The sequence below is a fragment of the Elgaria multicarinata genome, chromosome 3 (genome assembly GCF_023053635.1).
Source record: "Elgaria multicarinata webbii isolate HBS135686 ecotype San Diego chromosome 3, rElgMul1.1.pri, whole genome shotgun sequence".
NCBI lineage: Eukaryota > Metazoa > Chordata > Lepidosauria > Squamata > Anguidae > Elgaria > Elgaria multicarinata.
The window spans coordinates 171,077,401-171,138,348 of record NC_086173.1 but is presented as its reverse complement, the minus strand read 5'-3'; the positions used below and the strand labels follow the sequence as shown (position 1 = coordinate 171,138,348).

Sequence of the window (60,948 nt, the reverse complement as noted above, 5' to 3'; positions counted from 1 at the left end):
TTGCCTTAGCTGCCCGGATTGGGAAAGATATGGATATGGAAAGGGCCAGAGGCTTCTGGACTGTTAGAGCAGTACGACAATGGAACCAGTGACCTAGGGAAGTTGTGGGTTCTTCCACACTAGAGGGCTTCAAGAGGCAGCTGGACAACCACCTGTCAGGTCTCCTTTAGGGTGGGTTTCTCCATTGAGCAGGGGGCTGGTCTCAATGATTGCAAAGAGGAAGGACATTTCAAGAGATAGTGCCTGAAACTTGCCGTGAAGAAGCAAAGTGAAGCGGCGTCCACAGTGCCAGTGGGGAATTTGGGTGCTTACCTGGCAGGAGAGGACTGGGAGGACGACGGGTTCAAGTGCTGGGGGAACAGAGAAGGCTTAGAAGGGAGCCATGGAAAGTATTGGGAGTGAAACTGGTTCATAAGCAGACCTATTTTTTCCCAGAGGGGAGAATCTTTTGCTGCCCAGAGCCTGAGAAGGACTCCGTCCTGCTCTCAAAGGAAGGGTCAAAGTGTGCAACAGGAGGCCACTTGGAGCAGAAGTTGCCATGTGTGTTGTACTCCTCATGGCTAGAGACTCTGTGGTAAAAACAAGACCTGGAGCTGACTGTAGTTCAGATCACGAACTACTTATTGCACAATTTAGAATCAAACTAAAGAGAATAGGGGAGACCCACAGATCAGTTAGATATGAGCTCACTAATATTCCTAATGAATATGCAGTGGAAGTGAAGAATAGATTTAAGGGACTAGATTTAGTAGATAGCGTCTCGGAAGAACTATGGACAGAAGTTTGCAAAATTGTCCAAGAGGTGGCAACAAAAAATGTCCCAAAGAAAAAGAAAACCAAGAAGGCAAGATGGCTGTCGGCTGAGACACTGGAAGTAGCCCAAGAAAGAAGGAAAGCAAAAGGCAACAGTGATAGGGGGAGATATGCCCAATTAAATGCAAAATTCCAGAGGTTAGCCAGAAGAGATAAGGAATTATTTTTAAACAAGCAATGCGCGGAAGTGGAAGAAGACAATAGAATAGGAAGGACAAGAGACCTCTTCCAGAAAATTAGAAACATCGGTGGTAAATTCCAAGCAAAAATGGGTATGATCAAAAACAAAGATGGCAAGGACCTAACAGAAAAAGAAGAGATCAATAAAATGTGGCAAGAATATACGGAAGATCTGTATAGGAAGGATAATAATATCGGGGATAGCTCAGACGGTGTGGTCAGTGAGTTAGAGCCAGACATCCTGAAGAGTGAGGTTGAATGGGCCTTAAGAAGCATTGCTAATAACAAGGCAGCAGGAGATGACGGTATCCCAGCTGAACTGTTTAAAATACTGCAAGATGATGCTGTCAAGGTGATGCATGCCATATGCCAGCAAATTTGGAAAACACATGAATGGCCATCAGACTGGAAAAAATCAACTTATATCCCCATTCCAAAAAAGGGAAACACTAAAGAATGTTCAAACTATCGGACAGTGGCACTTATTTCACATGCCAGCAAGGTAATGCTCAAGACCCTGCAAGGTAGACTCCAGCAATTCATGGAGCGAGAATTGCCAGATGTACAAGCTGGGTTTAGAAAAGGCAGAGGAACTAGAGACCAAATTGCCAATATCCGCTGGATAATGGAGAAAGCCAGGGAGTTCCAGAAAAACATCTATTTCTGTTTTATTGACTATTCTAAAGCCTTTGACTGTGTGGATCATAACAAACTGTGGCAAGTTCTTGGTGGTATGGGGATACCAAGTCATCTTGTCCGCCTCCTGAGGAATCTGTATAACGAACAAGTAGCAACGGTAAGAACAGACCACGGAACAACGGACTGGTTTAAGATTGGGAAAGGAGTTCGCCAGGGTTGTATACTCTCACCTTGCCTATTCAACTTGTATGCAGAACACATCATGCAACGTGCTGGGCTTGACGAATCCAAGGCTGGAGTTAAAATCGCAGGAAGAAACATTAACAATCTCAGATATGCAGATGACACCACTTTGATGGCGGAAAGCGAGGAGGAGCTGAGGAGCCTTATGACAAAGGTGAAAGAAGAAAGTGCAAAAGCCGGGTTGCACTTAAACCTCAAAAAAACCAAGATTATGGCAACCAGCTTGATTGATAACTGGCAAATAGAGGGAGAAAACGTGGAGGCAGTGACAGACTTTGTATTTCTGGGCGCAAAGATTACTGCAGACGCTGACTGCAGCCAGGAAATCAGAAGACGTTTACTTCTTGGGAGGAGAGCAATGACAAATCTTGATAAAATAGTTAAGAGCAGAGACACCACACTGACAACAAAGGTCCGCATAGTTAAAGCAATGGTATTCCCCGTAGTAACCTATGGCTGCGAGAGCTGGACCATAAGGAAAGCTGAGCGAAGGAAGATAGACGCTTTTGAACTGTGGTGTTGGAGGAAAATTCTGAGAGTGCCTTGGACTGCAAGAAGATCAAACCAGTCCATACTCCAGGAAATAAAGCCAGACTGCTCACTTGAGGGAACGGTATTAAAGGCAAAACTGAAGTACTTTGGCCACATAATGAGAAGACAGGATACCCTGGAGAAGAGGCTGATGCTAGGGAGAATGGAAGGCAAAAGGAAGAGGGGCCGACCAAGGGCAAGATGGATGGATGATATTCTGGAGGTGACGGACTTGACCTTGGGGGAGCTAGGGGTGGCAGCGGCCGACAGAAAGCTCTGGCGTGGGCTGGTCCATGAAGTCACGAAGAGTCGGAAGCGACTGAACGAATAAACAACAACAACATTAGGGTGACCCTATGGAAAGGGGGACAGGGCTCCTGTATCATTAACAGTTGCACAGAAAGGAGAATTCCTGCAGGTGTCATTTGTTTATATGGAGAACCTGGTGAAATTTCCTCTTCATCACAACAGTTAAAGCTGCAGGAGCTATACTAGAGTGACCAGATTTAAATGAGGGCAGCTTTAACTGTTGTGATGAAGAAGGAATTTCATCAGGTTCTCCATATATACAAATAACACCTGCAGACATTCGCTTTTCTATGCAACTGCTAAAGATACAGGAGCTCAGTCCTCCTTTTCATAGGGTCACCCTACTTGCCCTCTGTCTTTTTAGAACTTCTATTCGTGTTGCCCACAGGTGGGACATTCCTCCTCCCCACCCGTCACCTTTCCTTTTGTGTCCCTCCCAGACATCCCCCCTTTCTCCAGCATTCCCTTCTGCGATCCCCTGGTTATTGGGAGGGAAGGAGGTGCAAGGTGGGGGTCTCTTGTTGGGGCTTCAAGTTGGTCAGCCAACCGTGGGGGGGGCAGGGGGGTTCTGTTCCTCCCTCCACCCCTGGGACCCCCTTGCAATCTGCACTCACCTGCTCCTCTGCATGATGCAAACCTTCCAGGCTGCTTTCCCATGGTGGGGGGGAGGAAGTGAGCGCATTCACACAGCCTTCGCTCTTGACAGGCCTCACTAGGACCGAACACACTCAGTCTCTTTAACTCTTAGATGGAGGCAAACTTCGGAGGTTGTCTCTCTCCTCCCTCCTGTCCCCAAGGCAAGTTGTGAGATGGGCAGTCTGAAGAGTAGGAGTGTGTGTGTCCAAGTAACGCCATTGTCAAAAGAAAGCTTAGTTTGCTATTTCCGTTGTGTCCTTGAGTAGCCTTCCAGCGGAGCTCTCCTCGTGGTCCATCGGTGTTCAGATCCTCCCCAGCCAACGCAGCCCTGGACCAGACAGGGACCCACTGCGACACGTCTGAAGTTGCCTCATAGAATACAAACTAGGGAGAAGCCCTTTAAGGGCTCAGAGCACAGAAAGAACTGTGTTTAGGTGACATCAAAGAATTCACATGAAGGAGAAGCCCTATAAGTGCCTAGACAGTGGAAAGAGCTTGAGCCAGAGCTGCAAACTTCATTTTCATCAAAGCACTCACACCAGGGAGAAGCCCTACAGATGCTTAGAATGTAGAAAATATACTCAGCGTATGGAAACCGATGCTGAGGTTCACATATTCATCAGCATGCAAGGGGCGCTACTCAAAAAAACTAATAACTGTAAGAAGCAACAGTTAGGCCTTAAAGATTATTTGACAGCCAATCAAATGATGTTGGTGCCAAAAGCATTTATTTCTATTTCAAACATTGCCAGTTTGGATCACTGGAAGCCCACCACAACATTAGCAGAAACAATTAAATGTAGCAATATGAGAAGGGTGGGTGGGGAATCCCTGGACTTGGCAGGTTATTCTGAGACCACCCCACCCCACCCCAGAAATCCCTCAATGGAAGACGTTTCTAAACAGTGGGTTCACGTGGAAGGGACAAAGTGTGAGGGAGTTTCAGTGTGCGTGTTTGGACGACATTCCAGGGACTGTGGTTAGTTAGACTGCGGTTCTCTGGGGATAGCCCTAAACACAAGCTGTGCTGTCGCACACGACACTTTAAGCCAAGGTTAGAGCCTCTAAATGTGCTGCAGACAGTCTGGAGAGTTAGAAAGTGAGCAGGGCTGAGTAAACTGCATCGCACACAACACTTAAACCATGCTGCTTAACCAAAGAGCCTTAACCAGCAGGGTTTAAGTTGTTTTGTGAACAGGCCCAATAAGTGTCTTGCCATTTTGGAAGTATAATTGTGGTCCTCATTGAATTGAAGCATCTGAAACAGGCATAAGTGACCCACTCTGGATGGTGTGGGAAACAGGCCTTGGAATCCACGTAGAGAAAGATATTTGGAATGTTTTGCTTAAAACAATATTGGTTTAAAATAGGGAATTCATGGTAAAACTGACCCACAAACGGTATCACACACCAAGGAAATTATCAATGATGAGTGCCGGGGCATCCCTGGAGTATTGAGAAGGGACATATAAGCATATGTGGTGGGCCTGCCCTAAGGTAAAATCAGTGTTTTAAGAGAATAGTTTGGTCATTGGCAATGGGATCAGCCATCTCCAGATTTAGCCTTGTAAGATTTATATATGGGATTCGATGGTGAGCTGCAAAGAAAAGAACTAGTGAGCCTCTTATTGTTAGCGGCAAGAGGGTTGACAGTAAAACACTGGAAGGATTGGAACGGCCTTCCTATTGAAAGGTGGTAACCAGGAGGGTAGCAGAAATGCTCACCTTCAGTACTGGAACATGGAAAGAGGTTCACTCACAGTTTGTACCTTCAAACCCATAGAGGAATCCACACTGGGGAGAGGCCATATAAATGCTTAAGAGTGTGGAAAGATTTTCAGTCATTGTGCAAGCCTTCCATCCCATCAACGTAAGCATACAGGGGAGAAGCCCCTTCAATGCTCAGAGTGCGGAACAAACTTCAGTCAATGCAATACATCTTAAATCTCATCAAACAATTCAAGCAGGCAGAAGTGCCATCAGTGCTCAAACTGTGCAGAGAGCGTCCATCATAGCAAAGGCTTGAAATCGCTTTGAAGGTCACACATAAAGAAGAGTCCAGTAAATTCTAACAGTAACACCTTTCAGTAGAGCAGGGCCCTTGGTTTTAAAAGACTCCGTTCCAGAAGAACGAATACAATTGGAGTAGGATATTTCATCAATCAACCTTGATGACCCATAGAAAATTCACACAAGCATGGAGTGCTGAAATTGTGGAAGAAAAGTCCCCACAGCATGTCCGACTGTGGGGAAGGAACTTTCCCTGGAGCCAGCACCTTCCAAACCTTTATGAGTAGTCCTGGCTTAAGCACTTGCCTGCTAATCTAGGAGGAATAAACTTTGCCTGACGCTGTGAGTCCCCAAGGCCATGAGGATTGTTCCAGGAGTGCAGCTCTGGTAACCACCTGGCAGGTTTCCCCCAGAATCTCCGGGTTTTCACACCCTCTGGGGGGCTCCAGGGGGGATTTTCAATTTATTTTAAAATCTCTGGGAAAAGCGTGGGAGGGGTGGGGGAGCAGGCTGCACATTTTCTGGACACCAGGAAAGTGCACAGATGGCATTCGCCATTAGCCTGGCTGGGGAATATTTGCGCCCGGATGAACAATCCATGTGGGAGAGGCTGTTGTGGCAGCAGTAGTGGCAGCAGCAGCATGGGGCGAGGTGGCAGTAGTGGCGGTGACCAGTGAAGCGAGGCAAGGCGGGCGCTATTTAATAAATTCTTCCCCGTGGCAGCCATACAGTACTGTCCCCAAAGGCACAGACTAATGTATATAAGCTGCCGGAAAGCACACAACTACCCAAACCATAAATGGATTTCTTGTTAATCAGAGTGCAGGACATGGAATAATGGCCTCAAGTTACAGGAAGCCAGATACCGTCTGGACATCAGGAAAAACGTCCTGACATACAACGGTCTCGCTGCCGTTGTCATATATAGAAATAAAGTTCCCCTCTTCTCTTTCAGCTGTTTGTCCATTAGTCCCAGTAGGAAGGCTCCGGTTTCATTTGTATGTTAGTCTTTAGTATTTTATTTGAATTCAAGAGTGTATTTGTATCCAGAATGCTTTGGCTTTTTTACAAGTCCACCAAAGATGATAAAAGGTTCCTCCTCTTCCTATTTTCCAACAATTTCCCGAGGCCCTCTTATACATTTTAGCCAACTTCAAAGGAGACATATACCATCTGCACATCATCTTATAGTAATTCTCTTTAAGTCTTGAACATAATGTACATTTCAAACCTTCCCCTCCATATTCTCCCACTGTTCCATTGAAACGTCGTATCCAAAGTTTTGAGCCCATTTCATCATACAGTCTTTCACCTGCTCATCCTCCGTCTCGTACTTTAATAAAACTTTATATATCTTTGAGATAACATGTTCATCGTTTGGACATAACGTCATTTCAAATTCAGAGTTTGATTGCTCAAACCCACCATTCTTTTGTCTGTTTTAAACCTTTCCATGACTTGTGCACAAGGAAACCTAATTTGTAAATACCAAAATACGTATGACTTTCTTTCCGCAGTTCCTCCCTTGATTTTAACTTATATTCATCTTGTGACATTTCTAATACATCATTATATGTCAACCATTCAGGCATACTTGTCAATTCCCTTCTATAAATAGCCCCCTGGGCCGATACCCAAAGTGGTATTTTCTAGGGGTGTGCACGGACCCTCCGATCCACTTCTATTCCAGATCCGCAGTTTGCGGATCAGGCCGCTTCGCTCCGCCCTGCTCCGCCTATAGTTTTCTCCGCTGCGGAGCTCCGGATCTGGATCGGAGTTCTGCTTTTCCCCCCATAGGCTTGCATTGAAATCCATAAAAGTATACAACTTTTTTTCTGTTCAAGTTAGAAACCTCAAGTTTGGCAGCATGACACCTCATGGACGTATACACACGCATGCCAAGACTCAATCCAATCCAATCCTCCCCTGATTTTTGAGGAATTTATGAAAATCAGACCCATTTTCAGACATGGGCTTTTCTCTGACATTTTGACAGATAATTTTTTTTGAAGTGGGCACCCTCACAAATGCCATCTAGATCCACATTTATGGCAAGACTCAAGCCAATCCCATCATCCCCTGATTTTTGGCGGGGCTCTAACCTCTAATGCACCACCCATAACCCCAATTCGCACCCTTTTCGATATCTCCGTCAATTTGCACGTTAGAAACCTCAAACTTGGCACCATGATAGATTATCCAGGGATACACATGCATGCCAAGACTCAAGCCAATCCCATCATCCCCTGATTTTGGGGGAATTTTTGAAAATCAGACACCCCAGTATCTCAGGGATTTAAAGCTGCAGTCAGCTCAATGGGGCCATTTCAAAGGAAATCCCAAACATGCCATGAATTGGGGAGTAGAGATAAACCTAAATATGAATCTTCTTCCACAATTGAAAAATTGATTTGGATTAGTCTAAGTGAGCGCAGGAAGGACTTCTCCTCTGAGTCAAAGCAAGACACACACAAACTATCCCTGCGAGGTGGGCAGGGGAGAAGGGAGGGAAGGCAGGCAGGCAGCAGACATTTCTGGGGGCACAAGGAAGTGAGCCAAGGATAGTTTCAAAGCCAGTAATGCAAACTATCCCTGTGAGGTGGGAGCAGCACAGAGAGATGCCTTTTCTTTTGCATCCCATAACTACTAGGAGGCTAGGAGGATAAGAGTAAAGCTTTGTGGTCCTTGCTTCAGAGTTGATTGACTGCACTGTGATCACAGCCATTACTAAACAACAAAATAATAATGTTAATAGCAGTACTACTAATTAATAGTAATAGCAACAACAACAACAACAACAATAAGGAGTTGAACCAGCCTGCCTGACTTCACTGAAGAGAAAAAGCCAGGAGAGCTTGGGCTATGGGGTGTAAATAATATTAAATGGAATAAATAAATAAACAAAGGAGGGGTGGAATTAAAAGCAGCAGTGTTGCTGAATAAACAACAAGATTTTTTTTTAAAGGCTATATCTGTCTTTTACCAGTAAGAGGGGAGTGGACGTGCCCAGGGGGAGGGGGAATCATTATGCCAATTTGACAGGTCCTGTCTAAGGACCAGTCTTTGAGAAGCGACCTGCCATTTCAACTCATAACAGGCATTAGCTTCACTCTCTCTCCACTGGGTTACACTTTGGAGGCCTCTGATGACCCTCCAAGATTAGGAGAGTGCACTGGGCACGTCCACATGCCCTAGGGGAGCTCATCCCCTTGCACCACATCTATTCAGTTGTTCCCCAAGGTTACGGTGGGTAGCAGTGCTGTGTTTCCTATCTGTTATTTATTTGTTTAGTATATGATTTCAGATTGCGTTTGTGCATTTGGTGGGGCTACTGTTTTAAAAAACACTGGGAAAAGTCCGTTCAGAGTAGAAACAGAAGTTTCCCAGGATCCCAAGTTACCCGCATTGCCTATCCCCTCCTCCAACTTTGGTATTATGTGATCATGACCAGGAGTTGACTCTGCCCCTCACTACTTCGAAAAGGTATCTTTTCCCGCTGTTTTTACCCAATTTTTCAAAAAATTATAGCATGCAAACTGCAGCACGCAGAGAGAAGGCTCAAAATGACCCCCATCTACGACTCTCTAAGCACAAGAAGTTTCAGAAAGATAGCTTCAAAAACAACACAGTTATCCCCTATTCTTTTACGCAATGCAATCCTATGGGCGAAATTTTTCAAAATGGCGATCGGATAGCGCAGCGAAAAGAGAATCGCTCTGCCTATGGGTGCTTCTCTTCGCCATGCTTCTACGGGTCCGCGGTCCGCTCCTACTCCGCCTCCGGGCAAGGCAGAGCAGGCCAATTCGCTTCTGATTCTCCGATTCTAATTGGAGTGGAGCACATGCCTAGTATTTTCTGACAGAACCTTGGTTAATATTTGTTCCATATTCTTAAAACAGCACGTCTTAGGTTATGATTATTAAATTCTACATTAATCTTGGCTTTATCATACCACAAATAGCCATGCCATCCAAATCTGAATTCATGTCCTTCCAGTTCCAACAGTCTCCTATTTTTCAGCAACACCCAATCTTTCATCCTCATTAAACAACAGTCTGAGAAATACACTTTGAGGTCTGGTAAGCCCAGCCCTCCTCTTTCCTTTTGTATCCTGCAATATTTTAATTTTAACTCTTAGTTTTTTTGATTGCCGTATAAATGTAGATCTCTCTCTATCTGTCACTGCTCAAATGGTAAACCCAATGTTACAATAGATATTGTTTGAAACAAAAATAACATTCTAGGCAAAACATTCATTTTAATTGTTGCAATTCTCCCCAAAAGTGACAGTTGAACCTTTTCCCATCTTGTAAAACTTTTTTAACTTTATTCCAAACCTTCACATAATTATTATGAAATAACATACAATTCATGTTTGTCAAAACAATTCCCAAATATTTTACCTTTTCAATTTGAAACCCTGTCTTTTCTATCAAAATTTCGATGCCCTTTAAAGGATCTTCCAGAGTCAAGACCAAATTATCCGCAAATGCCCTCAACTTATAGGTCTTTTTTTTATCTTTACTCCTCCAATTCTCTCAGCTTGTCTAATATCTGAATCCAGCAATTCCAACACTTAAATAAACAGTAGCGGTGACAGTGGGCAGCCCTGTCTTGTCCCTCTTTGTATTTCACATGGTTTGGACATATCTACGTTAATCATTATTTGTGTTTTTTGAGAGTTATGGATGGATTTCACCCACTTTATGAAATTTATTCCAAAGTCCAGTTCTTCTAAGGTTCTAAGTAAAAAAATCCAACTAAGGTTGTAAAATGCTTTCTCTGCAACCACGATATTTTGCAAGATATTCCACAACATTAAAAACCATTCTTACATTGTCTCCCATCTGTCTTTTGGGTAGGAAGCCACCTTGATCCCCATGAATGAATTTTTGTAGGACTTTCTTCAGTCTTTCTGCCAAGGTTGCTGTGAATAACTTATAATCGTTATTTAATAGGGATATTTGGTGATTCGAAATTTCTTTGGTTCACTAAAATTCACACACACCCCATATCCCATACTGTTGATAGTTGTCATTGAAGCACTTTAATTTGTTGAAAAACACTTGCCTTTCCAGGTGTTTTCCTCAGGTCTTCTGGTTGTGCACTTTCAGAGAAGATAGGACAAAGCACAGGCAATTCTCCTATAATCGGTAGACAATACGGGCTGAAAGGAGTCTCTAGCACTGGTGACCTGCAAAGTGTGTGCAATGTTCGTGTTCCTGCCTGAACTCGACATGAAGAGGAAACTCCCAGGAAAAGGGTGACAGTTAGGAGCAGAAGAACTAGAAGGCATTCTACATCAGTGTAACAATTAGAGTTAAACAACCACTTTCAGCTACTGGAGGATGCCACTGGAGGACAGTCTGCAGAGGAAGAATTACTGGAGACACCATGCAGCAGTGAACAAGACTCAGAAGATCAGTCGACCAAGAAGAAGAGTAGTTGTTGTGGGAGACTTCCTGCTGTGTTGATTGAAACCCAGGTATGTCGTGAAGACCCCTGGACTCGCCAGGAAGACTAAACCTGAGAATAAGCTGAGATTAGCGAGGGATGCTAAAAGCAATAAAAAGGCTTTCTTCAGATACATGAATAGTAAAATACACAGGAAAGAAATGGTGGTTCAACTGCTTAACGACGATGGGTAATTGATAACTGATGACAAAGAAAAGCCTGAAGTGCTCAATTCCTACTTTGGCTCAGTCTTCTCCCAAAAGCGGGTCTATGACCCTCCTGGAAAAAGTGAAGCAGATGTTGAGGGGGCAGGATTGCAGTCTGAGATTGATAAACAAATGGTCAAAACACCTAATTTCCTTGAATGAATTCAAATCTCTCGGGCCCGATGAACTGCATCCTAGAGTAATGAAGGAGCTAGCGGAAGAACTCTCAGAACCACTGTCTATTATCTTTGCGAAATCATGGAAGACAGGTGAGGTGCCATATGTCTGGAGGAGGGCTAACGTTGTCCCTTCTTCAAACAGGACAAAAAGGAGGAACCTGGGAAAAGACAGATCAGTCAGTCTGACATCCATCCCTAGGAAAATTCTGGAGCAGATTCTACAGAAGTCTATCTGGAAGTACCTTGAAAAGAATGCAATGATTACTAGAAGTCAACAGGGATTTGTCAAGTACAAATCTGTCAGACTAATTTGATCTCATTTTTTGATAAGGTAACCTCCCTTGTGGACTGTGGGAATGCTGTGGATGTCATATATCTTGACTTCAGCAAAGCTTTTGACAAAGTGCCCCATGATATTCTGATTTAACAAAAGAGCTAAAAGTGGACTACTTGGAACAACTATTAGGTGGATACATAGTTGGCTACGGAATCAGACTCAAAGAACCTTCTCAATCTGGGGGGAGGTTAGGAGTGGGGTACCGCAGGGCTCAGTCCTAGGCCCAGTGCTCTTCAACTTTTTTATTAAATGTTGAAGGAGGTGCAGGGAACGCTTATTAAGTTTCCAGATGACACCAAATCGGGTGGGATAGCTAATACCATTTAAGACAGAAACAAACTCAAAGTGATTTTGATAGGCTGGAGTGCTGGGCTGAAAACAACAGAATGAAATTTAATAGGGATAAATGCCAAGTTCTACACCTAGGAAAAGGAAACCAAATGCACATTTACAAGAGGGGGGACACTTGGATCAGCAATACTACAAACGAGAATTATCTTGGAATTGTTGTAGATCACAAGCTGAATATGAGCCAACAGGGTGATGAGCTAGCAGAAAAAACAAATGGTGTTTTGGACTGCTTTAAAAGAAGTATAGCTTCCAAATCGCATGAGGTACTGGTTCCCCTCTATGCAGCCCTGGCTATGCCACATCTTGAGTATTTCACCCAATTCTGCACAACACACTTCAAGAAAGATGCAGACAAGCTGTCACACAGAGAAGGGCCAGGATCTCTTCACAATCATTCCAGGATGCAGGGCACAGAATAATGGGCTCAAGTTACAGGAAGGCAGATTCCAGCTAGACATCAGGAAAAACTACCTGTTAGAGCAGTACGACAATGAAACCAGTTACGTTGGAAGGTTGCGGGCTGTCCCACACTAGAGGCTTTCAAGAGGCAGCTGGACAACTATGTGTCAGGTATGTTTTAGGGTGGATTCCTGTACTGAGCACGTGGTTGGACTCGATGGCCCTGTAGGCCACTTCCAACTCTACTATTCTATGACACTATAAATACTACACTAAGCACTTATAGGACTTCTCCCCAGTGTGAATTCCTTTATGCTGCTTAAGCTGTGTGCTCTGAGCAAAGGTCTTCCCGCATTCTAAGCATTTATAGGGCTCCTCCCCAGAGTGAATTCTTTGATGCTTCTTAAGGCTGCTGCTGTGAGCAAAGGTCTTCCCGCATTCAAAGCATTTATAGGGCTTCTCCCCAGTGTGAATTCGTTGATGCCGCCTAAGGTGTGTGCTCTGAGCAAAGGTTTTCCCGCATTCAAAGCATTTATAGGGCTTCTCACCATTGTGAAATCCTTGATGCCGCTTAAGGTATGTGCTCCGAGCAAAGCTCTTCCCGCATTCTAAGCATTTATAGGGCTTCTCCCCAGTGTGAATTCCTTTATGCTGCTTAAGCTGTGTGCTCTGAGCAAAGGTCTTCCCGCATTCTAAGCATTTATAGGGCTCCTCCCCAGAGTGAATTCTTTGATGCTTCTTAAGGCTGCTGCTGTGAGCAAAGGTCTTCCCGCATTCAAAGCATTTATAGGGCTTCTCCCCAGTGTGAATTCGTTGATGCCGCCTAAGGTGTGTGCTCTGAGCAAAGGTTTTCCCGCATTCAAAGCATTTATAGGGCTTCTCACCATTGTGAAATCCTTGATGCCGCTTAAGGTATGTGCTCCGAGCAAAGCTCTTCCCGCATTCTAAGCATTTATAGGGCTTCTCCCCAGTGTGAATTCCTTGATGTTGCTTAAGGTGTGTGCTGTGAGCAAATGTCTTCCCGCATTCAAAGCATTTATAGGGCTTCTCACCAATGTGAAATCCTTGATGCCGCTTAAGGTATGTGCTCCGAGCAAAGGTCTTCCCGCATTCTAAGCATTTATAGGGCTTCTCCCCAGTGTGAATTCCTTGATGTTGCTTAAGGTGTGTGCTCTGAGCAAAGGTCTTCCCGCATTCAAAGCATTTATAGGGCTTCTCACCAGTGTGAATTCGTTGATGCCGCTTAAGGTGTGTGCTCTGAGCAAAGGTTTTCCCGCATTCAAAGCATTTATAGGGCTTCTCACCAATGTGAAATCCTTGATGCTGCTTAAGGTCTGTGCTCTGAGGAAAGGTCTTCCCGCAGTCAAAGCATTTATAGGGCTTCTCACCAGTGTGAATTCTTTCATGCAGCTTAAGGCTCCTGCTCTGAGCAAAGGTCTTCTCACACTCTAAGCATTTATAGGGCTTCTCACCAGTGTGAATCCTTTGATGCCGCTTAAGGCATGAGCTCAGAACAAAGGTCTTCCCGCACTCTAAGCATATATAGGGCTTCTCCCCAGTGTGAATTCCTTGATGCCGCTTAAGGGTTGTGCTCCGAGCAAAGGTCTTCCCGCACTCTAAGCATTTATAGGGCTTCTCCCCAGTGTGAATTCCTTGATGCTGCTTAAGTTGTGAGCTCAGAACAAAGCTCTTCCCGCACTCTAAGCATATATAGGGCTTCTCCCCAGTGTGAATTCCTTGATGCCGCTTAAGGGTTGTGCTCCGAGCAAAAGTCTTCCCGCATTCTAAGCACTTATAGGGCTTCTCCCCAGTGTGAATTCTTTGATGATACTGAAGGCTTGTGCTCCGAGCAAAGCTCTCTCCGCAATCTAAACATTTATAGGGCTTCTCCCCAGTGTGTATTCTTTGATGCAAGTTAAGTTGTGAGTGGAAAGTGAATTGTTTGACACACACTAAGCATTGAAACCTTTGATATTTGTTAGAATGAATCTTCTGAGTTTTACTCTGTTTCTTCCTTTTACGAATGTTCTTTTTACTTGGTGCTTCTACTATTGGAGTTTCACAGACATCTGATCTTTCAAACGAAATGGATTCGTTTTCCCTTTTCTCTTCAGTTTCAGTTTTCCTTCTCTGGTGTAGGCCATTTTTCTTGCTCTCCCTGTGATCACCTGCAAGTATAAACACAGAAATCGTCTTGAAATCTTGCAACAAAACAAATGGTTGCTGATTTGATTCACAGGATAAAAAGAAAAAATCCTTGGTGAAGCAGTTCCTTCTAAACATATTAAATATCCTGATGATCAATAGAACTGAGAACTAGACTGCCATACAATGCTTTCATTTTTATGGAATAACTCATATAAAGTAATTGACAGAATAAATGAACAACATAAAATACTGTAAAAATGAAATGCACTTAAAATCTTCCATTTTCTCCTTGCTGATCATTTAACTGGGAACTGGAAAGTGGGAATTCAACCCTAATGGTTATTTTCAATGTCTACTTATATCTTAAAATGAAAAGCAAGCTGTCCAGAGCTGTCTTCTGAAAAGGCTTAACTCTCCTCTCCTCCATGGAAACCATTAAGATAATATCTGTAACATCTTCAATATTATGCAGATGCAACTAGAGCAGCAAAGTAAGATGGGTTGGCAGCCATCTCTGCCACCGAGCAAGTCCATCAATGGGCTTTTCTCAATGTTTTGTCAGGTCTTTGGAGTCAATGACATTTGTATTCTGCACTGACACAAAGGAAGAAGAGCTGAAATGCCACCTTCCAGGATCTGGCAAGAAGGCAGAGAGGGAGCCTTACCCAGAGGAATCCCAATCCTTACCCAGAGAGGCCAGGATCCCACGATTCTCCTCCATGACTTCTTTGTGCAGAGTCCTCTGGCCTGGATCCAGCAGAGCCCACTCCTCCTCTGAGAAATGCACAGCCACCTCCTCAAAGGTCACCAGACCCTGAAAGAAGAAGAAGAAATGATGTTCTCTTTTAGCATTATGTAGCAATCCATGAAGACAAGGATGGTTAGGTCCTCTTTCTGAATGCCAAAGCATTGTGAGTGACCTTCAAGGCCTTCCCAGCAGCCATCTTGGAGAAGAGTAAAGGCTAAAGGGGCAGGTTCTTCCGGGACTAAAGAGATGTGCAGGAGACGGAGGCCCCCAGGACTCCCCTACCTGCCCCGGCTGTGCAGAAACCGCTTCCACTCCACCACCAAGCCAACGAGGTCCTGAAAGACCCCCCAGGACTAGTTCACTCCCCCTGCAGGTTGTTTTGCTCCCTGTGAGGAAGGTAAAGAAGGTGGGAAGGTGAGAAGGTAAGTTAACATTTTTTTTAATAAATTTATATTTTTCCAATACTTAAACATACAACCATTACAATTAAAAACAACAACATTATTACATAAATGTTGAGTACATTAATATCGTATATTCTCACTTTAACTATTTAACATAATCATACCTAACAAAAAAGTGCTCCCCCCACCTAGGGATCTTACTCCTGTTTCCAAAATCTCATACTTTCTTCTGCTGGTGGTTTCCCACTTCCCTTAGAAAATACAAATATTAGGAACTGTTTCCAGATTCCTTCAAAATCATTCGTTTTTGCTATACCCCTTCTCACATTAATATTACATGTCAATTTATCATTAATAGCTATATCCCATACTTCTTTATACCATTCTTCAATACAATAATCACCTTGAATCTTCCAGTTCCTAGCTACAATCAACCTTGCTGCAGTCAGCAAATTTGTTATCAGTTCCTTAATTTCTTTTTTACATTTTAAATCTTCAAATAGTGACAGTAATGCAACTCTTGGTGTTTGTTCTATCCTCATTCCCACAATTCCTTCAATCTCCAAAAACACCATCTTCCACAATTTTTGTACATATTTGCATTCCCACCACATATGTAAATACGTTCCTTTCCCCCCACATCCTCTCCAGCAATTTGCTGAGTGCTGGTTATTTATCTTATTTAATCTAACCGGGGTTAGGTACCACCTCCATATAATTTTGTAATAATTCTCTTTTATTCTCACTGACATATTTCTCAACGCTCTTTGTCTCCATATTCCATCCCAACTGTTGTCCTATTTGTACATTCAAATCTGTCTCCCAAACCATTTTTCCTGAGCTATCTACCGTCCCTTTCTCCAACAATATTTTATAAATTTCACTCATTAACCCTTTTGTCGCTATTCTTTTTCCCTTATCATTTTCTTTTTTTACTATTAATTCCTCAAACTTCGACAATTCTCTACAGTCTCCATTTTCTCTTACCCAACTTTTAGTCCACTGTTCTAATTGCCAATAATTTAACCAACTTAATTTTTTATCTTTTAGAGCCTCTTCCAACTTCTCTCTTGTATTCATCCCTCTTAACCAATCCCTTAATTTCATTTTATTTTTCTCTATTAAAACTTTGCTTAAGCTACTCTTTAAATCCTCCGGGAAATTCTTTAACATTATTACCGGTGATAAAGGGGAGCTGCTAAAAAGCAACTCCTTTTTATATTTACTCCAAATTTCCCAATGGAATTTCAAAAGCGGATTACCTATATTTTCAGCCCATTTTTTACCTCCTTCCCTAAAAAATACATTTTCCAAATTCATCTCTATGTTACTTGTAAATATATCTTCCATCCAATCTAAATCTCCTACTCCTATAATTGCTTCTACAATATGTCTTAACCTATTAGCTACATAATATAAGTTAATATTTGGGAGACCCAATCCTCCCTTTTTTTGGCTCAAATACCATTTATTCTTATTTATCCTCGCTTTCTTATCCCCATTACAATAATTATTTATAATATTCTGCCAACTTTTTAGCTCTAATTCTGAGATTTTTATTGGTAGCATCCTAAAAACAAAATTAATCTTTGCTAAAACCACGATAATTTCAATCTTTTATATTTTTCCATTTTTACTAAAATCTCTTTTTTCAAACTATTTAGGTTCTCCTTCTCTAAATTCTCTAATTTTTTTGTAATTCTAATTCCTAAATATTTAATCTGTTCTTTAACTCTCATTTCTGTTCCTTTTCCTTCCCAATCCTTCTCTTCCTTTTTAGTATAATTAAACAACATCATCTCTGATTTTGACCAATTTATTCTTAACCCAGTAATTTCCTCAAACTCTCTCAATTGTTGTTTAACTCTTTCCATCTTTCTTATTGGATTTTTAATAGTTAACAGAGTATCATCTGCAAACATATTCAGTTTTATTTTTTTAATACCACCTATCCCTTCTATCTCCCCGTCATCTCTTATAGTATTTGCCAATAATTCCATAACCATTACAAACAGGACAGGCGAGAGTGGGCATCCTTGTCTTGTACCTCTGATCAGTCGTATCTTATCCATAACTCCATCATTCACTACCACTACGGCTGTATTTTGAGAGTATAGCTGTTCTATTATATCTTTAAATTGATTTCCAAATCCCATTTTATTTAAAACCATCTTTAAAGCTTGCCAGCTCACACAATCGAAAGCCTTAAAAATATCCAGCGCTAAAATTCCCGCTTTAGACTGACCATTTCATACGTATTTCGGTTTGGCCCTCCTTTACTTGATGTGTTTCTTGCAGGAAAATCATATCAGAACCTTCTCTATTTAACATTTGTTCAATCCTCCTCATTTTCACGACTGCCCCCAGACCTTTAACATTAAGCGTTGAGATCCTTAAGTTTTTATCCATATTCATTTTTTTTATTTTCTTTCCTATCCCTTGTGCTCTGAAACTCAAATTCACAAACATAAAAACCTAAAATCTCTTTCCCACCCTTCCCACCCACCCAACCATATCCTACCCCTCTTATTATTATTTTTCTATATACCCCTTCCCATCCCCCTCTTTTTCCCCTCCCCATCCTCCCCCCCCAACTCTTTTCCCCCCACTAAATCCCCGTGAGTCTAACACTCCGGCCATTAATTACCAAAAGTTAACATTCTTAACTATTCCCATTTTCATTGTTTATTTTCATTGTTTATTTATTTATTGCATTTGTTTACCATACCATAGCCGAAGCACTTAAAAGCAATAGCCAAATATTTAAAACTGCAAAAACATATAATATACATATAAAACTGCTATAACAAGTTTTAAAACTATGGCCCTAAAAAAACAGACCCAGGCTAATTAATTGCATATTGCTAATTACATATTGCTAATTACATATTGCTTGACCTGGTACTGAAAAGATAACAATGTCGGTGCCACGTGAACCACATTGGGGAGATTGTTCCACAGTTGGGGGGCCACCACAGAGAAGGCCTCTCCCTTGTTGTCGTCCTCTGATCTTCCCTCTGAGTAGGCGCCTGGAGGAGGACCTTAGTTGTTGAGTGTGTAAGATCTACTCTGGGAAGCGGGCCAGAGTGGGTCTTATATGCTGAAACCACAATACTAAACAACATTTTAGTAAATAATAAATAATATTAAATAATAATTTCCTTTTTGGATATCTAGTGAAAAAGGGTCTCTCTCTCCCAGCAAAATCAGGCCCAAGGAGAACGTTAAGGCAACTCATGCACTTCAGGCGTAATTGTGGGAGGGAGACCATAGGGAAATACATCCCACTAATCCTTACCCAGTGAGGAGGGTCCTCCGTCCCCCTCCTGCAAGATCCACCCATCCAGCGGCCTCTGTGTGATACCCGGTGGATCCTTCTCTACCTCAGGGAAATCTGTGGGTGCTCTGGCCAACACCTCCTGGACCTGGAACAGGAGGAAGGATAGAAATGTGAAAAAGTTCGATCTTAAACTAAAACCAAACCTGAAAACAAAGTAAGTTTAAGAAAACTGATACAAACAATATATCAAATTTAGGTATAACTATACTTATTACAATAAAATCATATTAGTAGAATGTGTTTTAATCTTAAAGCAAATACATACATTTAAAATTTATACGGAATAGTCTACATCAAACAAAAATCCCCAAACGTGTTTCAACCATACAGGTCTTCATCAGTGGCAAAAAGAATATGTGGATTTTTTTAAAAAATTATACAAATATTAAAAGTAACTTTTTATGCCTCAGATATAGGGAGTTTCTATCAGACCTGAAAAGCAGAACAAACAAAAAATGATTGCCAAATGCCCATCGGTGCCCTACTCCCTTCCTTTTGAGCCCAAGGTTTTACTCTACTAATGATTATTTCCCCAAAGTTGGCTCTTGTGAATCTTCAAACTTGTAACAAGGAAGACGGGGGACTAGACACTCCCTCCTGTCTTCAAGAGCTGGTGGATAAAGACACCTAATTAGTTTGCAAAGTTGGCAAAATTAAAACAACACTCCCACAACTTCCTCACTCCCAAGTTATATCTAGTTGCATGAGTGATGTCTCAAATAAACAGGCATATGCAAAATATGCAAGATAAACTTGGGAGCCGTGTTCTCAATAATGCAGTTTTTATTTGCTGTCTCCTGATTGTGGCCCGAGTCTGCTCCAGCTGTATTGTCAACTAACTGAGGACTAAGTAATCTCCAAAATTTGCTCCTGATTAGGCTGCTTTTCAAATCCTAAAATGTGAAACAACCGTACTCACAGCCTGTATGCTCCCTTAAAGCATACAGTGGACTAATATGATGCTTAAAACATAGTTAATACAAACCTAATAATACTTACTACATATAAGAATGAAAATATATATCAAAACAATGACAAGAAATGACATAAAAGGAATACAACAGAGCTGTACTTTAAAATAGAAGAACAGGATTACAACCATGGCATCCAATTCCACTCTTCGTTGAGTCCTTGTGGTTGTAATGTCCTTAAGGTGAAAATCCAGAATATTTCCCTCCTTCGTAGTTGATGGTCTACTCTTGTCCCACATCCTTGAAACCTTTCAATAATCCAGAATCTCAGGTCTTTGTCATCATGTCCCATATCAAGTAAATGCTTGACCAGAGGTGCCTGAAGTCTTTTGCAGCGAATGCAGCTTTTGCGATTTATGCCATCAAGCGTCCATGGAATTTATTGTACATTGGTATGAGCACAAGAACCATTAGAACCCGCATCTGTGAGCACAAAAGCTGCATTCGCTCCAAAAGTTTAAGTTTTCTTAAACTTACTTTGTTTACAGGAGGGAGGATCCCAGTGAGAGAAGGGGGAGGTGGGAAGGAAAGAAATGGGTCAGGTGAAGGCCGAGGGCAGCATTTCCCAATCGGTTTGGCTTTCAGGTCTCATTCTAAAGTTGATCTACTATCCAAAACACAAAGCCATGTGTCTTTGTCAGGGGGCTAAGATATCAACCCTGGCATAAGCAAAGTGCTTGAACACCCTCCAAAAACCAGCCAGGAGGAAAGACAGAACCTCCCAGACATTCCCTGACATGCAGCATCTTCCACTGTAAACACAGCAGTTTGGTGTCTACAAATGCTCTTCCTGTCCTGTTGGGAGGAGACTCTGCCACTGGCTGAAGAAGGATCCCCTCCTTCCCCAGAACCTCATAAACCCATTCAGTTCTTCTGTGATCATAAGAACAGCCATTCTGGATCAGAACGAGGGTCCATCTACTCCAGGATTCTCTCCTGACAGCGGTCCATCAGCTGTTGACTACGAACTCACAAGCAGGACAGGAGTGTCACAGCACCCTCCAGCCCATGTTCCCCAGCAACTGGTGTACATAGACATACTGCTTAGGATACTGGAGGTAGGATATAGCCATTCATAACCTTCTCCTCCAAGAATTTGTCTAACCCCCTGTTTAAACAGACCAAATTCATGGCCATCCCTGCATCCTCTGGAATGGAATTGCATATTTTAACAGGAAATTGTGTCTTTGTCAGGGGGCAAAGAGTTCAACCCTGATATCCAGCATTTTCCACTGTAAACACGGGAGGTTGGTGTCTGCAAATGCTATTCCAGTTCTGTTGGGAGGACTCTGACACCAGCTGAAGAAGGATCCCCTCCTTCCCCAGAACTTCATAAACCCATTCACTTCTCCTCTCATCATGAGAAACTAAGAAGAGCCATTCTGGATCAGAACAAGGGTCCATCTAGTCCAGCATTCTCTCCCCACAGTGGTCCATCACCTGGAGGTAGGATATAGCCATCAGGACTAGTAGCCATTCACAGCCTTCTCCTTCAGGATTTCGTCTAACCCCCATTTTAAACCATCTAAATTGGTGGCCATCACTACATCCTCTGGTAGGGAACTGCATATTTTAACCATCCAGTGTTAGCTTAACTATCTTCCAATGAGGGCCTGTATTACACATGAAGAGCAACTATACTTGGGGGTTGTACCATTGGAAATTGGGGCATCCCTTCCTTAAAGGACATGTAAAATATAGTTGAGGGAAGTATTAAGAACACAGTCCCTGTTAGTTATCAAGGTGAAATGCTCTCACCTGCTCTTGGTCCTCTGCCTGACTCAGGAGGAAGCCTTCTGCCAGGGCCACCGCCTGGGAACTGGTCTCCGCTCCACATTCTCTGACCCAGCTCTCCAGCTCTGGGGGCAGGACAGCCAGGAACTTCTCCAGGACCACCAGGTCCAGCATCTGAGCTTTCGTGTGCTTTTCTGGCTTCAGCCACTGGCAGCAAAGGTGGTGGAGACGGCTGCAAACTTCTCGGGGCCCCATGGCCTCCTGATAGCAGAAGTCTCTGAAAAGCTGAAGCTCCACGTCTGAGCAGGTGTTGCTCCCAGGCTGGTCCTGCTGCACTCTTCCTTCCCAGGGCTCTGCACTCCTCCCTTCCTGGATGTTGCCGGAGATGTTTCCTGGTTCAGGTCCTGCAAAGCTTTGCTCTTCCATCTTCAGTCTCTTCTCCATCTCTGCTCCCACCAGGACTCGAAACAGTCTCCTGCCTTGGCTGCCAATTTCTCCTTTGAGACAGGGACTGCGCTGTAGGAATTAAAACGGAGATTATGAAGGAGGCACACAAGGTAGACCTGGGTTAAAGTTCCCAACCCAGCCACCCCCCTCCCACCGGTTCCCAGTGAAACACTGGAACTGGAGCCAGTTCACCTGAAAATAACCACACTTCACCATGGCTTCAGGCAATTTATTAAATCAGTGTAAGGCCCTGAGCGTATGAACAATTAACAAGAGACAGGGGAGGGTGTGTGGGGGAAAACAGTCTAAAAGTTACAATGAAACTAAAAGGCCACAGCAGAAATTAAACAACTTTAAAAGAGCAATAAAAGCCACATCACGGCAAGCCGTTGAGTCAGAGCGACCCAAAGAGAGACAAGAAATCCTGGCTACCTAATACCTGATGGCACGGGGGTCCCTTTGCCACCCTTCTGGACCCCGAACAACATGACCCTTCCCCAAATAAACAGAGACCATAAACTGGAAACTGACTAACTTATCCCCCCAACTAAGTGGGTGGGGTGGTCTGGCTCCACCAATCCACAAACAGCAAGCTCTCCAGGGCTCCCAGTGAGGAGAGAAGGTTTATAAGGGAAGTAAATGCAGAAGGACATCACATCCGGAAGCAAAATGTGAAACACACAGTGATTTACAAAGAAATACATGTGTACACTCTGCCAAACACACTGCAGTTTAGCTCCTCCTAAGGCGTGTCAGAAAACAACGTGTAAAGAGTTCCAGACCCAGCTAGCAGCAGTTGAATTGCTATTGAACTCTGGTTCAGCATAGAAGGAACATTCTGCATCTGGCAGAGATGGCAAAACTTATAGAGATAAATGAGAGAAAGGTCAACAGCTATGTTTATGTTGGAATGGAAACCTTTGATGGAATATCTGAAAGAGGCAGAGAAAAATGATGTATTTGTTCGTGGATTTTATTATTCAGATGGGCAAAGAGAGGAAAGAACCATAAATCTGTGAGTCCAATGTAGGAGACAGGTAAAGTATAAGAAAAACTGGATGAGATTGATATATAAATGGTCATTAATAGATGAATGGGCATTTTTGACATGAAGAGGGCAAAAAAATGTAGTTTAACCTCAGCCTTAAATGTTTTAGTGTAATTGTAGTTGTTATATGTACACCTTTGTTTGTATGTATTATCTGTAATGTTTGTCTATGTGCTGTTGGGAAATAAAAAATTAAATATAAAAAAAAAAACCATTCTGGACTCAGGGAGCCTCTAGCCGTGAGGAGTAAAACACACATTGAAACTTCTTCTCATGGAGGCCTCTTGTTCATGATCCTGTTTTGAGAGCAGGTCTGAGTCCATCTCAGGCTCCAGAAAGGAAAACCTTCGGCCCTCCAGGAAATAAGAGGTCTGCTGATGAACCAGAGTTTCTCTCCCAATGCATCCCATGGCTCCCTTTCTATGCCTTCCCTGCAACCAGCACTTGAACCCCAAACAGGGAGGAGAGTAACAGCGATTTCCCCCCACTCTCAGGATGTGAATATTGGGCTCACTTAATACATCAAAGAGGGACGTACTAAAACCAGCAGCAGGCTCCCTTCTTAATCAACAAAAGCACCCCAGGTTTTATTTCGAAGGCCACGTGACCAAAGCGACTTGTTAATTTTGCTTATTCACTAGGTTTGAATCAGGGAGAGGAAACAAAACAGAAATTGCAATGCAAACAGGACACCAGGGCAGCCTTTTGCCCGCAGGTGGGACATTCCTCCTCCCCGCCAGGGACCTTTCCTCTTGTGTCCCTCCCAGACACCCCCTCTTTTCTCCAGCCTTCCCTTCCGAGATCCCCTAGTTATGGGGAGAAAAGGAGGTGCAAGGCGGGGGGCTCTCCTGGAGGGGCCCCAAGTGGGTCAGTCTCCCTCTCTCTTCCAAAGCACCCCCTGCCCCAAACCTGCCCTGGGGGGCTCCTTCCTCCGCCCTCCCCCCTGGGATCCCCTTGCAATCTGCTCTCACCGGCTCCTTTGCAGGGAAAAAGAGGCTGCAGGCGGCGGAAACACGAGGCTCGCAGGAGCAGGGGGAGAGTCCCAGGCTCCTTTGCAATGGGGGGAGGAAGTGTGGGGCAGAAAGGGAGGGGCCTCATCCATCCTTGGCTCTAGGACCCAGCCCCCTCTCCGCCTCTTTAACCCTTGGATGGAGGCAGCGCTAGAGAGCCGCAGAGGCTCCTGGCAGAGACGCGAACCTTGGAAGGGGGCTTTTCCACGATGGGGGGGGGGGGCATTTATCCCGTCTGCAGCATCGCCGCCCCATCTGCTCCTGGGGGCTTCGCGGGATCCACAGCCGTTTCCTCTTTGAGTGCGTAAAGCAGCCTCCGGCATGAGAAAGAGGTTCACTCACACTTTGTACCTTCAAACCCATGGAGGAATCCACACTGGGGAGAGGCCATATAAATGCTTAAGAGTGTGGAAAAAATTTCAGTCATTGTGCAAGTCTTCCATCCCATCAAAGTAGGCATTCAGGGAAGAAGCCCCTTCAATGCTCAGAGTGCGGAAAGAGCTTCAGTCAATGCAATACATCTTAAATCGCATCAAAGAATTCATGTGGGCAGAAGCTCCGTCAGTGCTCAAACTGTGCAGTGAGCGTCCATCATAGCAAAGGCTTGAAATCGCATTGAAAGTCACACATAAGGAAGAGTCCAGTAAGTTCTAATAGTAACTGGAATATGGAGAAACCTTTCAGTAGAGCAGAGCCCTTGGTTTTAAAAGACTCCGTTCCAGAAGAAGGAATACAATTGGAAGAAATTCCTGACATGTGTGGGTGATAACTTTCTCCTACAGAAAGTGGAGGAAGGAACTAGAGGATGGCAATCCTTGACTTGATATTGACCAATCGGGATGACTTAGTGGATAAAGTGGCAGTTACGGGAACTCTGGGGGAAAGGGACCAGGTCATACTTGAATTCTTGATTATGAAGGAGACAAAAGTTGAGTGTAGCCATACACGTACTCTGGATTTTCAGAAAGCTGATTTTAATAAACTCACAACTATAATAAGTAAGGTCCCGTGGCACATGAGCCTAATGAGAAAAAGAGTGCAGGATGGGTGGGAGTATTTAAAAAAGTAAATTTTAAAGGCACAGTTACAAACAATTCCAACAAGGAGAAAAGATAGAAGAAAACAGAGGAAACCAATGTGGCTCCACAAAAAGCTTAGAGATGACCTGAAAACAAAAAAGGATACATATAGGAAGTGGAAGGAAGGCCAGGCTACAAAAGAAGAGTACAGACAAGTGGCACAGAAGTACCGAAATGGCATCAGGAAGGCTAAAGCTGTGAATTAGCTGAGATTACTGAGGGATGCTAAAAGCAATAAAAAGGCTTTCTTCATATGCGTGAGTAATAAAAGACAGAGGAAAGAAATGGTGGTTCAACTGCTTAATGAGGATGGCAAATTGATAACAGATGACAAAGAAAAGGCTGAAGTGCTCAATTCCTACTTTGCCTCAGTCTTCTCCAAAAAGCGGGTCTATGATCCCCCTGGAAAAAGTGAAGCAGAAGTTGAGGGGGCAGGATTGCAATTTGAGATTGATAAACAAATGGGTTCAAATCTCTAGGGCCCGATGAACTGCATCCTAGAGTAATGAAGGAGCTAGCAGAAGAACTCTCAGAACCTTTGTCTATAATTTTTGCAAAATCATGGAAGATGGGTGAGGTGCCGGACGACTGGAGGAGGGCTAACGTTGTCCCTAACTTCAGAAAGGGCAAAAAGGAAGAACCTGGGAACTACAGACCAGCCAGTCTGACATCCATCCCTGGGAAAATTCTGGAGCATATTATAAAGAAGTCAATCTGTAAACATTTTGAAATCAATGCAGTGATTACTAGAAGCCAACATGGATTTGTTAGGAACAAATCCTGTCAGACTAATTTGATCTCATTTTTTGATTGGGTAACCTCCCTTGTGGACTGTGGGAATGCTGTGGACATAATATATCTTGACTTCAGCAAAGCTTTTGACAAAGTGCCCCATGATATTCTGATTAACAAACTAGCTAAAAGTGGGCTAGATGGAACAACTATTAGGTGGATTCACAGTTGGCTACAGAATCGGAATCAAAGCATACTTATCAATGGAACCTTCTCAAACTGGGGATAGGCAACGAGTGGGGTACCACGGGGCTCAATCCTAGGCCAAGTGCTCTTCAACATTTTTATTAATGATTTGGACGAGGAGGTGCAGGGAACGCTGATCAAATTTGCAGATGACACAAAATTGGGTGGGATAGCTAATACCTTGGAACACAGAAACAAACTTCAAAGTGATCTTGATAGGCTGGAGTACTGGGCTAAAAACAACAGAACGAAATTTAATAGGAATAAATGCCAAGTTCTACATTTAGGAAATAGAAACCAAAGGCAGTTACAAGATGGGGGATACTTGGCTCAACAATACTACAAACGAGAAGGATCTTGGAATTGTTGTAGATCGCAAGGTGAATATGAGCCAACAGTGTGATATGGCTGCAAGAAAGGCAAATGCTATTTTGGGCTGCATTAATAGAAGTATAGCTTCCAAATCACGTGAGGTACTGGTTCCTCTCTATTCGGCCCTGGTTAGGTCTCATCTAGAGTATTGCATCCAGTTCTGGGCTCCACAATTCAGGAAGGATGCAGACAAGCTGGAGCGTGTTCAGAGGAGGGCAACCAGGATGATCAGGGGTCTGGAAACAAAGCCCCATGAAGAGAGACTGAAAGACCTGGGCATGTTTAGCCTGGAGAAGAGAAGATTGAGGGGAGACATGATAGCACTCTTCAAATATTTAAAGGGTTGTCACACAGACGAGGGCCAGGATCTCTTCTCGATCCTCCCAGAGTGCAGGGCGCAGAATAATGGGCTCAAGTTAAAGGAAGCCAGATTCCAGATTGACATCAGGAAAAACTTCCTGACTGTTAGAGCAGTACGACAATGGAATCAGTTACCTAGGGAGGTTGTGGGCTCTCCCACACTAGAGGCCTTCAAGAGTCAGCTGGACAACCATCTGCCAGGGATGCTTTAGGGTGGATTCCTGCATTGAGCAGGGGGTTGGACGCGATGGCCTTGTAGGCCCCTTCCAACTCTGCTATTCTACGATTCTATGGAGTAGAATATTTCATCAATCAACCTTGATGATCCATAGAAAATAGACACAAGCATGGAGTACTGAAAATGTGGAAGAAAAGTCCCCACAGCGTGTCCGACTGTGGGGAAGGAACTTTCCCTGGAGCCAGCACCTTCCAAACCTTTAGGAGTAGTTCTGGTTTAAGCACTGGCCTGCTGATCGAGGAATAAAATTTGACTAACTTTCAATTTATTTTAAAACCTCTGGGGGAAGCATGGGGGGCGTGGGGGAGCAGGCCGCACATTTTCTATGCTTCAGGAAAGTGCACAGATCGCATTCGCCATTAGCCTGGCTGGGGAATATTTGCGCCCGGATGGACAATCCATGTGGGAGAGGCTACTGCGGCAGCAGTAGTGGCAGCAGCAGCATGGGGCGAGGTGGCATTAGTGGCGGTGACCAGTGAGGCAAGGCAAGGCAAGGCGGGCGCTATTTAATAAATTCTTCCCCGTGGCAGCCATACAGTACTGTCCCCAAAGGCACAGACTAAAATATATAAGGTGCCGGAAAGCACACAACTACCCAAACCATAAGTGGGTTTCTTGTTAATCATCTCTCTTCACTAATGTTTTGTGTAGTTGTGTGCTTTCAGGCACCTTATATATATTAGTCACTTTAAAACTACTGCCTTCTATTTATTTTTGCCCAAAGGCACAGACAACGTATCTTCCTAGCATAATTTTTAAATTATTTCAAACATCACAGACATCCATACCACAAGAACATTAAAAAGAGTACACACAAAAATACAATAAAAAAAAATCATCTAAAGTTAACGTGTACTTTCAGCTTACTTCATATCAGAAATGCGAACTATCCTTTCTCGTTCCTCGATTACATGTAACACAATAAACAAATTCATTTCTTTCTTCTATCTTAACTATATCTCCACAGACAAACACATCATTTCTCTCCGTTTCTTGCAAAAATGCTATCAGAGGTTTCCATTCAGATATAAACGTGGATGTGGACTTTTCTCTCATTAACGATATGAGTTTTGCCAACTCCAACATCTTCAACATCCATTCCTTCATTGCTGGTGTTTCATTCTCCCATTTTTGTGCATACAATGGTCTTGCTGCCATTGTCATATATAGAAATAAAGTTCCCCCCTTCTCTTTCAGCTGTTTATCCATTAGTCCCAGTAGGAAGGCTCCCGTTTCATTTGTATGTTAGTCTTGAGAATTTTTTTGAATTCAAGAGTGTATTTGTATCCAGAATGCTTTGGCTTTTTTGGAAGTCCACCAAAGATGATAAAAGGTTCCTCCTCTTCCGAATTTCCAACAGTTTCCCGAGGCACTCTTATACATTTTAGCCAACTTTACAGGACACATATACCATCTGCACATAATCTTATAAAAATTCTCTTTAAGTCTTGAACATAATGTAAATTTTAAACCTTTCCCCCCATATTCTCCCACTGCTCCATTGAAATGTTGTATCCAAAGTTTTGAGCCAATTTTATCATACAATCTTTCATCTGCTTATCCTCCGTCTCGTACTTTAATAAAAGTTTATATATCTTTGAGATAACATGTTCATCATTTGTACATAACATCATTTCAAATTCAGATTTTGATTGCTCAAACCCACCATTCTTTTGTCTATTTTAAAACTTTCTATGACTTGTGCACAAGGAAACCTAATTTGTACATACCAAAACACGTATGACCTTCTCTAAGCAGTTCCTCCCTTGATTTTAACTTATATTCATCTTGTGACATTTGTAATACATCATTATATGTCAACCATTTAGGCATACTTGTCAATTCCCTTCTATAAATAGCCCCTTGGCCGATATCCAAAGTGGTATTTTCTGACAGAACCTTGGTTAATATTTGTTCATATTCTTAAAACAGCACGTCTTAGGTTATGATGATTAAATTCTACGTTAACGTTGGCTTTATCGTACCACAAATAGCCATGCCATCCAAATCTCAATTCGTGTCCTTCCAGTTCCGACAGTCTCCTATTTTTCAGCAACACCCAATCTTTCATCCACATTAAACAGCAGTCCGAGAAATACACTTTGAGGTCTGGTAGGCCCAGCCCTCCTCTTTCTTTTGCATCCTGCAATATTTTAATTTTAACTCTTGGGTTTTTTGATTGCCGTATAAACGTAGCTCTCTCTTTCTGTGCCACTGCTCAAATGGTAAATCCAATGTTACAATAGGTATTGTTTGAACAAAAATAACATTCTAGGCAAAACATTCATTTTAATTGTTGCAATTCTCCCCCAAAGTGACAGTTGAACCTTTTCCCATCTTGCAAAACTTTTTTTAACTTCATTCCAAACCTTAACATAATTATTATGAAATAACATACAATTCATGTTTGTCAAAAGAATTCCCAAATATTTTACCTTCTTTTCAATTTGAAAACCTGTCTTTTCTATCAAAATTTCGATACCCTTTAAAGGATCTTCCAGAGTCAAGCCCAAATCATCCACAAATGCCCTCGACAATGTCTCTCTCTTTTTTAATCTTTACTCCTCCAATTCTCTCGTCTTGTCTTATATCTGAATCCAGGAATTCCAACACTAAAATAAACAGTAGCGGTGACAGTGGGCAGCCCTGTCTTGTCCCTCTCTGTATTTCACATGGTTTGGACACATCTCCATTAATCATTATTTGTGTTTTTTGAGCGTTATGGATGGATTTCACCCACTTTATGAAATTTACTCCAAAGTCCAGTTCTTCTAAGGTCCGAAGTAAAAAAATCCAACTAAGGTTGTAAAATGCTTTCTCTTCGCCAGATATTCCACAACATTTAAAACCATTCTTACATTGTCTCCCATCTGTCTTTTGGGTAAGAAGCCACCTTGATCCTCATGAATGAATTTTTGTAGGACTTTCTTCAGTCTTTCCGCCAAGGTTGCTGTGAATAACTTATAATCATTATTTAATAGTGATATTAGGTGATTCCAAATTTCTTTGGTTCACTAAAATTCACCCCCCCCCCCATATCCCATATTGTTGATAGTTGTCATTGAAGCACTTTAATTTGTTGAGGAACACTTGCCTTTCCAGGTGTTTTCCTCAGGTCTTCTTGTTGTGCACCTTCAGAGAAGATAGGACAAAGCACAGGCAATTCTCCTATAATCGGTAGACAATACGGACAGAAAGGAGTCTCTAGCACTGGTGACCTGCAAAGTGTGCGCAATGTTCATGTTCCTGCCTGAACTCGACATGAAGAGGAAACTCCCTGGAAAAGCGTGACAGTTAGGAGCAGAAGAACTAGAAGGCATTCTACACCGGTGTAACAATTAGAGTTAAACAACCACTTTCAGCTACTGGAGGATGCCACTGGAGGACAGTCTGCAGAGGAAGAATTACAGGAGACACCATGCAGCAGTGAACAAGACTCAGAAGGTCAGTAGACCAAGAAGAAGAGAAGAGTAGCTGTTGTGGGAGACTTCTTGCTGTGTGGATTGAAACCCAGGTATGTCGTGAAGACCCATGGACTCGCCAGGAAGGCTAAACCTGAGAATGAGCTGAGATTAGTGAGGGATGCTAAAAGCAATAAAAAGGCTTTCTTCAGATACGTGAATAGTAAAACACACAGAAAAGAAATGGTGGTTCAATTACTTAACGAGGATGGGTAATTGATAACAAATGACAAAGAAAAGGCTGAAGTGCTCAATTCCTACTTTGGCTCAGTCTTCTCCCAAAAGCGGGTCTATGACCCTCCTGGAAAAAGTGAAGAAGTGGACGGGGCAGGATTGCAGTCTGAGATTGATAAACAAATGGTCAAAGAACACCTAATTTCCTTGAATGAGTTCAAATCTCCAGGGCCTGATGAACTGCATCCTAGAGTAATGAAGGAGCTAGCGGAAGAACTCTCAGAACCACTGTCTATTATCTTTGCGAAATCATGGAAGACAGGTGAGGTGCCATATGTCTGGAGGAGGGCTAAAGTTTTCCCTTCTTCAAACAGGACAAAAAGGAGGAACCTGGGAAAAGACAGACCAGTCAGTCTGACATCCATCCCTGGGAAAATTCTGGAGCAGATTCTACAGAAGCCAATCTGGAAGAACCTTGAGAAGAATGCAATGATTACCAGAAGCCAACAGGGATTTGTCAAGAACAAATCCTGTCAGACTAATCTGATCTCATTGTTTGATTGGGTAACCTCCCTTGTGGACTGTGGGAATGCTGTGGACGTAATATATCTTGACTTCAGCAAAGCTTTTGACAAAGTGCCCCATGATATTCTGATTTAACAAAAGAGCTAAAAGTGGGCTAGATGGAGCAACTATTTGGTGGATACCTAATTGGCCACAGAATCAGACTCAAAGAATGCTTATCAATGGTACCTTCTCAATCTGGGGGGAGGTTAGGAGTGGGGTACCGCAGGGCTCAGTCCTGGGCCCAGTGCTCTTCAACATTTTTATTTAATGTTGAAGGAGGTGCAGGAAACACTTATCAAGTTTGCAGATGACACCAGATTGGGTGGGATTACTAATACCCTGGAAGACAGAAACAAACTTCAAAGTGATTTTGATAGGCTGGAGTGCTGGGCTGAAAACAACAGAGTGAAATTTAATAGGGATAAATGCCTACTCTACTTCCTACTCTACTATTCTATGATGCTATAAATACTACACTAAGCACTTATAGGACTTCTCCCCAGTGTGAATTCCTTTATGCTGCTTAAGGTGTGTGCTCTGAGCAAAGGTCTTCCCGCATTCTAAGCATTTATAGGGCTCCTCCCCAGAGTGAATTCTTTGATGCTGCTTAAGGCTGCTGCTGTGAGCAAAGGTCTTCCCGCATTCTAAGCATTTATAGGGCTTCTCCCCAGTGTGAATTCTTTGATGCAGCTTAAGGCTTGTGCTCTGAGCAAAGGTTTTCTCACACTCTAAGCATTTATAGGGCTTCTCCCCAGTGTGAATTCCTTGATGTTGCTTAAGGTGTGTGCTCTGAGCAAAGGTCTTCCCGCATTCTAAGCATTTATAGGGCTTCTCACCAGTGTGAATTCGTTGATGCCGCTTAAGGTCTGTGCTCTGAAGAAAGGTCCTTCCGCAGTCAAAGCATTTATAGGGCTTCTCACCAGTGTGAATTCGTTGATGCCGCTTAAGGTCTGTGCTCTGAGCAAAGGTCTTCCCACATTCAAAGCATTTATAGGGCTTCTCACCAGTGTGAAACCCTTGATGCCGCTTAAGGTGTGTGCTCCGAGCAAATGTCTTCCCGCATTCTAAGCATTTATAGGGCTTCTCCCTAGTGTGAATTCCTTGATGCTGCTTAAGGTGTGTGCTCTGAGCAAAGGTCTTCCTGCACTCTAAGCATTTATAGGGCTTCTCCCCAGTGTGAATTCTTTGATGCAGCTTAAGCTGTGTGCTCTCAGCAATAGTCTTCCCACACTCAAAGCATTTATAGGGCTTCTCCCCAGTGTGAATTCCTTGATGCTGCTTAAGGTGTGTGCTCTGAGCAAAGGTCTTCCCACACTCTAAACATTTATAGGTCTTCTCCCCAGTGTGAATTCCTTGATGCTGCTTAAGCTGTGAGCTCATAAGAAAGCTCTTCCCACATTCAAAGCATTTATAGGGCTTCTCCCCAGTGTGAATTCTTTGATGCATTTTAAGTTGTGTGCGCTGAGCAAAGGTCTTCCCACACTCTAAACATTTATAGGGCTTCTCCTCAGTGTGAATTCCTTGATGCTGCTTAAGCTGTGTGTTCTGAGCAAAGGTCTTCCCGCACTCTAAGCATTTATAGGAATTCTCCCCAGTGTGAATTCTTTGATGCCGCTTAAGGTTTGTGTTCTGAGTAAAGGTCTTCCCACACTCAAAGCATTTATAGGGCTTCTCCCCAGTGTGAATTACTTGATGCTGCTTAAGGTGTGTGCTCTGAGCAAAGGTATTCTCACACTCTAAACATTTATAGGGCTTCTCCCCAGTGTGAATTCTTTGATGCAAGTTAAGTTTTGAGTTGAAAGTGAATTGTTTTTCACACACTAAGCATTGAAACCTTTGATATTTGTTAGGATGAATCTTCTGAGTTTTACTCTGTTTCTTCCTTTTACTAATGTTCTTTTTACTTGGTGCTTCTAGTATTGGAGTTTCACAGACTTCTGATCCTTCAAAAGAAATGGATTCCTTTTCCCTCTTCTCTTCAGTTTCAGTTTTCCTTCTCTGGGGTAGGCCATTTTTCTTGCTCTCCCTGTGATCACCTGCAAGTATAAACACAGAAATCATCTTGAAATCTTGGAACAAAACAAATGGTTGCTGATTTGATTCACAGGATTAAAAAAAAATCATTGGTGAGGCAGATCCTTCTAAACATATTAAATATCCCGATGATCAATAGAACTGAGAACTAGACTGCCATACAATGCTTTCATTTATATGGAATAACTCATATAAAGCAGTTGACAGAATAAATGAACAACATAAAATACATGTAAAATCTGCCATTTTCTCATAGCTGATCATTTAACTCGGAACTGGAAAGTGGGAATTTAACCCTAATAGTTAATTTCAATGTCTAGTTATATCTTAAAATGAAAAGCAAGCTGTCCAGAGCTGTCTTCTGAAAAGGCTTAACTCTCCTCTCCTCCATGGAGACCATTAAGATAATATTTGTAACATTTTCAATATTATGCAGATGCAATTATAGCAGCAAAGTAAGATTGGTTGGCAGCCATCTCTGCCACAGAGCAAGTCCATCAATGGGCTTTTCTCAATGGTTTGTCAGGTCTTCGGAGTCAATGACATTTGTATTCTGCACTGACACAAAGAAAGAAGAGCTGAAATGCCACCTTCCAGGATCTGGCAGGAAGGCAGAGAAGGAGTCTTACCCAGAGGAATCCCATTCCTTACCCAGAGAGGCCAGGATCCCACGATTCTCCTCCATGACTTCTTTGTGCAGAGTCCTCTGGCCTGGATCCAGCAGAGCCCACTCCTCCTCCGAGAAATGCACGGCCACCTCCTCAAAGGTCACCAGACCCTGAAAGAAGAAGAAGAAATGATGTTCTATTTAAGTATTATGTAGCAATCCATGAAGACAAGGATGGTGAGGTCCTCCTTCTGAATGCCAAAGCTTCGTGAGTGACATTCAAGGCCTTCCTAGCAGCCATCTTGGAGAGGAGCAAAGGCTAAAGGGGCAGGTTCTTCCGGGACCAAAGAGATGTGCAGGAGATGGAGGCCCCCAGGACTCCCCTACCTGCCCAGGCTGTGCAGAAACTGCTTCCACTCGACTACCAAGCGAATGAGGCCCAGAAGGACCCCCCAGGATCAGTTCACTTCCCCTGCAGGTTGTTTTGCTCCCTGTGAGGAAGGCAAAGAAGGTGGGAAGGTGAGAAGGTTAACATTATTCCCATTTTCATTGTTTATTTTCAGTGTTTATTAATTGCATTTGTTTACTATACCATAGCCGAAGCACTTAAAAACAATATCCAAATATTTAAAACTGCAAAAACATACACATACATATGAAACTACTATAACAAGTTTTAAAACTATGACCCTAAAAAAAACAGACCCAGCCTAATTAATTACATATTGCTAATTACATATTGCTTGACCTGGTACTGAAAAGATAACAATGTCGGTACCACATGAACCACATTGGGGAGATTGTTCCACACTTGGGGGGCCACCACAGAGAAGGCCTCTCCCTTAGTTGTCGTCCTCCGATCTTCCCTCTGAGTAGGCGCCTGGAGGAGGACCTTAGTTGTTGAGTGTGTAAGACCTCGAACCACGTTACTAAACAACATTTCCTTTTTGATTATCTCCCCCAGGAAAATCAGGCTCAAGAACATTAAGACAGCTCATGCACTTCAGGCGTAATTGAGGGAGGGAGACCATAGGGAAATACGTCCACTAATCCTTACCCAGTGAGGAGGGTCCTCTGTCTCCCTCCTGCAAGATCCACCTGTCCAGCGGCCTCTGTGTGATGCCCGGTGGAGCCTTCTCTGCCTCAGGGAAATCTGTGGGTGCTCTGGCCAACATCACCTGGTCCTGGAGCAGGAGGGAGGATCCCAGGAAGAGAAGAGGGATTAGAGAAGGAAAGAAATGGGTCAGGTCAAGGCCAAGAGCAGCGTTTCCCAATTGCTTTACCTTTCAGGTCTCATTCCAAAGTTGATCTTCCATCCAATCCACACAGCACAGGAACTTGTGTCTTTGTCAGGGGGCTAAGAGTTCAACCCTGATATCCAGCATTTTCCACTGTAGTTTGGCGTCTACAAATGCTACTCCTGTCCTGTTGGGGAGACTCTGCCACTGGCTGAAGAAGGATCCCCTCCTTCCCCAGAACCTCATAAACCCATTCAGTTCTCCTGTGATCATAAGAACATGAGAAGAGCCATTCTGGATCAGAACAAGGGTCCATCTACTCCAGGATTCTCTCCCCTCAGTGGTCCATCAGCTGTTGACTACGAACTCACAAGCAGGACAGGAGTGTCACAGCACCCTCCAGCCCATGTTCCCCAGCAACTGGTGTACATAGACATACTGCTTAGGATACTGGAGGTAGGATATAGTCTTTCATAGCCTTCTCCTCCAGGAATTTGTCTAACCCCCTGTTTAAACAGTCCAAATTCATGGCCATCCCTGCATCCTCTGGTAGGGAATTGCACATTTTAATGACGTACTGTTAATTTAACGAGGGCCTGCTCTACACATGAAGAACAACTATACTTGCAGGTGTCATTGGAAATTGGGGCATCCCTTCCTTAGAGGACATGTAAAATAAAGTTGAGATAAGTATTAAGAACACAGTCCCTGTTAGTCACCAGGATGAAATGCTCTCACCTGCTCTTGGTCCTCTTCCTGGCTCAGGAGGAAGCCTTCTGCTAGGGCCACTGCCTGGGAACAGGTCTCTGCTCCACATTCTCTCACCCAGCTCTCCACCTCCGGGGGCAGGACAGCCAGAAACTGCTCGAGTACCACCAGGTCCAGCATCTGAGCTTTCGTGTTCCTTTCTGGCTTCAGCCACTGGCGGCAAAGGTGGTGGAGTCGGCTGCAAACCTCTCGGGGCACCTCGGCTTCCTGGTAGCAGAAGTCCCTGAAGCCCTGGCGCTCCGTGTCTGAGCAGGTGTTGCTCCCAGGCTGGTCCTCCTGCACTCTTCCTTCCCAGGGCTCTGCACTGCTCCCTTCCTGGATGTTTCCTGCCTCAGGGCCAGCAAAGCTTTGCTCTTCCATCTTCACTCTCTTCTGCTCCCACCAGGACTCTAAACAGTCTCCTTCCTTGGCTGCCAATTTCTCCTTTGAGGCAGGGACTGCGCTCTAGGAATTAAAACGGAGAGTGTGAAGGAGGCACACCAGGGTTCTCCGTGAGAAGGTTCCCAACTTCCCTCCTTGGCCAAACCTGGTAACGGAGCCGGATGGCTGCTTGACTGATTATTCTGTCGAAGGATAGCCAAACAATGCCACCAACACCCCCGGCAACAAGGCCCATGTGCCTTCCCCAATAATATGATTCTTGTAAACACCAGCCTGGCAAGGTAGGCCACAGGCCCAAGCTTCAGAGCTGATATTTTGAGGGGGTGTCGAGGAACCCTGGAAAGGCACGTCTCCTCTAAGTGGGATCGCTGAGTGGTGGTCAAAAACTCTAAGTCACGGTTCTCTCTTTTGAGAAAGTTTATTACAAGCAGCGCTTAGCACCGCATGGCGGAAGCCCTCAGAGGACCCAAGGAACTGCCCGCTATTTTCAGGAAAGGCTTAACCTCCTTATAGTGTCAGTCCCCTTCGAAAAAAGGCAGAACCTCTCCATACAATACACCAATCATAAAACAGTAACAGGTAAGCTGCTCAGCCAGTTATGAGCAAGGATTTTACACATGTGCAGAGTGCAATCTTTTCAAGGACAGAAAAATACATCAATGTTTACTGAGAAAGTTGTGCCCACCTGTTCATTTCACGGCTAGCTGTTTCTACCATGACACCTTCTAACAGTCCTAGTAGGCAATCTTGTGATACTAGTGTTTCAATACTCTTCACAAGAGTTGGTGTCATGGTTGCATCCTTAATACAGTTTCCAGTTACTGCGGAAGCGTAGATACTTTGATTTCTAGAGAACAGGCCCAAAGCAATTATATTAGCACAGGGTGGGCTCAGGGGAAGCCCACATACCTATTTGCTTGAATTCCTGGACAGGGTGCAGTTAAGAGGAACAGACCCCCCTTGTTTTTAAGAGATAGCACCTGTCTCAAAGGGGGCTCCGCGACCCCCGGCCCAAAGGAACCAGATTTGTGGTTGAAAATGAAGTTCTGACTCTGCCCCAACGGGAGAGAGAGAGAGTGTAACCAGAGCTGAATTAATGCCATTAAAAGTTAATAATGTGTGAACGTTTATTTTAAAATTAAGCAAGAAAGCACTGAATATTTTTTCAGCTTGTTAAACACATGAAATATGCCACTAAGGAAGCCTTAAAAGGTGAATGATTTTGGGTGACCCTATGAAAACGAGGACAGGGCTCCTGTATCTTTAACAGTTTTATAGAAAAGGGAATTTCAGCAGCTATCATTTGTATATATGGAGAACCTGGTGAAATTCCCTCTTCATCACAACAGTTTATGCTGCAGGTGCCCTGCCCTCTTTTAAATCTGGTCACAATGATGGGAGTTGTAGTCCAACACCTTTGGAGGGCACCAGGTTGAGGAAGGTCTGCTCTAAACAAAAAAGAGAAGTAGGTGGCCCTAAGTTGTTCATCATCAGTTTTACACAACCCCACAGTCACCTCTGCATATCCTATTCTCCATCCTGTCCTCATGGTTTATATCTGCTTTGGGAGAAGGAGAATTTCACTGGCACTTTCTGCCTCCTTAGGGAGGATGTGGCGTTAAAGGCTTGTGAGCCTTAACTCCCAATTTCCCTGCTTTTTGGAGTTTGGTTGAAAACTGTAGAGCCTTTAAAGTTAACCTTAGGTTTTTTGTTAATTGAATTTGCGAATGACACCTGCTGGAATTCCCTTTTCTATGCAACTGTTAAAGATTCAGGAGCCCTGTCCTCCTTTCATACGGTCACCCTAGCTTATAAGGGAAATAAATGCAAAAGGAGGTCACATACGGAAGCAAAATGTGAAACACACAATGATATCAGTATAGTCAGTATAGTCTAAACTATCTCTCATGCTTTTAGGTAGCTGAAGTTACATTCGGCCTTATCATAGAATAGTGGAGTTCGAAGGGACCTATAAGGCCATCGAGTCCAACCTAGTTAATAAGTACAATTAATATTAGGATATAAGGAAAATTCTGGACTCAGGGAGCCGCTAGCCGTGAGGAGTAAAACACACATTGAAACTTCTTCTCATGGAGGCCTCTTGTTCATGATCCTGCATTGAGAGCAGGTCTGAGTCCATCTCAGGCTCCAGGAAGGAAAACCTTCGGCCCTCCAGGAAATAAGAGGTCTGCTGATGAACCAGAGTTTCCCTCCCAATCCTTTCCACAGCTCCCTTTCTATGCCTTCTCTGCAACCAGCACTTGAACCCCAAACAGGGAGGAGAGTAACACCGATTGGAGGGCACCAGGTTGAGGAAGGTCTGCTCTAAACAAAAAAAGAGAAGTAGGTGGCCCTAAGTTGTTCATCATCAGTTTTACACAACCCCACAGTCACCTCTGCATATCCTATATCCCAGGCTCCAGACAGGAAAACCTTCGGCCCTCCAGAAAATAAGAGGTCTGCTGATGAACCAGTTTCTCTCCCAATGCATCCCATGGCTCCCTTTCTAAGCCCTCTCTGCTCCCAGCACTTGAACCCCAAAATTGCACCAGAGTAACAGCGATTTCTCCCCACTCTCAGGATGTGAACATCGGGCTCACTTAATACATCAAAGAGGGACGTACTAAAACCAACAGCAGGCTCCCTTCTTAATAAACAAAAGCACCCCAGGTTTTATTTCGAAGGCCTCGAGACCAAAGTGACTTGTTAATTTTACTTATTCACTAGGTCTGAATCAGGGCGGGGAAACAAAACCAAAAATGCAATGCAAACAGGACAACAGGGCAGCCTTTAGCCTGCAGGTGGGACATTCCTCCTCCCCACCTGGGTCCTTTCCTCTTGTGTCCCTCTCAGGACTCCCTAGTTATGGGGAGGGAAGGAGGTGCAAGGCGGGGGTCTCCTGGAGGGGCCCAAGTGGGTCAGTCCCCTGGGGGGGCTCGCGGCTCCCTCTCTCTTCCCACCCACCCCCTGCCCCAAACCTGCCTCCCTGCCCTTGGCTGCCCGAGGGGGCTCTTTCCTCTGCCCCCTTGCAATCTGCACTCACCGGCTCCTTTGCATGGGAGAAGAGGCTGCAGGCGGCGGACAGACGAGGCTCATAGGAGCAGGGGGAGAATCCCAGGCTCCTTTGCAATTGGGGGAGGCGGAAGTGTGGGGCGGGAAGGGAGGGGCCTCATCCAGCCTTGGCTCTAGGACCCAGCCCCCTCTCCGCCTCTTTAACCCTTGGATGGAGGCAAAATGAGAGAGCCACAGAGGCTTCTGGCAGAGATGTGGACCTGGGAAGGGGGCTTTTCCATGGGGGTCTTTTATCCCCCCAGCAGCATCGCCGCCCCATCTGCTCCTGGGGGCTTTGTGGGATCCACAGCTGTTTCCCCTTTGAGTGCGTAAAGCAGCCTCCAGCATGAGAGCCCTCCGTCTTTCTGCCTGCCCTTGCTGCAGAACAGCATTCCCCAACCTGGTGCCCTTCAGAACTCTAAACATGACTAGATGCTCTAAAAAGAGAGAGGTTAAGTAGGGTGAGCCTATGAAATGGAGGACAGGGCTCCTGTATCTTTAGCACTTGCATAGAAAAGGGAATTTCAGCAGGTGTCATTTGTATATATGGAGAACCTGGTGAAATATCCTCTTCATCACCACAGTTAATGCTGCAGGAGCCCTGCCCTCTTTTAAATCTGTTCACTCTAGTACAGCTCCTGCAGTTTAACTGTGGTGATTGTGATATGTGGATGTACATACCTTTAAGACGCCTGTAGCTGCTAGTCTCCAGGTCCTCATCGAAGGCCTGGGCGGGCCTCTGTTTCAGCCACTTGGTGGTGTGGGCCTTGCTACAGGGTTGTGGAGTGTCACTGTTCTAGGAGGTTTTAGTAATAAAGGAATCCAGCAAGGAAAAGACTCTGAAGTTATTGTCTGGTAGTCTAGGGGCAAGTGGCAGGCTGAGCAGGTAAGCTCACCTGTATGGTCCCTATGCCTGAGGGATACTACATGGTGTCAGAAGTGGGAGTCTCCCCTTCAGAAATCCACTTGAAGAGGGGTTTTAGTGCCCACCGCCATATTGGAATAAAACATGGAGTATTTTAAACCTCCTTCTGAGCTAAGCTTTATTGGGAACTTAAGAGAAAATTGGAGGAAATAAGAACAGAGACTACAAGTATACCTTACAGTTACAAAAGCGGAGAAAGAGTCAGAAGACTACAAAATTGCTGTAATGCTGCACTGCATAGGAGAAAAGGCTTTAGAAATTTACAACACCATTCCTAATATCTATGCAGATCCTGAAAGTCAGACACTAGAAGAAGCCGTTGCTGCATTCAAAAATTATTGTGAGCCCAGGAGAAACCCTGTTTTTGAACGGTACCAGTTCTGGCAACTTCCTTATAATGAGGAAGCAGGCATAGACTGTTTTGTTACAGCCCTTAGAGAAAAATCTCAGCATTGTGAATTTGGGGCCTCCACAGACCTGATGCTTAGAGACAAAATTGTTTTCAGCATCTCAGACAGCAAGCTTAAAGAAAAGCTTCTAGAAGACCCTAAGTTGACTCTAGAGCAAGCTATTACCATCTGTAGAGCAAAGGCTCTTATCAGGGCTCAGGCAACAGCAATGACCTCAGAAGCAAACATCTTAGCCATCCAACATAAAAGCGGAAGGACCATAAGCTACCAAGAAAGTAAAAAGGCCCCAAGGCAGACCTTTGCAACAGTTAAACCTACAGCGGCAAGGGGCAATTCCAGCAGTAGATGCGGTTATGTTCACAGGCCCAGGCATTGTCCAGCTTTTGGAGAGACCTGCAATAGGTGTGCAGGAAGGAATCACTTTGCTAAAATGTGTAAGACACAATCTGAGCCTTCCAGTCTCACCAAAGATGTAAATGCCTTATTCATGGGAGTAATGACTATGCTGTTTAACATATACATGAAGCCGCTGGGGGAGGTTATCCGGAGATGTGGACTGAGGTGTCATCAATATGCGGATGATACCCAGCTCTACCTTTCCTTTTCATCAAACCCAGGTGAGGCAGTGGCTGTTCTGAACCAGTGCCTGAGCACAGTAATGGACTGGATGAGGGATAACAAACAGACTCAATCCAGACAAGACGGAGGTACTGGTAGCAGGTGGTTCATCTGTCCGGCGAGGTGATGTTTGCCCTGTCCTGGACAGGGTTGCACTCTCCCTAAAGGATCGGGTCCGTAGTTTGGGGGTGCTCTTCGATCCAGAACTGTCACTTGAGGCACAGGTGAACTCAGTGGCAAAGAGCACCTTTTATCAGCTTAGGCTGATATACCAACTGCACCCTTATCTGGACAGTGATAGCCTAGCTACAGTTATCCATGCTCTGATAACCTCTCGTTTGGATTACTGCAATGCGTTATACGTGGGGCTGCCTTTGAAAACGGTCCGGAAGCTTCAGCTGGTACAAAATAGGGCAGCAAGGTTATTAACAGGGACTGGCCGGCGAGATCACATTATGCCAGTCCTTTTCCAGCTTCATTGGCTGCCAGTCCAGGTCCGGGCCCGATTCAAAGTGCTGGTATTGACATTTAAAGCCCTAAACGGTTTGGGGCCAGGTTATCTGAAGGAACGCCTCCTCCCATATGTACCTACCCGGACCTTAAGATCATCTACAGGGGCCCTTCTCTGTGAGCCCCTGCCAAAGGAAGTGAGGCAGGTGGCTACTAGGAGGAGGGCTTTCTCCGCTGTGGCACCCCTGTTGTGGAAGGAGCTCCCCAGAGAGGTCCGCCTGGCGCCTACACTGTACTGCTTTCGTCGCCAGCTGAAGACCTTTTTATTCACTCAGTATTTTAACACTTAATTTTAACTTAAATTTAAATTTTACTGTTTTAACTCTGTATTTTAATCTTATAATCAACTTTGCTGTGTGGTTTTATCCTGGTTGCGCTTTTTATACTGTATTTCGTAATTGTGTTTTTAACCTGTTGGATGTTTTTTGTGGTTTTAATTTTTGTGAACCGCCCAGAGAGCTTCGGCTATTGGGCGGTATAAAAATGTAATAAATAAATAAATAATGACTACATGGCATCAAGCTAGGCTCATGGGAAGCCCAGAAGCCTGGTATAGCACAGTAGTTGTGGCAGGACTTCCAGTTGTTTTCAAGTTAGATTCTGGATCTGATGCTAACACAATTCCAAAAGACATTGCAGAGTGCTTGCAGGATAAAGTGCATACAGCAATGACAAATGTGACACTAATTGCCTTTGGTGGAGCAAAGGTCAAACCAAGAGGTACCATTGCAGCTCCTTGCAAAAATGGTCTTAAGAATCAAAATCTAACCTTCTATGTCACAGAAACTGGAGATCCACCACTTCTGGGTCGGTCAGCCTGTGTAGCCCTTGACTTGATCAGACGTGTGCACGTATTAGCAGTACATTCGCCAACCAAGATGGAGGGTCTCCTCAAACACTATTCTGATGTTTTTGAAGGCCTGGGTCGTTTCCCAGGTGTGCATCATATTCATGTGGATCCCGCAGTATCACCTGTGGTGCATGGATGCAGAAAGATTCCATATGCAGTCATAGCCCTTTTGAAAACAACATTGGCGGGGCCTCTGTTTCAGCCACTTGGTGGTGTGGGCCTTGCTACAGGGTTTTGGAGTGTCACTGTTCTAGGAGGTTTTAGTAATAAAGGAATCCAGCAAAGAAAAGACTCTGAAGTTATTGCCTGGTAGTCTAGGGGCAAGTGGCAGGCTGAGCAAGTAAGCTCACCCATATGGTCCCTATGCCTGAGGGATACTACAGTGATGAAGAGGGAATTTCACCAGGTTCTCCATATATACAAATGACACCTGCTGAAATTCCCTTTTCTATGCAACTGTTAAAGATACAGGAGCCCTGTCTTCCTTTTCACAGGGTCACCCTAATGTTAGGTGAGGCCTTATCAGGGTACAGGAAGATTCTGGACCCACGGAGCTGCTAGCCGTGAGGACTAAAACACACACAGCAACTTCTTTTCACTGAGGATGTGATTATGATCATGAAGTCAAGCTATCTGAACTCCACTCATCCAGTGAGCACAGTCCACCATGCAAGGGTCGAAGGAAAAATGGAACCAACTGAGCTTAAAGCAGAGTGTGCCCACTCTAACACCAAAACATCTGTTTATCTTCAGGATCCTCAGCCACTACCACAGCTCTCGACCAAGGGAAACACTGCATCTTTGATGCCCCCTGCGCAAGATCATGGGATGACTTCTCTTTTGGTGAACAATCCCTGACAGCTACAACTAATAAAGCAAAACCTGGTCTTCTCCAACTACCCTAAGCCTAAGGGCTCGCTGACACAGACGGAACGCACAAAACATTTCGTGCAGTTCATATATGATCACTTAGAGATTCAGATTGACTCTGGCTCCATCCAAAGGATAGAATATCTTTTCTATAACTATACTAATGCCCGTGCTATTGAAATACTCTAAATCTTGGAATGTCCCATAAATCTCCAGCTGCTGAGAATCCTCTAATAATCAACACCAATGCCCTTCTTGTAGAGGAGATCACTGATTGAGAGTTTTGGAGCCCTCCCTGCGATGGACCAGAACGCGATTGTGTCCACTCTCAGCTCTGACAGCACTATTACTGAACAGCCACCAACAGGGCTCTGAGCTCAATCAACATAACAATTGTCATCCCATCACCGATCCCTCAAAAGAGGAGCAAAATATCTGGGCTAAGATGGGGTGCACAACTTGTGTAGAAAGCTCCTCAGACAATAATCAGAGAAACCTCAAGGGGACCCCAGCCCTAAGTCCCAAGATTACAGTTAAACATCCACCAAATCTGGGCCAACAGACTGTTTCCCCTAACCATGAAAAGTGTGGGCTTCTGTCTGTTCCATCTGGAAACACTTCTACTGCAGCAGGATCCTCTCCCATAAAGCAGAAATGCTCCAGCTACAACACACCGGATTGGATTGTCATGCAGTCCCTGGACCCTCATGAGATCGGTTCACCTAAGACCAAGAATTCTGCCAGGCAAATTGTACCACCCTTTAACCCCCATGCTTTTGCATCCAATAGCTGTGTTCTGGGAGACCAGATTGGAGGCATGGACATGATATTTGAACTAGATTGACTCCGCTTGGGGCATGCCAACAGCCCACTAAAAATCCTCTCCTGGAACATTGCTGGCTGGAAATCTAAATGTAGAGACTCTGACCTCCTAATTTACCTCAACAGCTTTGATGTGGCCATGCTCCAGGAGACCTGGTGTGATGACCATATCTATGAAAATGGAACCTTAAAACTTGCGTGTCCTAAACGCCTATGTAAAACATGAACAAAATTATCATGAATTGGGGAATTACCTGTTTGTGCCACCAATGCATTACCTGTGTTCATATGAAACAAGCCATTCTGTAAATGCCCTTAAGAACAAATCTGTCCTTCCTTCTCTACACGGCAGGCATTTCCTTCAAAAGTGACAGCATATCCTAGATTTGTCAAACTAGAAACAGAGAGAAGACAAAACTCAAGTTTGGGCACATATAGCACATTTTTTAACTCCCTTCCAAAGACAGGATACATGATACACGCCTTCTCCTTCCACAGCCAATTTCCTTCCATCAGCCAGCGATTGAATCAACAGATGTGGCTTCCAGGCTGACAAACGTTTGGGGATCATTGCAAATGGTTCTGCTGCTCGCAGAGTCGATTAGCCAAACTTCCTCATGAGTAGCCCCATTGCATCTCACTGTCGCAGACACAAACTGCGCATAATGCACTGGCTGCTGCTCATCTTGGCTCCTCCCCACTAGCTTTTTCCCTGTTAGATTGCAGCTTCAATCAGCAAAATGTCTGATGCCCTTCCTTGCCACACCGATAACACCTCCGCATAGCAAGGGCTCTCTCCACTGCCTCCGCAGGAAAACGCTCAGCCGGGGCTTTGGTGGTGGGCTGGCCCCTTCCATGCGATTCATGGTCGAATTTCCTCTCCCTTCCGTCCTCCGCTTGTCTTTCAATACGTCTCTGTTCTTCTTGCAGAAGGCGTCCAGTTACATAACCCAAGTTAAGGTCTTCTGGTCTCATCAATTCCATACTGGTCATGAGCACCAGCCAGCTGTCTGGCAACGAACAGAGAATGATATAGACCTTATTCTCTTCCATGAAGGGCATGCCAACCTCTTGTAACTGGACAAACAGAGAACACATACTTTGCAGATGCTTAGACAAACTTCTTTCTCCATTATGCAATTTAGAATGGTAAAGCTGCCTGGTTAAGCTCATTCAAGAATTTGCTGTTTCTCGCACATAAATCTGTCTTAGCTTGCACCAGCATTCTTGAGCAGAGTCTCTTCTAGATATATGCACAAGCTGGCTATCTTCAAGACAAAGAATGATATTGGCTTTCGCACATTCCTCCAATGCGTCCCAAGCTTCTGTTTCCTCTGGACTTTGGGCACCAGGATGTGGGACATTAACGACAGTCCGACAGCCATCTCTCCTCAGAAACATTTCCATCTTAAACGACCAAGTAAGGTAGTTTCTCTCATTCAGACTCTCCACTGGGACACCGCCTTCTCCCAGATTAAGCTGTGCCATCCTTGCTGGCCAGACTGGCACTTTAGCTGCAATTGGAGACTCCTCTGAGCTCTCTGAACCATTCAGACTTTCAGACTCAGCTTCCTACTTCTCTGACATTCGAGGGACAAGGCAACACACCCTCCAAAGAATAAGAGAAGACGAGGAGTTCTTAGACTGAACGGTGGAACTGCAACAGCAACAAGAAGCACACAAGATTGAAGAGCAACAGCCAGCTGAAGCAGAAGTGGAGTATGCTGAGGGGAGGAAAGCCAATGAAGAGGAAACTCTTTGGAAAAGAGTGACAGTTAGGAGCAGAAGAACTAGGAGGCATTCTGCACCAGTGGAGTTATTGGAGTTAAGCAACCGCTATCAGCTTCTGGAGGATGGATCTGAAGGACAGTTTGCAGAGGAAGAAGTACAGCAGACACCGTGCAACAATGGACAAGAGGCAGAAGGTAGGTCAACCAAGAAGAGAAGAGTAGTCGTTGTGGGAGACTCCCTGCTGCGTGGGATTGAAACCCAAGTATGACATGAAGACCCATGGACTCGCCAGGTGTGCTGTCTCCCTGGAGCACAGATTAGAGATGTGACTGAAGGGTTACCGAAACTCATAAAGTCCACGGACACATACCCCTTTCTTCTCATCCATGTGGGAACAAATGATGTCGCCAAGCAGAGCTACGAAGAAATCATTCTAGACTATGAAGCTCTGGGAAGGAAACTGAAGAACTTTGGGGCCCAGGTAGTTTTCTCATCCATCCTCCCGGTTCTTGGAAGAAGATTAGAAAGGGAAAGAAAAATATTCCGGATGAACGACTGGCTTCGAAGGTGGTGCCGACGTGAGAATTTTGGATTCTGGGACCACGGGCTACGCTACTTGGAACATGGACTGCTGGCAAGGGATGGGTTGCACCTCACAAGGGCTGGAAAGAATATGTTCGGCCACAGCATGAAGAACTTGATGAGGAGGGCTTTAAACTGAATCTTACGGGGGCGGGAGACGTAAACCTCGAGGCAACAATGGATGACGGCCAAGGCACCACAGTACAGGGAACAGCTCCAATAGTGCCCCAAAATAGTGTCCGCAACAATGTAGGAACAAAGCCAGACTATAAAACACATGGTCTTCGATGTCTATATACTAATGCCCAGAGCATGGGAAACAAACAGAATGAACTTGAACTCTTATTACATGAAGGCAAATACGACTTGATAGGTATAACTGAAACTTAGTGGGATGACTCCCATGACTGGAATATAGCAATTGAATAATATAACTTGTTCAAAAAGAACAGAAGAAATAGAAAGGGGAGTTGCACTATATGTTAAAAATACCTATCCCTGCACAGAAATACAGGCGGATCAGACTGGGAGCCCCATCGAGAGCATCTGGATTAAAATAAATGGGGCTAGGAATAAAAAGAACATGATAATCGGAGTCTACTACTGACCACCCAATCAAGGAGAAGACGAGGATGAAACTTTTGAGAAACAAATTGCCAGTGTTTCAAGGAAGTGTGATGTAGTAGTGATGGGGGACTTCAATTACCCTGATATCTGTTGGGAGACAGATACTGCCAAAAGCGGCCCTTCCAAGAAATTCCTGACATGTGTGAGTGATAACTTTCTCCTACAGAAAGTATAGGAAGGAACTAGAGGATCGGCAATCCTTGACTTGATATTGACCAATAGGGATGACTTAGTGGATAAAGTGGCAGTTACGGGAACTCTGGGGGAAAGAGACAACGTCATACTTGAATTCTTGATTATGAAGGAGGCAAAAGTTGAGTGTAGCCATACACGTACTCTGGATTTTAGCAAAGCTGATTTTAATAAACTCAGAACTATAATAAGTAAGGTCCCATGACAAATGAGCCTAATGAGAAAAGGAGTGCAGGATGGGTGGGAGTATTTAAAAAATGAAATTTTAAAGGCACAGTTACAAACAATTCCAACAAGGAGAAAAGATAGAAGACAACAGAGGAAACCAATGTGGCTCCACAAAAAGCTTAGAGATGACCTGAAAACTAAAAGGGATACATATAGGAAGTGGAAGGAAGGCCAGGCTACAAAAGAAGAGTATAGACAAGTGGCGCAAAAGTGCCAAAATGGCATCAGGAAGGCTAAAGCTCAGAATGAGCTGAGATTAGCGAGGGATGCTAAAAGCAATAAAAAGGCTTTCTTCAGATATGTGAGTAGTAAAAGAGAGGGAAAAAATGGTGGTTCAACTGCTTAATGAGGATGGCAAATTGATAACAGACGACAAAGAAAAGGCTGAAGTGCTCAATTCCTACTTTGCCTCAGTCTTCTCCCAAAAGCGGGTCTATGACCCCCCTGGAAAAAGTGAAGCAGAAGTTGAGGGGGCAGGATTTCACTTTGAGATTGATAAACAAATGGTCAAAGAACACCTAATTTCCTTGCATGAGTTCAAATCTCCAGGGCCCGATGAACTGCATCCTAGAGTAATGAAGGAGCTAGCGGAAGAACTCTCAGAACCTTTGACTATTATCTTTGCAAAATCATGGAAGACGGGTGAGGTGCCAGACGACTGGAGGAGGGCTAACGTTGTCCCTATCTTCAAAAAGGGCAAAAAGGAGGAACCTGGGAACTACAGACCAGTCAGTCTGACATCCATCCCTGGGAAAATTCTGGAGCAGATTATAAAGAAGTCAATTTGTAAATACCTTGAAATCAATGTGGTGATCACTAGAAGCCAACATGGATTTGTCAAGAACAAGTCCTGTCAGACAAATTTGATCTCATTTTTTGATAAGGTAACCTCCCTTGTGGACCGTGGGAACGCTGTGGACGTCATACATCTTGACTTCAGCAAAGCTTTTGACAAAGTACCACATGACATTCTGATTAACAAACTAGCTAAAAGTGGGCTAGATGGAACTAGCTAAAAGTGGGCTAGATGGAACAACTATTAGGTGGATTTACAGTTGGCTACAGAATCGGACTCAAAGAGTACTTATCAATGGAACCTTCTCAAACTGGGGAGAGGCAACGAGTGGGGTGCCGCAGGGCTCAGTACTGGGCCCAGTGCTCTTCAACATTTTTATTAATGATTTGGATGAGTAGGTGCAGGGAACGCTGATCAAATTTGCAGATGACACAAAATTGGGTGGGATTGCTAATACCCTGGAAGACAGAAACAAACTTCAAAGTGATCTTGATAGGCTGGAGTGCTGGGCTGAAAACAACAGGACAAAATTTAATAGGGATAAATGCCAAGTTCTACATTTAGGAAATAGAAACCAAAGGCACAGTTACAAGATGGGGGATACTTGGCTCAGAAATACTACAAACGAGAAGGATCTTGGAATTGTTGTAGATCGCAAGCTGAATATGAGCCAACAGTGTGATATGGCTGCAAGAAAGGCCAATGCTATTTTGGGCTACATTAATAGAAGTATAGCTTCCAAATCAAGTGAGGTACTGGTTCCCCTCTATTCGGCCCTGGTTAGGCCTCATCTAGAGTATTGCGTCCAGTTCTGGGCTCCACAATTCAAGAAGGACGCAGACAAGCTGGAGCGTGTTCAGAGGAGGGCAACCAGGATGATCAGGGGTCTGGAAACAAAGCCCTATGAAGAGAGACTGAAAGAACTGGGCCTGTTTAGCCTGGAGAAGAGAAGATTGAGGGGAGACATGATAGCACTCTTCAAATACTTAAAAGGTTGTCACACAGAGGAGGGCCAGGATCTCTTCTCGATCCTCCCAGAGTGCAGGACACGGAATAACGGGCTCAAGTTAAAGGAAGCCAGATTCCAGCTGGACATCAGGAAAAACTTCTTGACTGTTAGAGCAGTGTGACAATGGAATCAGTTACCTAGGGTGGTTGTGGGCTCTCCCACACTAGAGGCCTTCAAGAGGCAGTTGGACAAGCATCTGTCGGGGATGCTTTAGGGTGGATTCCTGCATTGAGCAGGGGGTTGGACTCAATGGCCTTGTAGGCCCCTTCCTACTCTGCTATTCCATGATTCACTCAGCTTCATTCTCTCAGGTTTCCACAACAGAAGAATAGCTGTCTTGGCCCATAACCTGTCAGGAATTGACTTAGCAGAGATTATGCAGCAACACAGCAGCTTCAGCGTTTGATTCTTCTGCTTGGTTTCTGAGCACAGTCCCTCAGGAAGAAATATACTCACGACATGTAAAGCTTTCTTCAGCAAAGATGTTACTGAGGCATATAACGTTTTCTATACAAAATACATCCACCATACACAACATCACCGACCAGCATCCATGAACACCACTATTACATCTGTACAATATTTCATACATAGTATTGCACACAGTTTCATCAGCCAATTATTCTATTAAGAGATTAGTCAGGAGGTCACCTCCCTTGTCCTTGACATTTTACAGTCCAGTACTGATGTGTAACACCTGTAGAAAATCGAGGATCCAGAGACTGTGCCAAAGTCCAATTTTTCTTCTCCCAGGGCTTAACCCTCTGTGGGTAAATTTTCCAGCCCTGACAGAAATATCCTCTCATGTAAGCCTTAGTTGCATCCCAGACCACTCGACAATCCGTCTGTACAGTACTGTGCCTGAGTGGGGACTGAGTGGTTAGTTGGTTGTGAGTTGTGAGCGTCAGTGGTGTGTAGAGTAAAAGGAGATAAGATTTTAAGAGACTTACTTAAGTTAAGAAGGGAGTACTGAAGCAAAACGACTTTGAAGAGATATGGAGACCATTTGTGGAGTTTGTGTTAAAAATGGGGAAAGGATGCAAACCTTTGCAAGAATCATTACAATTTTGGAATGGAGAATAATGGTCCTGAGGGTGGGGTTCACTTATTATTTATTTATTTTAGTTATTTATTTATTTCATTTCTATACTGCCCAATAGCCGAAGCTCTCTGGGCGGTTCACAAAAATTAAAACCACACATTACTTTATTATGTAATATTTTAAGTTGATGTATTATTATTGTGTTGTGTTTATGTGATAGTTATTCATTTTAAAAATATTTTTTTTAAAAAAGATTTTAAGAGACTTAAGATTACAGCTTTTATTAAAACTAGTAGATTAAGCAGGTTAACTAGAATTTGAAGTAACTAAAATCTGCTAAACAAAACTTAACATTTTATTTTGTTTTGTTACCTCAAACCATGTGTCTAATTGGCTTTATCACCTGCTCCACAGTTACAATCGAAAACACCTTATATATAACCTTCAGCTTATTACATACACAGTAACCTTATATCAATTTTGCTGCGTGGTTTCATCCTGGTTGTGCTTTTTATACGGTATTTTGTATCTGTGTTTTTAACCTGTTGGTTGTTTTATGATGGTGTTAATTTTTGTGAACCGCCCAGAGAGCTTCAGCTATTGGGCGGTATAAAAATGTAATAAATAAATAATAAAACCTTTTCAGATTCTAGCCTTTACCTTCACATATGAGGGAAAGGTTGTGTTTTGCTCTACCCTCAGGTTGTTCAAGTGGTGGCGCTTGTCTTGAGGAGGGTTTCTGTGTGACAAGGCCTGGTGTGTGAGGCCTGTGTCATGACCAAAGCTCTTTCCACACTATAAGTAGTTATAGGGCTTCTTACCGGAGTGAATTCTTTGATGTAGCTTAAGGCTTGGGCTGTGAGCAAAGCTCTTTCTGCACTCTAAGCATTTACACGGTTTCTCCCCAGTGTGAATTCTTTGATGGTGCATAAGTCTTGTGTTGTGAGCAAAGCTCTCTATGCACTCTAATTATTTACAGGGTTTCTCCCCAGTATGAATTCGGTGATGTAGCTTAAGGCTTGTGCACTGAGCAAAGCTCTTTCCACACTCTATGCATTTATAGGGCTTCTCCCCAGTATGAATTCTTTGATGCTGCTTAAGGCTTGTGTTGTGAACAAAGCTCCCTCCGCAATCGAAGCATTTATAGGGCTTCTCCCCAGTATGAATTCTTTGATGCTGCTTAAGGCTTCTGTTGCAAGCAAAGCTCTCTCCACAATCAAAGCATTTATAGGGATTCTCACTAGTATGAATTATTTGATGCTGCTTAAGGCTTCTGTTGCGAGCAAAGCTCTCTCCGCAATCAAAGCATTTATAGGGCTTCTCCCCAGTGTGAATTCTTTGATGCTGCATAAGGCTTGTGTCATGAGCAAAGCTCTCTCCACACTCTAAGCATTTATAGGGTTTCTCCCCAGTGTGAATTCTGTGATGCAGCTTAAGGCTTGTGCACTGAGCAAAGCTCTTTCCGCACTCTAAGCATTTATAGGGCTTCTCCCCAGTGTGAATTCTTTGATGCCGCTTAAGGCTTGTGCTGTGAGCAAAGCTCTCTCTGCACTCAAAGCATTTATAGGGCTTCTCTCCAGTATGAACTGTTCGATGCCGCTTAAGGTGTGTGCTGCAACCAAATCTCTTTCTGCACTCTAAGCATTTATAGGGCTTTTCCCCAGTGTGAATTCTTTGATGCTGCTTAAGTTGTGCGCTGCGACCAAAGCTCTTTCCGCACTCTAAGCATTTATAGGGTTTTTCCCCAGTATGAACTCTTTGATGCCGCTTAAGGTATGTGCTGCGAGCAAAACTCTTTCCACACTCTAAGCATTTATTGGGCTTCTCCCCAGTGTGAATTCTTTGATGCTGCTTAAGTTGTGTGCTGCAATCAAAGCTCTTTCCACACTCTAAGCATTTATAGGGCTTCTCCCCAGTGTGAATCCTTTGATGTTGCTTAAGGTGTGCGCTCTGAGCAAAGCTATTTCCGCACTCTAAGCATTTATAAGTCTTCTCACCAGAGTGAATTCTTTGATGTTGCTTAAGGTGTGCGCTCTGAGCAAAGCTATTTCCGCACTCTAAGCATTTATAAATCTTCTCACCAGAGTGAATTCTTTGATGTTGCTTAAGGTGTGCGCTCTGAGCAAAGCTCTTTCTGCACTCTAAGCATTGAAAACTTTGATATTTGCTGAGATGAATCTTTTGAGTCTTTATGTACTTAGAGGTTTTCCTCTGGTTATTCCTATTGTGAATGTTCTTATTACTTGTTGCTTCGAGTATTGGAGTTTCACAGATGTCTGATCCTTCAAAAGAAATGGATTCCTTTTCCCTCTTTTCTTCAGTTTCAGTTCTCCTTCTCTGGTGTAGGCCATTTTTCTTGCTCTCCCTGTGATCACCTGCAAGCGTAAACAAAGAAATTGTCTTGAAATCAGGAAACAAAACAAATGGTTGCTTATTTGATTCACAGGATAAAAAAAAAAATTGGTTGGTGAAGGAGATCCTTCCAAACATATTAAATATCCCAATGATCAATAGAATTGAGAAGTAGACTGCCATACAATGCTTTCATTTATATGGAATAACTCTTTCAAAGTAGCTGAGAAAATAAACGAAGAACATAAAATACTGTCAAAACAAAATACACTTAAAATCTGCCAATTGGTCCTAGCTGATCATTTAAATGGGAACTGGAAATTGGGAATTCAACCCTAATGATTATTTTCAATGTCTAGTTATATGTTAAAATGAAAAGCAAACTGTCCGGAGCTGTCTCCTGAATATGCCTTATGCTTCTCTCCTCCATGGAGACCGTTAAGGTAATATCTGTAACGTCTTCAAAATTATGCAGATGCAATTATGGTTGCAAAGTAAGATTGGTTGGCAGCCATCACTGCCACAGAATAAGTCCATCAATGGGCTTTTATCAGTGTTTAGTCAGGTCTTCAGAGTGTTTTCTTCCCGGTGTATTTTATCCACCAAACCTATTGCTTCATTGCCTCCAGCTCCTAAGAAAAATGTGAGGGTGGCAAAGCTTTTCAATTTGTGGAAGTGTATTTTGGAGCAATCATATTGAAAGCCCAAGGCCCGAAAAGGACACTGCAGGAAACTCCCCCAGCAAGTGCAGGGAACCCTCTGGATTCATGAGCCTCCAGGGCCCAGTCATCCCATGTGATCCTCCTGCCTTCTGGAGGTTACAGGACTTGATCAGGTACTTATCCCTTTATGACAACAGAATTGACAAAGCATCATCACACCATGGAAAATGTTTGGTTTCATGGTTGAGCTTCACAAACATGATTGAGAAGGCTAGAAATTTGTGGGTTCTCCATCTCTGGAGGTTTTTAAGAAGAGTATGGACAGCCACCTCTCATGGATGGTTTAATGGGTTTTCCTGCATGTTCTAGTGGGTCAGACTAGATGATCCTCCATTCCATCTCCACATTTCTAGGATTCTATAACTTCTGAGGAGGGGATATCAAAAGTCCAGGATTAACTATGGAGCTGTTTATTTGGGACAAGAACTCAAGGGTGAAAGGAAAAGGAAGGACAGTTGGATATACAGCCCAGTAATTTCTACATAAAGAGTGCAGGGAAATTGGGCAAGTGTAAAATTCATGGCCTCCGATGTCCATATACCAACCCACGGATCATGGGAGAAAACAGGATGAACTTGAAATTCGAATGTATGGTGGAACTGCAACAGCAAAGAGAAGCACCGTAGGTGGAAGAGGAGCAGATAAGGGATAAGACTCATGATAGCAATATAGCCATTGAAAGGGGAAGGTGAGTATTGGTCTACGAACAGAAGGTATAATAGACCTGAACAGAAACCCATGATTCTGAGAAAGGAAGCAGGGTTAACTTTACAATTAGGTAAAGATGGAGTGAGAAACAAGACTGTTATGGTTGTGGCAGTATTGTCCAGATCACCCAGCCAGTCAGAAGCGATGGATGATGGTTTCCTGGAAAAGATTATTATTATTATTATTATTATTATTATTATTATTATTATTTATTTATTTATTTATATAGCACCATCAGTGTACATGGTGCTGTACAGAGTAAAACAGAAAATAGCAAGACCTTGCCGCATAGGCTTACAATCTAATAAAATCATAGTAAAACAATAAGGAGGGGAAGAGAATGCAAACAGGCACAGGGTAGGGTAAGCAGGCACAGGGTAGGGTAAAACTAACAGTAGAAAGTAACAGTAGAAGTCTGCACAACATCAAGTTTTAAAAGCTTTAGGAAAAAGAAAAGTTTTTAGTTGAGCTTTAAAAGCTGCGGTTGAACTTGTAGTTCTCAAATGTTCTGGAAGAGCGTTCCAGGCGTAAGGGGCAGCAGAAGAGAATGGACAAAGCCGAGCAAGGGAAGTAGAGGCCCTTGGGCAGGCGAGAAACATGGCATCAGAGGAGCGAAGAGCACGAGCGGGGCAATAGTGTGAGATGAGAGAGGAGAGATAGGAAGGAGCTAGACCGTGAAAAGCTTTGAAGGTTAACAGGAGAAGTTTATATTGGATTCTGGAGTGAACTGGAAGCCAATGAAGAGATTTCAGAAGCGGAGTAACATGGTCAGAGCGGCGAGCCAAGAAGATGATCTTTGCGGCAGAGTGGTGAACAGAAACCAACGGACTGATGTGAGAAGAAGGAAGGCCAGAGAGAAGAAGGTTGCAGTAGTCCAACCGTGAAATAACCAGCGCATGAACAAGCGTTTTGGCAGAAGAGACAGACAAAAATGATCGAATCCTGGCAATATTATACAGGAAAAATCGACAAGATTTAGCTACTGCCTCAATATGAGGAATAAAGGAGAGCGAGGAGTCGAATATAAAGCCAAGGCTACGAGCTTCCTTGACCGGAGTAAGCGTGACATCGTTGACAGTAAGAGAGAATGAGAGATGAGGAGAAGGTTTAGGAGGAAAAACAAGCAATTCAGTCTTTGCCATGTTAAGTTTCAAGCGACGATGAAGCAGCCAAGCTGAGATATCTGAAAGACATGCCGAGATACGATCGTGAACATCAGGAGAAAGTTCCGGAGATGACAGATATAGTTGTGTATCATCGGCGTACAGATGATATTGGAGGCCATGAGATTGAATAAGCTTGCCCAAGGGCAACATGTATAAGGAAAACAACAACGGGCCAAGCACCGAGCCTTGCGGAACCCCTACTAAAAGGGGAAAGGAGGAAGACGAGCTGCCATTAGTCAACACGCTGAAAGAGCGACCCGCTAGATAGGAGGCAAACCAGTTATAGACAGAGCCACAAAATCCAAGGTCATTAAGGGAATCTAAGAGAAGATCATGATCAACCGTGTCAAAGGCTGCAGTTAGATCAAGGAGAATAAGAACGGAGTAATGGCCTTTAGACTTGGCAGTAAGGAGATCATTGGTGATCTTAGTAAGGGCTGTTTCAGTGGAATGCAGGGGACGGAATCCAGATTGAAATGGATCCAAAGCAGAGTTACTAGAAAGAAAGTCAAGACAGCGAGAGTAGACCGCACGCTCCAGGATCTTTGAAACAAACGGCAACAAAGAGACAGGTCGGTAGTTAGACAGAGATAGCCTATCAAGAGTAGGTTTCTTGAGAATGGGGGAGACTGTAGCATGTTTAAAGGCAGAAGGAAATGAACCAGAGGACAGAGAAAGATTAATAATATGTAGCAAGGAAGGGAGGATAGCAGGGATAAGATTAATAAAGACGCGAGAAGGAATCGGATCACGAGAGCAAGTGGAAGGCTTTGAAGAGCGCAGTATTGTAGACAGTTCATCCGCAGAGACCGAAGGAAACGCAGAGAAATTTGCAGGAGGAGCTGACAGATGAGGAACAGGAACTGGAAGAGGAGCAGAGCTGGCCAGATCAGAGCGGATAGTTTGGATTTTAGCATTGAAAAAAGAGGCAAAGTTATTAGCAGACAGAGAGGCGGGGAGAGATGACGGATTAGGCTTCAGAAGAGAATTGAAGGATGCAAAGAGCCGCTGAGGATGCCTAGCATTTGACTGGATCAGCGTTGAGTAGTACTGCTGTTTGGCCAGTGAGATGGCAGAAGAGAAAGAGGAGAGTACAAATTTGTAATGGACAAAGTCTGCCCGGTCCCTGGTCTTACGCCAAAGGCGTTCAGCTGCCCGGGAACAAGAGCGAAGGTAGCGGAGGGAAGAGGTGAGCCACGGTTGGGGTTGAGAAGGGCGAACTATCTGAGTTGTAGATGGAGCAAGATTATCAAGAGTTGAAGATAAGGAGGAATTAAAGAAGGAGACAGCTGAGTCCAAGGAGACAGCCGAACAGACAGAAGGAAGGGAGGAGGCTAGAGACTGGGAAAAGGCCTCATAATTGATAGATTGCAAGTCACGACAAGAGCGAGAAGCGGGACGTGAAGGAGGAGGATTATGAGTAATATTGAAAGAAACTAGGTGATGATCTGACAACGGAAAGTGAGCAGTAGAAAAGTCCAACACAGAGCAATTTCGAGTGAGAACAAGATCCAGACAGTGTCCAAGGGAATGTGTGGGTGCATCAGACCAAAGCTTAAGATCATAAGAGGAAGATAATGAGCGAAATCGTAGAGCTGCAGCATCTTGAGGGTCATCCACATGAATATTGAAATCACCCAAGATAAGAGTAGGACAGTTATCAGAGAGGAAAAAGGACAGCCACGAATCAAAATCAGAGATAAATTTTGAGGACGAGCCTGGGGGGCGGTACAGAACTGCAATCCGCAGTCGCAGTGGAGCGAAGAGCCTCACCACATGTACCTCAAAGGAGGAGAAGCAATGTGAAGGTGGAATGGAAAGAGGTTGGAACTGGCACAAACTAGATAATAAAAGACCCACACCACCACCCCGACCCTCTGGGCGACTAGTGTGAGAGAAAGAGAGTCCTCCAAGAGAGAGAGCAGCAGAGATGGCGGTATCATGGGCAGGAAGCCAGGTCTCAGTAAGAGCAAGGAGGTGGAGAGACCTAGAGATAAACAAGTCCTGGATGACAGGGGCCTTAGAAGCAACAGAGCGACAGTTCCATAAAGAACACGAAAAAGGCAGCTGAGAAGAGGGGAGACACCGGATGATCCAATGTTCACACAGGCGAGTCACTGTAGTAATGGAGAATTTCAGCTCTCCCAGCATCTTCAGCTAGTCTAACTCTCAGGTAGGTGAAAGAAACAACAGGCGGATCTGCTGTCCTGGAGTTAATCATAAACAGTAAGGAAGAATGGGAGAAACTTTGGGAGAAAGAGACCATATCATCTTTGAATCCATGGCAACGAGGGCGCTGAAAACAAAACTTTGTTGGCATGGACAATGGACCTTAAGAAAGCCAACTTCAGAGGAAGGTTGAGTCAGATCCCATAGCTAGAAATCAGGAAGGAAAACGGAGTTCAAGACGGATGGGATATCCCAAAAACTTAAATCCTTAAACTGTTCCCAGGAAAAGGAAAAAAACGGGGGACATTGAAAGAATCCAGTTTGGCTGCCCTGGGAGCTCCCTGAGAAGCTGAGACTCAAAAGGGACATGGAGAAGAGATTGAAAGAGGGACGTGGAACCGAGGAGGAAGAGACTCAAATACTCAGGGCACAACCACAAGTGTCCAGGACCAGACGTGCCTTAAACATGCATATAAAACAGAACAGTCACTGCCTGTCTCATCTCAGGAGATAGGATTATTCCACAAAATGGGCATCACAGAGGAAACCCCAAAGGCACGTGGCACCACCTCACCAGAAGACCCCAAGAACTGAATGTGTCTTTAGGGGAGAAGGCAGGTTCTCAGCTAACTAGCTCCCAACAACCTTAATTTTCCCCAGTAGCAAACAGGCCGCCAGTGGAGTCCCTTCAACAAATCCAGAGGTGCAGAACAGCCCTAAAAATGCCAAAGGATGGATGGACAGATCCAGTAACTCCTGCACAGAGGAAGGCAGCTGCAGTGGAATGAAGGTGGAAGGATCCTGTTTGGAAGAAGGATCAGTCTGCTACTGGACCGTATTTGCTGCTTTCAAACATTGCTCTGAATTCATATTAATAAGGCAATTGCAGAACAGATGCCAATAGCGTAGGTCTTGGCCACTTCTTAGAAATGGGAAGCCCCAACTGGAGAGACATCCTGCTGTTTCCAAAGTCAAAACAAGCATCCACATCTCACAGAGGCTATAAAAAGAGCAGCAGGTAAAGGTTGGAGTGGATGTGAGTGTTTTACCTGTACATTTAAGGCTTTATATACAACACACAGTGAGCTTAATCTGGACTAGAGTATCTCAGGAAGGTGGCCCAGGCACTGTTGTCCTCAATGACATCCTCATAATGCTTTGACACAAAGAAAGATGAGCTACAATTCCACCTTCCAGGATCTGTCAAGAAGGCAAAGAGGAAACCTTACTCAAAGGAATCCCATTCCTTACCCAGAGAGGCCAGGATCCCATGATTCTCCTCCATGACTTCTTTGTGCAGAGTCCTCTGGCCTGGATCAAGCAGAGCCCACTCCTCCTCCGAGAAATGCACAGACACCTCCGCAAAAGTCACCAGACCCTGAAAGAAGAAGAAGGATTGAGCTTCTCCTTACACATAACATTGCAATCCATGAAGACAAGGAGGTGAGGTCCTCCTTCTGAATGCCAGAGCTTCATGACTGACATTCAAGGCCTTCCTAGCAGCCATCTTGGAGAAGAGCAAAGGCTAAAGGGGCAGGTTCTTCCAGGACCAAAGAGATGTGCAGGGGACGGAGGCCTCCAGGACTCCCCTACCTGCCCAGGCTGTGCAGAAACCGCTTCCACTCCACCACAAAGCGAAGGAGGCCTAGAAGGATCCCCCACGCTCAGTTCACTCTCTCTGCAGGTTTTTCCGCTCCCTGCGAAGAAGACAAAGAAGGTGGGAATGTAAATTAACATTCTTAAGCATTTCCATTATTTTACTTGAATAAGTATTTACTGTATTTTCCGGCGTGTAAAACGACTGGGCGTATAAGACGACCACCAACTTTTCCAGTTAAAATATAGAGTTTGGGATATACTCGCCGTATAAGACTACCCCTCTTCCAACGCACACCAAATAAAAATTAAAAAACATCAGATTTGATTTCAATCCTATTACCTCCTTCTCTGCCTCTCAGATCTCTCTCTCTCTCTCTCTCACACACACACACACACACACACACACACACACACACAGAGAGAACACAGACCTCTGTCAGGAGTTGCTCGCCCCCCTCGCTCTCCTCCTTCCTTCCCTCCCTTGCGCTCTCTCTCTCTCTCTCTCACTCGCTCGCTTTCTCTCTCTCACACACACACGTGCGCACACACACACACACACACACACACACACAGAGAGAACTCAGGAGCTCGCGCTCCCTTTGCCTGCCTCAACCCCCGACACCCTCAGAACCCAAACAGTAAGTTTGGAAGTTACAGCAGCCGCCCTATAAGACGGCACCCGGTGTATAAGACGACCCCCGACTTTTGAGAAGATTTTCCTGGGTTAAAAAGTCGTCTTATACGACGGAAAATACGGTATTTATTTATTGCATTTGTTTACCATCCCATAGCCAAAGCTCTCTGGGCAGTTAACATAAGATAAAAACACTTAAAAACTATATGCAAATATTAAAAACTGCAAAAACATTCAATATACACATACATTTAAAACTACTATAACAAGTTTTAAAACGATGACCCTAAAAAAAACAGACCCAGGCTAATTAATTACATCTTGCAAATTACATCTTGCTAATTACATCTTGCTTGACTTGCTGCCGAAAAGATAACAATGTAGGCACCAGGTGAACCTCACTGGGGAGATTGTTCCACAGTTGGGGGGCCACCACAGAGAAGGCCTCTCCTTGTTGTCGTCCTTCGATCTTCCCTCTGAGTAGGCGCCTGGAGCAGGACCTTAGTTGTTGAGTGTGTAAGACCCAGTCTGGAAAGTGGGCCAGAGTGGGTCTTACATACTCAAACCACAATACCAAACAATATTTCCTTTTTTAGTATCTCCCCCAGGAAAATCAGGCCCAAGGAGAACGTTAAAGCAGCTCATGCACCTCAGGCGTAATAGAGGGAGGGAGACCGTGGAGAAAATTGTCCCACTAATCCTTACCCAGTGAGGAGGGTTCTCCATCCCCCTCCTGCAAGATCCACCTGTCCAGCGGCCTCTGTGTGGTGCCCGGTGGAGCCTTCTCTGCCTCAGGGAAATCTGTGGGTGCTTTGGCCAACATCCCCTGGACCTGGAACAGGAGGGAGGATCCCAGGCAGAGAAGAGAGATTAGGGAAGGAAAGAAACGGGTCAGGTCAAGGCCAAGGGCATCATTTCTCAATTGCTTAAATTTTCAGGTC

The 60,948-nt window shown here is 44.1% G+C and overlaps 1 protein-coding gene across 1 annotated transcript; it reads right to left on the bottom strand.

Moving 5' to 3' along the window:
* Positions 1 to 12,554: 12,554 nt before the first annotated feature.
* LOC134395778 (zinc finger protein 107-like) lies at positions 12,555 to 53,912 on the bottom strand. Its single transcript, XM_063121941.1, has 6 exons — positions 53,891 to 53,912; positions 51,630 to 52,798; positions 45,212 to 45,527; positions 44,569 to 44,621; positions 31,844 to 33,178; positions 12,555 to 13,586 (listed from the first exon to the last, which is right to left on the bottom strand). The coding sequence occupies exons 1-6, from the start codon at positions 53,910 to 53,912 to the stop codon at positions 12,555 to 12,557; spliced, it is 3,927 nt and encodes a 1,308-aa protein (XP_062978011.1).
* Between the last annotated feature and the right edge of the window lie 7,036 nt (positions 53,913 to 60,948).

Bases quoted from the DNA above. Each gene is read 5' to 3' on its own strand.
- LOC134395778 (XM_063121941.1), bottom strand. From the start codon at position 53,912: ATGAAACCAAACATTTTCCATG. The intron at 45,528-51,629 runs TAATTAGAGTGC...CTGTTTGTCCAG, and splicing joins CTGGGGAGAAACCCTGTAAA to TTACAAGAGGTTGGCATGCC. The intron at 33,179-44,568 runs GTAAATTAGGAG...TTAGTGTGTGAA, and splicing joins GCCACATCAAAGCTGTTGAG to AAACAATTCACTTTCAACTC.